Raw genomic sequence first — 72,089 nt, 5'->3', positions numbered from 1 at the left:
CTACTACTTTAATAATTTCTTTAGTCAAATAGCCGTAGTAACCTCCGCGCCCAATTGAATGCCGTTATATAAAAGGTAATGTAGGAAGCGTCTGTTTGAAACTGTGGGCAAAAGGTTCTGGGTTAAGATGTTTAAATCCATAGGGGTCCTAACGTCTACTTCATATATTGCTGATACACATTTCTCGATATGGTTCAGGCTGAACTGATGAAGCTGCCAAAAAGTCTTTTTGCCAAGACTTCTACCATCAAGAATACTGAGCTGGTATAAAGGTCCTTCTACAGTTATATTTAAGAATTTTAATTAAAATGACCCTGGAGGAAGCCTCAATCCTAATTCTATTGTTTTGATTTTGGTCGTTGCAGGTATTAGAGCAGCTGCCTCGGGTAATTTCATCATTGGATGCTCATATGGACAACGGGTTGCAGAGGTTAGTCCTTTCACCCAATCTCGCATTTTTACGAACTAATGGTTGATGAAATTACCTTGTAATTTACTTTTTTCTTTCAAATGGACTTTTAATGTGCAACTTGATGTTTGGAAACTGTGTTAAGGCTTAATGATCCTAGAATGATTGTAACTGGAATACTGATCATCTATCTCAATAATAACACACTGAAAATTATCTTCCGCAAAAATGTACATCCTTCCTTTAGAACAAAAATTTAGTTTCAGGGTACGGAACTAGGTAGAAATGCTCTAATGAAAAATTATACATTGACCATCTCTCTTGTAAAGCAAGAGAAGAGGAAAGATTTGCATCATGTGTAAAGGAAATGTGGTCTTAATATAGATGAGTGTTTCTAGTTTGTAGAGTTGCATAGCACCTTATTTTTCCAAGTTATGCATGAAGATGGGACTTAGAATTTTCTTTTGATAAATTACTCTAAACTTGCATGGATTTTCACAAGTTTGAACATTCAATAGATGAAAGCTATCTGTTTTTTCTAGTGCTAGTTTGATCTTACTTTGATAATTGCAATGGAAGTTGCTTCTTTTGAGATGGAAGAATTAATCTTCCAAAATTCAGCTGTCTTGATCACTCCTTTTTCAACTGCTCTCATGTCAAAGTTAATGATTGCAGTGTTCCTCAGCTGAAAACTGTAATGCAGCTGCTCTCAAACATAGAAAATTGCCAGCTGAAGACCCTATCCAGTGCTCAAGCTATTCAACAGGTATTACAAAGCTCTCTTACCCCACCCCCCACCCCCACCCCCGAAATGGAAAATTCTCCAAGAGGTTATTATCCCTCTCCTGTTGGATTGTCAATAGTTCATATATTTATTTAGTTGTCCTATCGGTTACCATTGAAATACTTCCTAGAGTGAATATGGATAGTTGCAGCGACCCCAACTTTAAGTTCAGTCTCTTTAGACAATTACTGGCACCTCTTAGTTATGAAGGGTGCCAAAGCTCATCAGCTTAATTGCTTTCAAATACTTTGTTATTGATTGCGACAATATTCCTAACTACCCAATTGCATGACTGCAATTTTTCTTTAATGATCAGTGCATGATAATATAAATTTTCAGTGACAGAAGTTGCATTTACCATTTAAGTAAGGTCTTTCTACATTGGAAGTATTATTTTTGAAAGTCCTTTCCTGTGCTTTTGGATACCTTTCCGGAGAATTTATAGTTTTTTCAGGTGTCCTTTTAGGGAGTGGTTCTGTTTGATATAGTATTTCTCTATTTTGTGTTTAAGATGCTTCAGACATTGGTCTCTCAAGCATATCCTCCTTAGATATTTATTTAGAACTAGAACGGTGACTAACTTATCTATGCCACCTATATTTTCAGGAGACTGAATCAGTAGAGCTACCTCCAGAAGCCAGCTAACGTTCCTTAGAATGATTCGATAAAATCGCACAATACTGGGCAAGTTTATAATCATGTCATCCTGATACTTGGAGTCTCTGATAAAGATGATACAGAATTGATTGATATCATTCTCTGGTTAGCAAAAGAACTCTTAATGCTTCAGCTCCAGCAACGGTTTTGCTTTTAATTTAGAGCTATAATTGTGTGTAATACAATCAAAACCTAGAGTTGAACTGCAATTTTACTGACTAATCATTCTCAGTCAGGGCTGAGGTTGGAGATATTCAATATTCACTCATGTATATTCTTGGTTCTATTGATGATGCTTATATAAGAAATATTTAACTTTGACTTTCCGTTCCAATAGTGTTTTCTTTAGTCCTTGTCATTTCTTGATTGCTTCTCTAAAATGACTTATCTTACTTATAATCTAGGACTCCTAGATAATTTTGTTTCGTCATGCCTGTGTGATCAATTTATGCTTAGAAATAGTAACAAGTTTTTCTTTGTACTTTATGGAGAATTCGGGATTTGAAATTGAAAGTTGAAAAGTGTGCAGATTTTTTTTATAAATAAATGCCGAATCAAAATTTGAAACTGGGGACCAAATCTCGTGGTGGTTTTCCCTTTTTAATGGTTAAAACAAGGAAAAAAAACCGTGTATAGCATTTCAGGAAATTACAACTTATAGCATAACTTTCATTTTTTCAAGTTACAACAAATCTTATAAAAAAATTAAAATACATAACTTTTTTTTTTCCTTTTAATAAATTTAAAAAATTATCAAATATATATATGGAATAAAATTTCTTATACCCCAAAAAGGAAATGTCAGTTATAGTCAATATTTTCATCACCTTAAATATCTCAATAAACGATTTTTATATATTAATTAACATCTTAAACGTATTATTCAGAAAATTCTGTTTTCATATTACGATATTTCAGTTTCTATTAATTTTTTGTTTATTCCTCTTAAACAACTTAAGTTATATGTTTGAAGTTGATCAAACTAATGAACGGTGAAAGGATACATTCACTTTTCGTAATGTATGGAGGAAGATGGAATGTTAACGGTATGTTAATTGTTAAGGTTGTTTTATTCAATTAGTTTTTAATGATTGATTGTGTTGCTCGTTTTGCAGAAAAAAAATTGTGGTTTCAATCTTATCGTGATGTCGTATGATGTAGTTGGTAGATGCTTTCAATGTTATTTTTATTCATGGGATGTTCACAATCTAATTGTGGTTGTTTAAATTTTTGAAATTGATTTTTTTTTTTTAATTGTATATATATGTTGAGTGTATGATAGTATTTTGTTGTAAAGTATGAATTTTGTAAAATAGTAATTCTGAATCTTGTATCCAGTTATAGAAATTGGTTTGTGTATTTTTTTTGAAAATGTTGATAGTATGATGTTTGTTGTTGAAGTTTTATCCAATTAGTTTTTTTAAAATAGTATGATGTTGTTCTTAAAGTTATATCCAGTAATATAAATTGGTTTGTCTATTTTTTTGAAATGTTGATATTATGAAAGTGTTGTTGAAATTATGAAATTTCATATATAGATATTGTGAAATTTAGTAAAATTCTTGATAATGAAATTTGTATTGTGCTTATAGGTAGACCTAGAGATTTTGCTGTAGATGGGATAACGTATGATGCAGATACAAAGTATAAAGGATTGGTTGCTGCAATATCAAAACAATTGAAGATTGATATTAATTCTATCAAAATTGAGATTAGATTTTTATATGATAGATGCTCACCGATGCTCATACATAATGACACTGGATTAATGATATATCTAGATCAGAAAGAAGTAATGCGGATTTTTTTTGTTAGTTATCCATTGCATGTGACAACAATTGTTATGTCAATGGATATTAATGAAAATTCTGAACAGTCAGATATTTATGTTGGTAACAACATGAATACTGATTTAAATCTAAATTGACAGAAGTTATACTCTATAAATTCAGATCGGTTGGTCGGATTAACTCTAGATGATGAAATGATGAATGAAGATAGAGTTGAAATAATCGAAAAAGTTACCAATCCGATAATAGCAGTGAACCAAAGTTACCTCAATAAAGAAACACTTTCACAAGTTATGAATTTGCACGCTTTCTTGCATCAGCTTACATTTAGAGCTGAGAGGTCTAATGCAAAAAGATACGAACTATTCCAGTTTATAACTTAACTTCTGAAAAGTGTATATTTCTTTGCATTTTATTTGTATGTTTTATAACTATTTATTTGATTTTAAACATCTTAAACAGCTACTACCTAGTTTGTCATGTAGAAGAATGTACATGATTTCTTAAAGCTTCAAGTACAAATTATACAAAGATTTTCAAAATAAAAAAGTATTGTGAAATACATACATGTTCGGCACGAGATCAAATATATGCAAGGCAGCAAGGAATGACAAAGGTTATTGCTGGTTTGATGTTGCCTAATTTGATAAACACTAATAGAATATACACGCTAATGATGTTGCCGCCGATATGTTTAGACAATATGGTGTGTCCTTAAACTATACTCAAACGTGGCGTGCAAAGAAACTAGCAGTTAAGATGTTGCGTGGTTATCCAATCGAATCATATAAAAAACTTTCAGGTTATTTGTACATTTTGAAAGAACAGTATCCTGGTTCAGTTATTAGTTGGAAAAAAAAAAAGAAAATCGTTTCTTGTATGCTTTTGTTTTGTTGGATGCTTCAATACGTGGATGGGAGTATTACAAACTTATAATTGTTGTTGATGGTTCTGGGCTAAAATCACTGTATGGTGGAACAATTCTAATTTCAAGCACATTGGATCCAAGCGGTAACAAATTATTATTTTACTTGTTAATTTCTAGGCATAATTTATTTTTTAAAATATTGTGTTATTTTTTTTATAGTATGACATCGATATGTTAAGAATATTATGAATGATTTTAATTTTTGAAATAAATTTAACTAATACACCTGTTGCTAATGATTGTGTATGCAGGTCAGATACTATCACTTGCTTATGCATTGGTTGATTCTAAGAATATAGCATCTTGGACATGATTTTTCGAAAAGTTTAGAGAAGCTTTTGGAGAAAGAAATGACATGTGTATCGTGTCAGAAAGAAATGACAACATATGAAAAGCAACATCAACAGTCTATCCGAATCTGTCATACCATGCTTGTATCTGGCATCTATGGGGGGATATAAAGACGAACTTTCATAAGAAAGTTGATGAACTACTGAAGCTATTTTTTGCAATGGTAAAGTCATATACACTTCAAAAATTTAAAGAGTTAATGAAAAAAGTTGACGAAATTGACAGAAGAGTGAGGGTATATTTGTACGAAATTAGCTATCATAAATGGGCAAGGGTTCATTCTACGGGAAAGCGCACTTGAACTCAAACATCAAACATTGTTGGATCCATAAATAATACAAACAAGAAAGCTAGAAGGTTACCTGTTGTTTCTGTGTTGGATTTCATTAGGTTAACTGTTGAATTGTGGAATGCAAAACAAAACGAGGAAGGAAAAAATACATTGACAGTGCTAACAAAAAGATACAATGATATTTTCAAGGATAACAAGCAATAATCGCATAATATGACGGTACGTTTTTAACTTAACTGTATTACAATCTTGTATAAATTCCTTAAAAAATTTTGTTGTGGGTTACTGTGTTTACTTTATCTTTGGTTTGTTTATTTTATTTTAACGATGATGTTTAGAATTGTAAATATATACTTATCATATTATGTTGTTACATTTTTTTTTTTATATGATAGAGTTATTTAACAATATAATTCATTGTAGGTATGACTTTCAAATGAATTTTTGCATACCGTTACAGATGGAGTTAAAAGGTTTGTTGTAAGCCCACAAAGTAGAAAATATAGTTGTGATCGATTTCAATTAGATGAGATACCTTGCTCCCATGCAATGACAATTATTACATATCATAACCAACATGGAGAAAACTATTGCTCTGCATATTACAACAATAAAATTTTTAAAGATGCTTATGCAATACCAGTTGAGCCTCTTCCTTGTGAGAATACATGAAATATACCTCAAGAAGTGTTGGATGAAATTGTATTACCGTCTAATTCTAAAAGACCACCCGGACGTTCATGTTATGAGAGATGGATAGCACCAAATGAAGATAAGTGTAAAAGAACAGGGTTACATGTAGCAGCTGCCATAGAAAAGGACACAACAGAAAAACATGCCATAAACATGCTCCTCCAGTTTACTAATTTTTTTTATTAAATATTTTTCAAGTATGAATTTATTATTTTCTTGAATATTTTTAATAAATAATGCAACTTATCTTTTTATTTAATATTTTGTGCTCATTTTCAACATTATATTAGTGTTTTATATGACTTTTTTCAGTAAACATATATATCTTGTGAAGAAAAAAAATGAAACGAGTTGATATCAAAAATATTGAGCGAGTTGAAATACAAAACAACCGTTAAAGAATCATAACATTATATAAGTGTACAAATATAGTGCTTAAAAACGAGAAGAAATTATTTTTCATACCAACCATTGTAATAAGACAACAGTAATGAGCACTCCAAAAATATAAAAAATATAATATCTATATATATATATATATTTAAATTATCTAAATTTATGTATGTTGATATAAAACGAAATGATATCACTTTCATTGAGCAAGGTTAAATACAAATCAACTGTTAAACTATCATAACATTATATAAGTGTATAAACGAAGTGCTTAAAACAAAAAAAAAATATTGCATATTAATAATGGTAAGACAGATAATAGTAATGAACATCAAAAATAGTTAAGAACTACAAAATTCATGTATATATTTATTATCCGAAATCATGTATGATGAAATAAAACGAAATGATATCAATTTCATTCAACGAGTTTAAGTACGAAACAACTGTTAAAAGTAGAAAAACATCATATACGTAATCCTTATAAATCAAAACTAAGCTTTGTGAAGAAACCAAAAATTTAAAGAAGACTACACTAATGAGCTTCAAACAACATTAAATTTCAAATGCCTATCTATTACTTGTTTTTTTAGTGATAGCTGGACTAACAACGTCTCTCAATATCTTTGGACCATCGAATCTGCTTGTGACATTGCCAGTCACCTCACTTTCGCTTATAGCATCATCGTTCTGATTTTTTCTAACATAATCTCAAAGTAACGCACCATATCTCATACAATGGTTGGTAGTATTGAACTTATTGGTTGAAAAATCAAACACACCATGACTTATAAACTCTGCAAATGCACACACATACATACCGTAATCACTGAAAAACAATAATAAAACAAAAATTTAGTACATTAATATATACAATTATAATATAATAATTTAAGTAATATAAATATACGTACTTAGACTGTGGAGCCTGTTGGGAATGTCCCTTACAATAACATACTCAAGTGGATCGGTCATGGCCTTGTTAATGTATGTAGGCTCTCTATCCCAACAAATATCAGCTCGTTTACCATAGACGTCAGTTGCAAACAAAAATAAAGATATGATGGTAGCAAGTAATTAGACATGGCGATGAACATTCTTAGAGTTCACGACACCTCCAATAAATGAATTATACACATATAGATACCTGTGTCTGATGCGAAACAAAATCATAATTCAATGGAATGATTCACTAACATTAACTGAAATAATGATGTTGTCCACAGTATTCCAAGATACATTTGAAGGCATATTAAAACTCCTACTGTACTGATCAACATAGTGTTCAGAAGAGATGTATCTCATGTCCTTCTTCACACCTAACCACTGTTGCTCAATTGCACAGACCCACTTAATGAATCAAACATTAATTGTGTATATATTATCGGCTTCATTGTACTATACTTTATTTTTTCGCAAATAGTACATAATCACATCTACATGCTGATTTAAAGAGGAACATAACAGTGATGAGAAGTAGTTCATTGTAAATAATACATACTTGTTACAAATAATTACACAACAGTTAAATAGAGCATGCACATACAACTAAAATTTTGTGAATGATCATAAGTATCATTCATAGGATATATTTTCGGGTCTACACTGACACACATACACAACCAGAAGCACCTACACAAACAGACATATATACACAAACACAATACATATACACAATATTTTACTTATCATCTGAAATATTTTCAATCAGAAAAAGGCAAGTACACGTATTCAGAACAGTTCAATGACAAGTTTTCTAGCCGGCATTATCAACTATCACTGGACTGTAGGTCAGACTTATCTTTCTAAAGTTATTAATTGTGTGCTTAGAAAGACTTCAAATAAAAAGGACAGATTTGACCCAGATTAGGAAATAAGAAGGAGATTTCCAAACAGAAAAATTTGTGCCAAGAATTTTAAATTAAAGTGAAGTTGCATCTCAAATAAAAGAGTTGTGCAGAATATGCTGCAAATAATATAGAATAAGAAACTATTAGATGCACATTGACAGAACTGAAATGCTTACTGAATTGATCACAGAAAACTGATCTATCTTTAACTTCTCAAACACAAAAAAGAAAACACACTAGCCTGTCTCTAAAATTATCAGAGTGGTTTTTTTATATGGTGCTTTAATTTCAAGTAATAGTTCTTGTAAATGATGTTTTGATATCCAATACAACAGCAATAGGATGTCCCATGTCCCTCACCTATATTTATCTATAGATTTTATAATCAAAATATTTACTGATCTCTATTAATAGTTTCCTCTTTTACACTGTCTGTAAGATGTCTAAGGAGATTTAAATGAGTATCCAGGTCGGTGCCATACCTAGGTCGGTGCCATACACAATATGTTACATAGTATCTAAAATATTTTTAGTTACAAAAATGGAAAGTACACACATCCACAACACTTCAATACAGTTGCTCTTTTCTTACCTAATATCTAGAATACTACTTAGCAGTAAGTTCTCTATACGGCATTAGCAACTATCACTGGTGTCGTGGTCCGTAAGCCAGACTTATCTTTCTAAAGTTATTAATTGTGTGCTTAATCAACACCATGACTAAATACCTAGCAATCATTCTCCCTTTAGTTGCTATAGCTTTGCATACTTTTGATCACTGAAACCTTCATACATAATTTTTCACTACATATGTTTGAAATATGATAGGAAATGCATTCGAATTATTTTCTGTTTTAAATATCACGAATTTGTCGGGCCTATTTTAAAATCTGATTGTTGATATGCATCTCAAATATATCCCTATGACACTTTTAGAATGACACTTAGAGAATAGTATGATAATTTTAAAATACCTTATATGATATTTACAAAATTAACTTCAAATAGAATGTTATGGTCCAAATGTTAACCATACACATACACAATACATACTAGATGAAATTTTTACTAAATTAGATTTGAAACATACCTCATCGTTCCAAGGACGATCAGTATGAATCATTCTAAGAAATCAATCCTTCTTATTAATTTTCAATCCACCGAGCTCAGATTCAGAATTTATGATGACATTTCAGCATTATTTTTTGTACCCCTATATTATTTAATAAAACATATTAATGTTATATGATGTTATTTACTAAAATCTTGAATGTATGATTTAGTACATTAAGGTAAAAAAAATAAAGCGTATCTTTCACGCACTTTCTTCAAATTCGCATAACACCAATCTGTAAATTATTCAACCAATATGTATGGAACCTCAAATTCAACATAATCTTCAAATGAATGTTTTTTGTTAAAGTAAACTATGAATTTTTCATGGCTAGAATCATAATGTTGGTGCATTATCACTGGGGATTTATCAAAGATGACTGGTGATAAAGTTTGAAATTCGAATTTTGGTGTTTCAAGCATTCTAAATATAGGTGCTAGTGTGATCAACTGAAACTCAGTAAGAAATAAGAATTTTTTTAAACGAAAAAGATTATCGATCAATTTTTCACCAATAATGTCACCACACACTGTACATATAAATACATTCAAAAAAGTCATACAGAGATCATTTTGTTACATTTAAAAAACAAAAAAAATCAATATTAAGTGTAAGGGTAAGTAATGAATAAGGTTCCTACCAAAAAAAAAAGTAATGAATAAGGTAGAACTCTATGTATTAAGAATTAACAAATTGATATCAAGTTAATGTAACATTACCATCCTTTTCAGAAGTAATATCATGAGATAATTCATCCTTCACTTTGATTAGTTCATTAAAAATTTCTGCACACGCCTTGCTTTCATGTGGTGTTTGTAATAAATTATCCACAGATCGGGAATCATTCTTCTAATGATCATAAAAAATAAAATAAACCTAAATAAATCTGTCAAAAATTTTACATTTACATACTCGATCTTCATTGAATTCATCAGGCTTGATTCCTGCAGACCTTAATTCATTCAAAATAGTCTTGACAGATTCAATAACATATTATTTTACCCCCTTAAACTGTTTATCAACCTACTCATAAAACAATCATAAATGTAATAGTTTCATGTTAAATAATATATTCTGAATAATGTAAAAATTATTAATTCAATTAAACTATTAAGAATTTATGATTGACCTTTTCCTGAATATTAGACATTTCATCAAAAATTTGTACATACATAAACATATAATTTTAATACCAACATGACTAATATTCCAGCTTCATTCATGTACCGTGTAAATCAGGACTCAACAGAAAAAGGACAGTGAGTATATTCGATACATATGGTTCTTCCTCCCTCATTATGTAAAGATTGATGCACAGTTAGCTATAAAATTTTGAGTATATGAACTTGTGCATACATATTCATATAAATATAATACCAAACGAAAACACATCTTTTTCTGAAATTTCAATATGTCAGCTCGGACCTACTAAATACATGACATATAAAACACATAGTTAGTAAATTCATAAATAAAGTTTAAAAATATTAATTGAATAAGAGAATTTATAGTTTACATTTGCTAATTCATTCTTTATATCGGCGATTTGTTCATCTTTCATATTTGATGACGAATGTTTTTCACCATTGACATCTGAATGAACAAAGTTGTCCTGATTTTGTTGAACGAAGCTGTCTTGATGTATTATAAGAAGATTGTACTTTACCATTTTCTCATTCGTAAAGAAAATGTCTTTAAATTGATACTAGTATAAAAAAATGAGTTAGCTTAAATAGATAACAAGTATATAATGACAATGAAATAGATATTGATTTAGAATAAAAGCAAATATATAGAAGTGTAGTTGAGATTACCCCGTTGCTGTAACGCTTAAATATTATTGTCTTCAAATACTCATTAAAAATGAGATCCTTCAATGACTTTCAATAGAATTCGAGGACTTATAAGTGATCTAGTTTGAATAGCAAAAACTTTGTCCATGTTCAAACAATATTCATAAAATCATATTTGAAGAGACAAATGAAATCCACCAAAGGTAAATGGTGAAGGATTGATAGTCAAATGAGGGATTGATCTTCAAACAATGACTATTAGATTTATACAATATTTTAAAACACTCATTGTCCCTATCATAATTTCAGTACTCACCAGATTCAACTAGATCAAAGTATAATTTTGATATGTAATTTCTTAGCAAATCAGGAATCAAAAATCTGATTATGAAATAAATCATATTCAGTTTATACAAATCTTCTTCCTTAAAAAGAATTTCAGTCACAGCAAAATCAGTATAGAAATCACTTGTCTTGACCTTTTCAATACTAGGATGATACTTAGACATAAGCTTGTTTGAAACTTTAAAATCTGAGTAAAAATTAACTTTTTTGTCAAACCTTAAATTAGTTACAACACAATATTCACTCTAACCAAAATGCAACAGCTTACCATTTAACCTAAAGATGAATAAATCATCTCTGTTATTCTCCGTCTCGGCGTGCAACAGATTTCGAAGAAGTTCGGGCTGCACTTTAAGTTGTTGTATCTTCAAAAAGTGTCCGAATGAAAATTTTTTAAACATTTCGAAGTGCTGTTTTTTCCATTTTAACATAAGGTCATCGAAAACATCAACCTTAATGTACGATGCCCAGTGACTATATGTTTTTCTCTCCTACATATATTTACAAATACAAAAATAAGAACATAAAAATACAACAAAATTTAGCTTTTGATAATTGCAAGATGATCTGCTGATTATTGCAACAAACATATAGTTTAAGTAATTACATACTGTATCAAGAAAATATATGTTATTACATACTGTATCAAGGAAATCTTACAATCTTTTGGAAACACACTCAAATAAAAAAATATACAATTTATATAAATAATTTATACAAACTTTGAACAAAAAAACCAACAATCAAATATTTTTTATAGACAAAAAAAATTATTATTATAAAAAAAAAATAGAACATGCATTGATAATTTAAAGAATCTGTAAAAATAATATGAAAAATCATATGACTTTTTTTAAAAAAATTCAACAACCAATATTATAATATCAAAAAAATTTTATAAAACACTTCGTACAAATGTTTTTTTAAAAAAAAACTTTTACAAAATAAAAATCATACCTTGCGAACTTTACGAGATTTCCTGTTGGACACATTTTTGACATTTTTTACTTTAGCCCTAGCCCTTGTTATTCGAGAAGGTGTTTCTCCTCCACACTTGAATTTTTTAGGTTTGAGTAATGGAATCTCATCCTCAAAATCAGAGTCTGACACTTGTTCACTAACCATATTCTTTCTCTTATAATTTCTCTTATCTTGAGGAATATCAACCTTTTAGTTTAGATTTTTTTTCAATATGCATGTTCAAATTGAGCTTCTTCGATGGTTCATGAACAAACGGAACTTCCATTTTATCGGGCAAGCACTGATTTTGATTCTTGTTATAAGACCCACTTTCAACAATTTTTTTTTACACTTCGATAAAGGAGATGGAGTGAAACAACCTAAATCAAACGAAGGTCTAGAAAGATGAATATGACTACTATTTTCGATTATTCTAGAACTTCTTCACGAAGGAGTAGAATCAAATTTTGGTTTAGTCATGATTCACAATGGAGAATATAAAAATACAAATATATCAATTTTGTGTTTTTACGGGAATAAGATGAATATTATATGAAACTCATTTTTTTTTACAAAGAAGATGAATATTATGTGAAACCCACTATTTTCAATTTTGTGTTTTCACGGGAAGAATATGAATATTATTTGAGTATGTTAATGGAGACACAATTTTCAATAAAATTTTGAAGATTGAGTATTAGAATGGAGAAAGAGAATAAAGTGTTGAAGGTTAGCGTATTTGAATGGAGAAAGACAGAGATACTTCAGTAGCTTTTTAGGAACATTAAATAGATGTAAACTTCTTCTTCATTCAATAAAGTTATCTGATAAAAGTGTGCAATCTTTTAAATAAAAAATAATATATCTATATCTATAATATATTAAAGTGTGAAGACCTTTAGAAAAGCGATTTGAATTTTTTGTCCTTCATTAAAAACTTTCGCAATAGACAAAATCATCTTTTCATTTATTTTCTTCAATTAATATATAATTGTATTTATAATATTTAAAACTAAAAAGTCCTAAAAATGGTCAGAGAAAAATATATGGAGAACTAATATTAGTAAGTTTTCTTTTTCCTTATGTACATCAATAAGGAGTCTTAGAAAAAAAATTATCATAATTTTCATCAAAATTAAAAAAGCACTAATAGTATTTAATGACAACTTCAGTTATTAACAATTAATCTATAATATATTAAAATTGTGAACACCTTTAGAAAAGTGATTTGAACTTTTTGTCCTTCATTAAAAGACTCTCCTTTAGACAAAATTATATTTTTACTATATTCTTTAATTTATTATTTTATTATTTTTATTATATTAACTAGACTCCCAAAATATAAATATATGGGACTCCTAAAATATATGGAAGGAGAATCAATTAATATTGTTCTTTGTACTGATCAATTAGAAAAATACTCCTAAAATAGGATAGAAAAATATTCCTAAAATAGGACCCTATTAAGGAAATACTCCTATAAATATTGAGATGCACGTTAAACTAGAGAAAAACTGATTTACTTATTGGGATGATTGATGCTCATCTAACTATAATATATTAAAAGTGTGAAGACCTTTCGAAAAGTGATTTAAATTTTTTATCCTTCATTAAAAGACTTTCCTTTAGACAAAATTGTCTTTTCACTATATTCTTCAATTTATTATTTAATTACTATTTGTATTATATTAACTAGATTCCTACAATATATGAGACTCCTAAAATATATGGAAGGAGAATCAATTAATATTTTTCTTTAAAAAATACTCTTAAAATAGGATAGAAAAATATTCCTAAAATAGGACTCTATTAAGAAAATACTCCTATAAATATTGAGATGCACGTTAAATTAGAGAAAAATTGATTTACTTATTGGGATGATTGATGCTCATCTAACTTGATTTAGTTGCATGTCTAGATTGGTGGATGCTTAATTTTCTAACTCTCAACTTCTTCACTATTTTTGCCAATATAATAGAATTCAACGTATGTGTATATATATTTCTTCTTTGTTTTCATTCAAGTCAATCTTTAGTGTTGTAATTTTCGCTCAGACAAGAATTAGTTTCATCAAAACTGAAACTTTGTGATCACTATTATATTATTTTGTTATAGTTTATAGGTTGTACATGAATTTACAGGTGGTAGATGAATGTCAGTCAGCTTTGAGAATTTTTTTTTTAGGTAAAGGTTAGGTTTATTTGTATTGTTTTTATAGCTCTGTTTTAAGAATTTTTTTTATGTAAAGGTAAAGTTTAGCTGTATTACTTTGATATCTCTATTGTGCTATTATTTTGTTATAGTTTACAGGTGGCAGATAATTGTCGGACGACTTTGAGAAATTTTTTTGTGTAAAAGTTAGATTTAATTATATTATTTTGATGTCTCTGTCATCGTATTATCTTGTTGCGATTTACAGGTAGTAAATGAATGTTGATCGTCTTTGAGAATTTTTTTTGGTAAAGGTTAGGTTTAATTAAATAAATTATCCAAAAAATATTAAATTTAATTATTGTATTTATCTTTATTATTTAAATAAATATCATATTTCATGTAACGTTTGAATTTAATAGAGTGGGGTACACGCACGAGGCACGTACACCTAAACTAGTATAAGAAAAAGAAACAAGACTCGTGCGTGAGTTTTTTGTTTTCCAATTTTTCACCAAATTAGATTGCTATAATATTAAAGGAAAAGAAAAGGTTTCTCACCAAAAAAAAGGAAAAGAAAAGGTTATTAATAAGTTTACGTTATATAAAAAGTCTTAAAAGTTTGGACTTTTGGGGTAATTTGATTTAGTTATTAAAAAATTATAATATTTAAAACTTCTAAACTAATTAGAATGTACCATATAAAGATACTTCTACTATTCTACATTACTTTTCTTTCTTATATTTTGATATTGATTTTATGTTTATATATAGATGACGAGACCATAAATCTAAATTGGCGAACTCACGATCATCATCAGCATGGCATGTATCTCAGGTGTGCGCCTCTTGCTACTAAGTCATCTCATTACTTAGTGATGGGTTCCTACCTATTAATATTTAAACCTATTGAGAATTTTTCTAATGTAATTATAAGTCTTACGGTAGCGGATGGGGGTGCATAGATCCACCCCTAACAGAATAAATAAATATGTTTCTTATCTATTGTAATATGTAGAGGCTATTAATTTTATCTACGCTTTATAATTATTAATTTTTAATTGATATGTGAGGTTGAGTTGAGGTAAGTTTTCTAAAATTTCAGTTTGTTTATAAAGTTTGTGACAATAAGTTATTATGGTGTTTTTGTTGAAGATAATTGCTAATTGATGAGATGTATTTATATCTATGCTTTATAATTATTAATTGTTAATTGGTATATTAGGTTGACTTGAGGTAAGTTTTCTAAAACTTTAGTCTATTTGTGAAGTTTACAACAATAAGTAATTATGATGTGTTTTTCAAGACACTTGTTAATTGAGACGTTTTCTTTTGTGATTTTTGTTTATTAGGCCTTCTACTTCAGCTTTGATGGAGTTTTTTATCGGTTCTTTCGTAGCTCTTATATGAAAAGTTTTTCTTGTTCCAGTACGTGATATGCCCTTTCAATTTGAGGATAGATTATACACAGTAAGATTCAAGAATCGACAGTATGTTCTGATGTTGTTTGTTTTACTTATTATTTTTGCTTAAATATTTTATTTTTATTAGTATTCAAATTCAAATCATTAAAAGTAATAGCAGTAGAAGGTAATTTAACGATTAAATACCCCCTTAACATAAAGAAAAAAATTTAGCCCCTACACCCAAACTATTAAAATTAGTATTGTTGATTAACTTAAGGAGTAAAGAGGTCTTTTTAAAATGTTAATTTTGACAGCCTTGTACTTTGTGCGTGACTAAAGTCTTAAACATTTTAGTTTCAAATTTTCAAGCACTTGCTCAAGAATAAGGAGTACGTTTTTTCAATTTTAAAATTTAAGTTTAGGAGCTAAATTCTTCTTTTTTTACTTGGAATTGTAACATTTTTTTTTTGTTTTTAACTCTGAGTAATTAGGAATATCAACTACTTTTAATTCGATATTGAGATATGTATCCAAGAGGAAAGAAAAATATAATTTTTCGAGATATCTAACATTTTAAAGAGGAGTATTTTTCTTTGTTGTCTTTGAAAAGTTATTAAGCCCTCTTACCTTTACAATAATATATGAATAAATTTACATAAGTTGTTATTGATTGATTTTTCAATATTCTTGTTTAGGTGAGAGTATGTGAAGGAAGATTCATGTGAAACATTTGATTGAGATTTACACCGAAAATGAACGCATTTGAAATTTTTTTCCATAATTTTATTTTCATTCATATTAATTCAATTTATGTTATTAAGGTTTTTATTAATTGAATATTTGGCATTTGAATTTTTTTTTCATAATTTTATTTTCATTCATATTGATTCAATTTATGTTATTAAGGTTTTTATTAATTGAATATTTGACAAATAATATTTTCAAGTTAATACTTCTTTTGCTATAATCATACTTATATAAAATTTTAAAAACTTATTGTACTTTTGATTTAAATTTTCACAAATATTTATTATATTTATCGAATGATAGAGTCCACAACAATTAGATATGGTCATAAAAGTAAAATGATAAGCTTTTTAAAGTTCAAAAGTCTACAAAAAATTATTCAGTGTTTAAAGTTAACTAACACTAATTACAATTTTTAAAATATTTTTATTTTTCTATTTATATTTTATTGATTGACACGAAATACACGTGCAAAGATTGTTTGAGCTTTTCGTCCTTTATTAAAAGTCTTTATTTTAGACAAAATCGTCTTTTCACTATTTTTCTTAATATTTAAGAATTAAAATTAATTAAATATATATTTATGGTAAGACCTTCTAATAACAGAATTTCACTATTTTTTTCTAATTTAAGAGTTGAAAATTAATTAAATATAATTATGATAAAATCTTTCCTTATTAGAAATCATCAAAATTAATGAACATTAAACTTTTTTCATTAGTTTAAAAATTCTAAATTAACTAAATTTGATTTTAAAAAGATTTGAAAAATCTAGAAATAAATGCAAAACCATTAGAATAAGAAAAATTTAAAAAGTACCAAATTTTAAAAAGTTTTAAGTACGTAATAAGAATGTAATAAATGATTTTGTAAAGATAAGACATTAAAAATAAGAAAAGATTTTAAATATAAAAAATTTAATAATAATCGTAATACAAATATGGTTAAAGCGTCTCTTAACCTGTGGCAACAAGAGAAAGAAGTACTATAGTAAACGTAAAAGCAATGATAATCAACCACTTGAAATTTCTGGTGGTAAAATATATATGTTTACATTATTTTATTAAAGCGTGAAAGATTTTTGAAAAGTGATTTGAACTTTTGCACTTTATTAAAAATCATCGCAGTAAATAAAATACTTTAATTTTCAATAGTTAAACGATACACGTGCGATTAAACTAGTATTTACCATAATTATCAATACACAATTTAAGAGAATATTGATTACAATCCTATAAATATGGAACTGATTTTAAATTATATAATTAAAAAATAAATTTTGAAAATATAATTAAAATAATATATATTTTAATAAGTTGCTATAATTTGTAATGAAATTGTTATTACTGCAATTATCTAAAAATATTGCTAAAATTTATAATTTTGGATCTAATGATATTATAGGGGATAATTTTCTCTTAAAACAATTGCAAAAGTAAGATTGTTCTTGACTTTACGAAGGCAATATGATTCACTATGTAACGGCCATCCAAGTTAATCAGATTCTGAACCCAAAAGTTCATTGTTCACCTATAGAGACTTCTTAGGGACGTCTAACTTACTATTGGTTTGTCCAAGTACCGTCTCACATTTAGTCCGTCTATGTAATGTTTATTTTAACTTTTGGAAAAGTCTAGTTTTTGTTTCTGCGTTTACAAATTTGAAGAATTGAGTTGGACCGAAATTCATCAATTTTCTCATAGAATGCCAATTACATTATTGATTATTAATTTTGACATCTAAATATTGCTAAACAAAGTTACTATTTATTATTCGTATGAAGGGTAATACTTAAAGAAAGTAATTCAATATTTGTGATGCAGGGAAGTACTAGATACCATGTAGACTAGTCCAATTTTATGATGGTGAGAAGTCAAGAGGAATCGAATATGTTAGTGGAGATCAACATACATGTTCTTACGCTACTTCTATTGACTATATTTAAAGAACTCATAAATTTTAATATTAGTAATTAATACTCTTTTAATTCCATTTTATTTGTCTTATGTCAACTTGATATTTTTTTCAAGAAAATATTCATTAAAGATTTGTTTTAATTTTTATGCTTTGAAAAGTTCAATTATCTATTACTATTTTATGGTTATGATTTGCTATTATGAATAAGTAAAGAAACATTTAATCAAAGTGTTATTTGATATCTATTACGAGAAGTGACAAATTTCTTAAAATTAATCAAAATATATGTAAGCTAATTAAAATACCACGATTACAAATGAAATAAAATAAAATAAAATAGAGGAAGTACAACTATTTGCAAATGGGCATCTTTGTCCTTTTATTGACGAATAATTTTGTCCCACAAAATGCAAAGTCATTGCCTTTGTTGTGGAACATCTTTATAAATGGGGCCCGGCAAGTATACTTTTTCTTCCAAAGAAAATGGAATTTGGGGAAGACAAGACTTTTCTTCCTCCTCCTTAGTCAAAGTTTTACGTTTAATAGATGTTGAAACTTCTATGGGTAAAGACAAATGGATGCGGCGAAACAACATGCAATATTCCAAAAATGAACACATAATATTGAATGGAAGAGGCCAAATCTCACGTGACTTCATGCTCCGTTGTAATTTGTTTGCCTAATTCTTATTCAACATCAAATTTTAAAACGATAAAAGAGATTTTTAAAGATTATAATATTAAATTAAAAATAAAATAAATATTTTTTTGACCGTATGATCATAAACATATTATATAAAAAATTTAAATTAAATAATTATGAAGAAAAGCACACAATTTTTTTTTTTTAAAATTGACTAAAGAGTAAAGTAAAAAAATAGAAGAACTAATTGAGAGTATCACCTTTTTGTCACTAAGTTATTGCAAAATTATGATTTTGATTTTTCTGATTAAACTAAATATGTAAAATCTTTAATTAATTGAAATATATATTTTAAATTCCTTTACAAGTGAATATTTAATAAATTTATCATAATTATCATTGAAAAATTTTTAGAAGTACCTTAATAAATTAAAAATGACTCAAAATTGCTCTCATTTCACATATTTGATGAAAAATAATTTTAAAATAGGTCGGGTATAGCATGCTTATTACATAAATGAATGTAAAACAAACACCTCAATTAATTAAAAATTAAATATATAAGTATACATTTAAAATATTACTTCCCTCATCTCAATTTATGATATAGTTGAAATTCGAAAGTCAATCAATTTTTTTGAAGAAAATATCTTCATATCTCTTTAAATATTTAAGTTATTAATTATTATAATTTATAATATTTTTTAAGTAGTTTTTAAATATGTAACTTATTTCAAAAAATTTAAATTTCTTATGTCCATGGTGAAAATTTAAAATTTTGAATTTCAAAATTTTATTCTATATCACATAAAATGTAGATAATTAAAATCATATTTTATAAATAATGAAGGAATTAACGAGTGTTTGATTAGAAGTATCTCCAATGATTAATAATAAGGCCATTCGCAAAATTAATTACTACTTTTTTACCAAACGAGTCCTTACAAGTGTTATTATCATCCAAATTTAAGAATGATGAGCGTAACATCCCCTATTTGGACACCTGCCTGTATGACCTAGCAAACAAAATCATCTGACACCAACGAAGAGCCCCACACAAACTGAGGAAACTCGGCTCAGTTTGCCAGCCTCTTCTTCTTCCTCCTTGTGTACTTGCCGATCAACCCATTCTCTGATTTTGATGGCTTGCTCCACCTTGCCCTCTTCCTCTTCTACTACTACTACTACTACTAATAATAATAATAATAATTCTCTCTTCTCTTCTTCTTTTTCTCGTTGTTCTTCTCTCCATCGCACAAACTTCATTCCCAAACGTACCCGTGGTCCCAACTACATCGTAAGTTCTTCTTCTTCTTCTTTTTTTCCTCTCATTTGTTTGTGTTTTCTTTGAGTTGAGGGTCTACGAGTAAGGTTTGTGTACGCTCTACGCTCTCTGATGTTGATTGTGGTTGTTGTCATTTGTTTGTGTTGGTTTTTTTTTTTTCTTCATTAATGTAAGGTTTTGTAAAAAGCATTGTGGATTCGACTGTTCAAAGGTGGTGAAGATTGTTATAAAATGATGATCAGTTGTAAAAATAAATATTCCATCTGTCCCAATTAACGTGGCATTGTTGGAATTTCGAGATTACAACTTTCAACATTTTTTACCGTGAATTTGGATATAGAAGCTTTAAGTTTCTTAAAATAAAATTTATACTTTTGAATATTAGTTAAAATGTACTGTTGTAAATCTCATTAATTAATAATTTGAAATATTTAAAAGGTATATAATGAAATTCTAGTTAATGAAAAACTTAAATGAGCCTTCACTTCCCCGACCAATAGTGGTAGAGCTAGCATTTTCACTAAGGGGTTCAAAATCGAAAGAAATAAGCACACGAACTTGCCAAAGGGGTTCAACATCAACTATATATACATAAAAAATAATTTTAACAATGTATAAATAGTAAAAAATTTTGCCAAAGAGGGTTCTGAACCCCCTAGCCATAAGGTGGCTCCGCCCCTGCTGCCCAATGCCTATGCTTAATTTTAAGTGAAGTGAAGTCAAATCAATGAACTGAACAACTCAACCTCTTTGTTTGAAACTTTGCCAGGAAGCGTCTGCTTGTTGGAGCTTTGTTTCCCCTTATTCCGGAACACAACAATAAAATTGCCACTATAGTCTAGGAAAAAGCTTCTCTTTGATAAGCGGTTATAGTTCTTACGTAGGCCCCCCATAAGTGCCAAAGATCAGTGATGTGTCATGATAAGTGTGGGAAGTCGATAATGTACCGATGATTGAAGGACCTATCGACTTGCATTTACATCTCGTGGAAGGATTATGAACTTATAATCTAACGATCGAGTCAATTCCATGGTTATAGGTTCATTCCATGCCGGACCAGGCTGGAATAGGGTTATATACACTCTCATTATGAGAAGGGCCATTCGGGCCTATCCTCAGATGTTATGTTTACATATAGATCCCTACATACTGATTCAGTATACTTTTAAGACGCCCTCGGTACAATATTGACGATCTCACAAAGATGCAATTTCAGTGAATTGTCATTTAATGATCTCATCTTTTACGGAATCGATCCTCTTTGATTTGGTTAACTCTCGAAATTCCAACCGTGTCACATAAATTGGGATGCTGGGAGTACAATGAATTCATATAGCTCTTCTTTCATTTCCTTGAAAAGCAGAATTTTAAGAACCAATTTCATTTAAATTAATTTGAGTTGTACTACTCCTTTGATGGAGGAGATGTAATGATAAAACTCTCTGTGTTTGCCTCTTTTAGCAAAAGCTTCTTATTTTGTACTTGTTTATGAAGAATAATTCGGATGCATAACATGTAATCTCACCACCCCTTCATGGAGGAGGAATTTTTGCTAAGGGGGTTCAAAATATAAAAAGGTAAACACACAAAGAAATTAAGTAGATTCAATGAGAGCCTCTGTTTCAACTCTCTATTTTAATCATTTTTTTCCATAAGAATTGTACCATCTATCTATCATTACTCAAAGAGTCCTTTTTTTTTGTATGGAAAACATCTACCAAACAAAATTGTGATTTGTTTTACCTTGTGTGAAAATTTTAAGTACCCAAAATACTTCTAACAAATTATGATGTACTAATATTAGATTTCAATGATTTTGTATCTGAATGTTGCTATTCTTGGAGTAAAAGCTTTTACTGAAATGTTTAGAGTTATTTCCTGTTTTGGAATTAGCGACAAGAGGTCTATATCTCTTTGAAGGGAAAAAGACTTTCCTTTTCTCCTATTTTGTTCATGTTGTTTCTATATGTATGTTGCTCAGACTCTCCAAAACTGATGCCGCACCCATGTCGGATCCTTCAAAACATTTTTTGGAGGATCCGAGCCGCACCCATTGCCAGTTTAAAAGAGTCCAAGCAATATAGATCTTTATACAGTTTATTTTCTTCTAGGAAACAGTACGGCCGATGTTTTGTTGTTTGAGGTGAAAGAGAGATTAAAAAGACAATGGAAACCAGGAAAAATGGATTTCTTATCCTAATTATGCTTATTTTTTTTCACATCTGGGAATTTGAATTTGCAATAACTTCATTTACTTTTGGAGCCGGTCTCCTAAATTTAAACTCTCTGAGAGATCCTGCTTGGTTGGTTCAAGGTCTTTGGAGCTTTTGCAAAGTTGTTCATTTTATAATGCTTGTCTATTTTTTGTCTTAGAATTGTGAAATCAATGAACCGGCGAATGAGAAGCCTATTGTGCCAATCATTAATGACGAGACACTTCCAAAATTCTTGCGAGCCAAACGCTTACAGAATGCAGTTGGCAGAAATAATACCAAGCTGAATCCCAAGCTGAAACTATTTTCTGGAACTGCAAATCCTTCACTTTCTCAGGTAAATACTTCTGTATGTGAGGACTTAGGCATGCCCAGTTATAAGTACTGCCATATACTAACAATTATCTTGAATGCCACTGAGGTCTTTCCTGCTATCTTTCATGTACCTCGAGCTGTAATTTTTGTGTACCATTATCCCTATTCTCTAGTCTTGAATGACTCTGGGATCCTCTTATGTGCTCCTCTGTAAATTTTGAACGATGAAAAGTTGACATTTACATTATATGTTCTCTAGGATTCTAACTTGATACTTTAATTCGTAGGTTGGTGGCTTTTACTGTTTTAGTATAAGCACTCCAACCTCATCCTCGCCCAAAAGACCTGCATATATCATGTGATTTGATGTGGAACTTTTTAAGCATAAGGATGTAAGCATAACGCTTGCCCGTTCCATTTTATGCGACAATCATTAGTAACATGTTCCCAAGTATTGGGACTCTGTGAGTACCCACATAATGTTCATAGCCAAATAGTGCGAATATAATAGAGAAATAAGTACATAGAGTATTTTTAACATGAAAAATCTTTTTAAATTAAGTGAAAAATAATGACTAAAAATGAGCAACTGATATCAATATATTAAATTTATTGAGCCGGGGGTCTTTCGGAAACAGCCTTTCTACTTCATCAGAGGTAGAGGTATGGACTGCGTATATCTTACCCCCCCCAGACCCCACTAAGTGGGAATACACTGGGTTTGTTGTTGTTGTTGTTGATATCAATATATTAAATTTGAATCTTCTTTTGATTACTCCACCTAACTATTTTCTCACACTTGTGTATAGTATGCTCTCTTTAAATGCTATGTTGCTTTTCTTTGTTTTGGTGTCTTCCAACTTAAGGAAAGCTGCCCTATTTATACCTTTTAGTATTTGGAGTACCGTACAGATGTCATAAGTGACATAAACAAAGATAGAAATTTAAAATGTTGCAATATAAAGAGATTATTGGCGGGTTGGCCAAATCTCATTTGCTGCAGATACTTTGGCGGGACTTTTTATCCAAAAGGAAGGAAGACTTTCTTTCTTGTATCATGGGCTGAACGCACAATTCCCCCCCTCCACTTGAAGGAGGTATCATTAATTTTTCAGATTGAGCTCATGCCGAGAAGTTCTTTGCATAGCTCAAACCTGTCTCTCAGTATCACCTTAGTCAACGTATTTGCGGGATTTTCACTTGTATGAATTTTCTTGACCTGCAAAGATTCTCTCTCCACTTGATCCTGAATCCAGTGATATCTGACGTCGATTTGTTCTTTTCTTGCGTTATACATGAAATTCTTTCTTAAGTCTACTGCACTTTGACCGTCAGAATAAGTAACATACTCTATTTGGTGCAATTCAAGCTCTTTTCTATTATCAAGATCTTATGTGAGATTCCTTTCAGATACCGGAGTACCCATTTCATAACTTTCTAGTTTTCTTTTCCAAGGTTTTCAAGAAATCTGCTAACAATATCGACCGCTTGAGCAATATTAGGTCTTGTACATACCACTGCGCCTCTGGCAGAAATGCAAGGTAAGGCTGCGTACGATACACCCTTGTGGTGGGTCCCTTCCCCGGACACTGCGCATAGCGGTAGCTTTAGTGCACCGGACTGCCCTTTCTTACATACCACTGCATACAATAAGTCCTAACTGCAGAAGAATAGGAAACTTTGGACTTGTTTTCTTTCTCCTTATCTGTTGTAGGACAATCATCTTGCTTAACTAAATATAACTAGTAAGAGGTGTGCCAACTGGCTTACAACTTTTCATGTTGAAGCATTCAAATACACATTCAATGTACTTCGTTTGTGTCAGTCACAACCTTTTGCTTGTGTTATCTCGAAAAATCTCCATTCCTAGAATTTGTCATGTTGGACTCAAATATTTCATGTCAATGCTTGGACAAATCTCCCATTAATTTTGGTTTCTTGTCCTATTAGTTTTTTTAATCATGTCTTATGATCAACATGTCATTAACATACAACAACAAAATGCTGAAATATTGTCAGTGAATTCTTAATTGTATACACATGAATATGAAATGGTCTTTGTGTATGTTTTCATAAATGAGTCAAAATTTTTGTACCACTATGTTGGTGTCTGTTTCAACTGTAAAGATTCTTGTTCAATTTGCACACCATGTGTTTGTCTGCTCTACTTCAAATCCTTCCGGATGCTCCATATCTCTTCTTTCAAATCTCTATGCACTTTCACTAAAATATATGTTTACGTTACATTATTATATAAAAGTGTGAAGGCTCTTTGAAAAGTGATTTGAACTTTTTACACTTCATTAAAACTCTCCGCAATAGACAAAATTATTTAATTTTAAATTATATAAAGATGCAATTTTCATGTCTAACTATTCCTTTTCAAGTTTTAGGCTAGCTGCCAAGCTCAAAATTCTTCGAAGGAAAGTCATTTGAAAAGCATGTGAGAGTATTTTGTCAAATTCAACCACTTTTCGTTTGAAACTACCAAACGAGCTTTATATCTGATTAGTTTGCCATTTTCATCTCTCTTGGGCTTAAAGATCCTCTTGCACTTGGATGGTTTACCTTTTGCAAGTTCAACTAGTTCATAGGTGTCCTCCTTCTATAAATAGTCCAGGACTTTTTTGCTTCCCCCCCCCCCCCCCCCCCCCCCATTTTTTTTGGGTGGGGGGGGGGGGTAGGGGGGGATATGAGGGTCTGAGTGTTTAAATTTGTCATTATCTAAAGTGCCAAACAAACAAACATAATTTAGAGTACCCTTATCGCACAAGAAAGAGATAAACCAATGGTAGGGATTGCCTGTAATGTAAATTTTCTTTGCTCTTGAGCTTATTCCTGTGCCTACTCATGGATATAGTTTGTTATAATAATATATAGCAAATGGTGTAAGTTTCAGGGTGGATCTCTTCTCATGAATCATTCTTTTAAAGATTGTATGGGAAGTGGAGTAGAAAGAGAAAGATGAATTTATATTCATATGTGTCGATAAGGGAAAAAAAAAGTGTGTAATTTTCAGCTTGATGAATAAATTGACAAGTATCATAATTACAGTTCATAACCAGCTCAATGGAGCTCATATTCACTTCACAACTAGAAGTATATGAAACTATAAATCACTGAAGCAAAAGGAAAGCTAGATGTGGGGGTATGATATTTAAATAAGTGAAATATCAACAGTATTGAAATATAAATTAAGAACAATAGTTTTAATAACTGCCAACTGGGCTCTGAAAGTCGAACTGAAAGGGAAAACAAAATAACATAGGAAAAGGAAGGCCTAAGTATACTACCTAACAGGAGAGCAAGAGAGGAAAAAAGCAACCAATGGAGAGAAGGAATACTGTAAAAACGACTTAATAGAGGGTCGATTGCGAATAAAAAAGGATTTAGAAAACCTCAAATCTAACTAATGCACCTTTTGGTCTTATCTGATAACGGGCACCCACTTATTGTATATAAAATATTTCTAGCTCATGTCGACATAATAATCCATAATTAGAACTAAACTTACGGTTCCAGTGCACCCCTTCATTATAATGTAGGTCCACCTCTGTCTCCGGCATGCCATTTCTTTGTGGTCCTAATTTCCTGGAATCCTATTGTATTACAAAAAGTAAACAGGAATAATCAAGGTTGCTTAAACTGATAGGAGGTAGCAGGTACCTAGTGGAATAGTTTAGGTTGTGTGTACTCTGGCCTGGACATTACTATCATCAGAAAAGACAATCTGTTGCTATATGAATTGTTATTCAAGCTGTGAAATTTGTTAAATTTCTGTCATCTTTTAAGTTATGCTTCTTTTCTCAACATGCAGTTCTCTTTCTTTATTCCTTAGGAAATTGTTTGGAACATGGGGCTTGAACTGGGAAAGATCAACATCAAGCGTTTTGCTGATGGTGAAATTTATATCCAATTGCAAGAAAGTGTTCGAGGATGTGATGTTTTCTTGATTCAGCCCACTTGTCCTCCAGCCAATGAAAACCTTATGGAGCTTTGTGTGATGGTAGATGCATGCCGAAGGGCTTCAGCCAAAAATATCACTGCAGTGATTCCATATTTTGGATATGCCAGAGCTGATAGGAAGGCAAGTTTATTTTCCATGCAAATTTTTAGTTTTCATATTTTTGATTATTCACAAGTTCATAGGGGTGAGTGACAATATGTTAATGAAGACGATAAAAGGAGACTGAATATATTTAAGATAATGAGGAAACTTTTCTCAAAACTACAATATCTTTGAAGGGTTTAACTAAGAACAAGATTCAACCGAAGAAAATAATTCATATAAGTGACACCAACAGTTTGAGATTAAAGCTTGACTGTTTGTTGTCAACTTACAGTAGTTTCAACATTTATTAATGTTAAAATAGTATTAGGAACACTAAGTATTTCCACAGAGTTGCAAATGCCCACAAGAGATACAATAACATTGATCAATTAGAGGTACAAGGTGAGATCACACAGGACACAGACAGAATTGAAAAAGAGAGTTGATTTTTATCAGAGGTTGTACACAGAAACTTCACAATGGAGACCTGCTAGCAATTTCTCTAATTGTCCAGTCATTTCAATAGAGGTGAAAGAGAGTTTACAGAGAAACTTCGAGGAAGAAGAAGTGTTGAAATGTCTCAAGTCGTGTGTAAAGGACAAAGCCCCAGGACCTGATGGCTTCACTATGGGCTTCTTCATTAAATACTGGGAGATTGTTAAACATGAATGAAGGCTTTTCAAAACTTCCATGAGCATGGAATGATACAATACAAACTTGGTACGTACCAAAAACGATTCAAAACAGTCCACAAACCACAAGGATCCGAGGACCAAATGGAGACCACTCACAGATTCAACAACTACAACAAGAATACAAGATATGATGGTGTATTTTAACACCCAAAACAGCCAACAACACTACAATAACGTGAAGAACGAGATGAACAACAATAATGCAAGTTTCGGATTCAACAAAGGACCTAAAACAGTCCACAACACAACAACAAGTAGATGATAACAACAAAATGTAAAGATAGGTAATGAGACATAGATTATTACAATAACTAGGAACCTAAGTGTATATCAAACACTAAGACCCTTAGTACATGTAATAACAACACCTACACTCTTACGTGGACACAAGAGGGATGTCAATCTCCCAAGCACCCAACGTATCCAAGCCAAGAACAAACAACACAAGTGATTCCACACTTGGTTGAACCTAATTTCGGGTTTCCTCTAAAAGGCAGAGGGGACTTTGTGTTTCAATGTCTTTCAAGACTTACAACATTATCAAAATCTACTAGTAAATGACCTAAAATGTTCTATATATAGTAGGTTACAAAATAGAATACAAAAGGACCCCTTAATAAAGAGCGAATAACAAAGGTGCCCTTGGAGTATGTATGGACGGTTTTGGTGTGTAATTGGGCCCTCCTTTGCACTTCCCTTGCACATTCCAAGTCTCGGGTCAATTCACTCTCGCACTCATCCATCTTCGTGGTCGTGCCCGTATCATTTGAAAGAAGCTTCAATGCTACTTTAATTGCCCTCATTCCTAAGAAGAAAGGTGCCACTGAGTTGAAGGATTTCAGACCCATAAGCCTGATAGGAAGTATATATAAGATCTTCTCCAAAGTCCTAACAAAGAGATTGAAAGGGGCGATGGAAAAGTTGGTCAACTCACAACAAATGACATTTAGTAAAGGTAGGCAGATTATGGATGCAATCCTAGTGGCAAATGAAGCTGTTGGGTCAAGACTAAAGTAGAAGAAAGCAAGAATTCTATGCAAGCTTGACATCGAAAAAGCTTATGACTATGTTAATTGGGGTTAATTGCTTGGAGTTTTGAAGAAGATGGTATTCGGACTTAAGTGGATTCAGTGGATAAAATTTTGCATATCTTCAATGAAATTCTCAGTGTTGATTAATGGTGCACCAGTAGGTTATTTTAGAGCAGAAAGAGGCCTTAGGCAGGGGGATCCTATCCCCCTTCCTGTTTTTGTTAGACATGGAGGGACTCAATAATATGATCAAAATAGCAAACACAAGAGGCTGGTTGAGCGGGTTCGATATGGCCAGAGAAGGAAGGGAAAGCTTAGAGGTGACTCATCTACAATATGCAAATGATACACTTATCTTTTGTGGGGCAAAATAAGATCAACTCAAATATTTGAGAGTGATACTGGCTCTGTTTAAAGGATTTTTGAGTTACACATTAATTGGAGAAAGAGTTCTCTATACCCCATTAATGAAGTAAACAACATGGAAACACTAGATACAATTTTAGGTGGACAGGTTAGGGCTCTACCAACGACATACCTTGGGATGCCTTTGGGTGTCAAATCAAAATCCAAAGAAATCTAGAACGGGGTAATAGAGAAGTGTGAAAAGAAGCTGGTGAAATGGAAGGGGTAATACTTGTCAGTAGGAGGTAGGGTAACTCTTATTAACTCTGTTCTAGATGCTATACCAACTTACATGATGCCTTTATTTCCCATACCCGTAGGGGTCACAGATAGATTGGACAAGATTAGAAGGAAGTTCTTATGGCAAGGAAACAAGGACGGAAAAGGTTACAATTTGGTCAAATGGAAAAATTTGATAGTAGAGAAAAGTGAAGGGGGTTTGGGCATTAAAAATCTGCAAAATTACAACAAGGCCCTCAGAATGACATGGATATGGAAGTATGCTAATGATAAACAAATGTTGTGGGGAAAAGTCATTGAAGCCAAGTATGAGGAGGAAAACAAATGGATGACAAAGGAAATAAGTACACCATATAGTGTGAACCTGTGGAGATCTATAAGGGCTTTGTGGGATAAATTCAAGATCAACACCAAGGTTAAAGTGACGAATGGGGGAAAGACAAACTTTTGGGTAGATGGTTGGTATGAGATGGGGGGTTTTGAGGAATATCCATCCAGGCATTTATAACTTAATGCTACAACACAAGACCACTGCAGAAATGTGGACAGCCGAAGGGTGGGAGATCAATTTCAGAAGACAATTAAATGACTGGGAAATCACAAGTCGCAGAATTTTTTTACACTATCGGCCAGTTTAAAGGGACATAAGAAGGGAAGATGAACTTTGGTGGCAGGGTAGTGACAAAGGAACCTTAAAGGTTGGCAAAGCATATAGGGGGATGAACAACCACAATCAATAGAATGTCAAATGGCCCTAGAAAATTATCTGGAAGGTAAATATTCCTCACAAAGTATCTTGTTTTATTTGGCTTCTATCCAAGGAAGCAGTCCTTACAAAAGACAATCTGATGAAAAGGGGGATGACACTGTGTCCTAGCTGTGTTTTTTGTGGAGAGCAGGCAGAAACTGTTAAGCATTTGTTCCTTCATTGCAAGATCACAGGAAAATTATGGAGGCTATTCCTAAATCTCAAAGGTTTGTCTTGGTTTATGCCCGAAAAGATTAACGAGACCCTTCAAAGTTGGGAAGAAGCCGGTATTCAGGCTAAAAATAGAAGTAGATGGAGAATCATACCAGCTAGCATATGGTGGACAATTTGGAAAGAGAGTAATGTTAGGTGTATTGAGAATGTAGAGAATACTATAGAACAGATCAAGTTGAATTGTATCTTGATTCTATGTTTTTGGTGTAATCAGATTTGGTCTAATGATCCTAAATCTATTTTTGATGTGTTGGATTCATTATAGACATAGGATCATAGGATTTATTTGTAAATATGGCCTCACTACAGCCTCAGTACTGATCTGTTTCTATCAATATATACAAAGTTACCAGTTTTAAAAAAAAAGATTAGGATTGTATATAATGTCCTACATGGAAAGGGATTGTAGTGTATAGTATAAGCACTTAACATAGTGATGTAAAATCCAACAACATACCCAGTGTATTCCCGGGGTCTGGAGAGGGTAAAGTGTATACAATCTATAACTACCTCAGATGAAGTAGAGATATAGTTTCGGATAGACCCCCGACTCAAGACAAATAACAGTATAACAAACATAAAAACATAAAAACAAACAACAAAATGGGATAACACACCACTAGATATATAATAAAAGAAACAAAAGACCCACAGAGTAATACTATAAACTATCTATCCTAAATCACAAACATCACCGAAACACCACATACAAGAAACTACAAGACACACATAACACTACGGCTACAGGCACAAATACAAACAAAGCACTCCTTCCTAGTAAGGACGCACCGACTAACTCTCTATCCTAATTCGTGTCCTCCAAGCCTTTCTATTAAGGGTCATGTCCTCCATAAGATGTAACTGCTCCATGTCATGTCTAATCACCACCCTCCAATATTTCTTCGGCCTACCTCTACCTCGCCTGAAACAATCCATACCCAACCTCTCACACCTCCGTACTGCGGCATCCGTGCACCTCCTCATCACATGCTCGAACCATCTAAACTTCACTTACCGTATCTCGTCTTCCACCGAAGTCACTCCTACCTTCTCACGAATAATCTCATTTTTAACCCTATCTCTCATAGTAAATCCACACATCTATCTCAACATTCTCATCTCTTCACCTTCAACTTTTGGATGTAGGAGTTCTTGACTGGCCAATACATTACTCCATACAGCATAGTCGGTCAGACTCTATAGAACTTACTGTTAAGCTTAGGAAACACCTTCTTATCACACAAGACTCCTAAATCGAGCCTCCATTTCAACCACCCTGCACCAATACGGTGCGTGACATCCTTGTCAATCTCTCCATTCTCCTGAATCATAGATCCAAGACACTTGAAACTATCTCTCTTCCGAATGGCCTGGGAATTCCGCTTCACTATCACGTCAGCCTCATGCGTCAAACCACTGTATATTATTAGTGAAGGGATGAGTTGTTCAAATAGAGTTACAAGAAATCAAAAAACTCTTAACTGCACACTAATAAAGTATCCTAACTAAACACTGAATTCTGAAATAAAATCATAAACAAGTAACTTGAACAAGGAAAATCTAAAGTCCTAAACATATATTCAAGTAGTGTTCCAGTACACCCTCTTAAGTTAGGTGATGGGTCACTAAGCTAACTTGAATAGATTACTATAAACTGTAGGCCTAGCCAGTGCTCTAGTGGGAGTGTCATATAGTTTGGTCGGTACTATGGACATGAAAAACATGACCCTTTTTTCCTTTTGACATGGTGGCAAAAAAAGTGAAAGTCCATAGCAACACACTTCAAATGGTTATGGAGGGCAGGATTCTTGCTCGAGAGAGAAGCTCCAAGATTGTCACAGTAAATGGTAGGTAACTTAATACTGGAAATGCAGCTCACTCATAAGAATAGTGACCCATAGGGTTTCAACAAGGGCATTAGTCACTGCCCCGTATTCAGCCTCGGTGGAAAAGCCAAAGACAATATTTTGCTTTTCTTAGTAGCCATTTGGCCATGAAAAGTTTTTAATTTTTTTCGAAAAATTATTTCACTTTAGTGAAAAAAGTGAAAACAGTATGTGTTTGGCCATGAGAATTCCAAATACAATTCCAAATTGTATTTTGAAAAGTGAAAACTAGTAACTTGTTTTCACTTTTTTTGCTCCTATTTCTCTCACAAAATTTCAAAAACAACTCCAATTTATATTTATGGCCAAACACAACTCCAACTCCAACTTCAACTTCAACTTCAGAAAATTATTATTTTCATGGACACACAGGACCTTAGTTTCTGTGCACTAACTAATTGGAATGCAACCAATATGTAACCAAATGTAGCGACCCTATCAGCGATGCCCCCAACCTAATCCGCATTACAGTATGCATGCAAATTATGGTCATAAATGGGGTCGCACACATGCGTAGTTAGATCATACCATGAAGGTACTGGAGAACACACTTCACAGTTTTCCAGTGAAGGTCTGATGGTGCTTGCATGAACTGAGACAACTTGTTGACCTCACAGACTATGCCCAATTTAGTGAAAGACAAGTATTAGAGCTTACCTAAGACTCGATAACGAGTTGCCTAGTCAGGTGATGGTATAGGTTGAGCAACTCAGAGGCGCTCATTGGCGAGTGGACTTTCGCAGTCGGACCTTAGCTCATCATCCAAGATCTCATTTACATAGTTCGCCTGGGTGAGAATTAGACCTTCAGAGCTACATATAACATCAACACCAAGAAAATAGTGAAGATTGCCTAGATCTTTATCTGAGAAATGAGTGGCAAGGAAAGTGATAATATGAGTGACACAGGAAGGTTTGCTCCTAGTGATAATAATGTTGTCGACATAGACATGGACGAGCCATGTCTGACAAGTACCGAGGTATTTGAGTGACACAGGAAGGTTTGCTCCCGGTGATAATAATGTTGTCGACATAGACATGGACGAGCCATGTCTGACAAATAGCGAGGTATTTGATTTTGTCTTCAGATAGCCTAGAGAGGAAGGATTACCTTTGAGGACACTGTAACCGTGCCTGGGGGGCTTGTTTCAATCCATAGATCGCCTTGTGCAACTGACAGATGTGAGTCGAGTTGTCATCACTAGCAAACCCCGGAGAATGTGCCATGTACACCTCTTTGTCCCGGTCATTCTGGAGGTAAGCATTGTTGACATCAAGTTGACGGATGTGCCAGTTGTAGCGAAGTGCCACTGAAAGGACGATATGGATCGTGGCAGGCTTGACGATCGAGCTAAGTGTCGCCTGGCAATCAATGCCGGACCTTTGAGTGAAGCCTTTTGCAACCAAGCGTACTTTGTATCTATCAACGTACCCATCTGCATTTCTTTTGAACGTAGAAAGCCACTTACAGGATCAATACGTTTAGTCGGGGTATGCGGTACAAGTTCCCACATATGGTTTTTCAGTAAAGTATCAAATTCTATTTTCATGGCTTTCCTCTACTCAGGGTGTTTCCAAACTTTGTCAAGATAACGTAAACGTCTATTGAATTATTCCTTTTGATTTTTTTGTGAAGGATCTGAAAATGCGAAACTGCTAGTGCACAGCCGGAACAACACTGGACTATATAAGTGGCCTATCTCACATCCCCAAGCTCACATGTCCACCATATCTACTCTCATCACCACTGGGCATCAACAACTAGGTCATCCCCACTCTAGAGTTCTTAAGACAAATACTATTCTCAAAAAAGAGTTCTTAGGACAAATACTTTACTTGTTAACTTACCAAATTTCACTCTTAACTTTTCCAATTCTACAAACCAGCCTGTACCCTTATATTTAATGCATCTTATCCCTACAATAGATCTTTCCCACGCTCCAATTTCTCCCTCCCTCTCCAGCTACATGAGTCTATTATAAGTCCCAGGTGCGATTCCTTTGGCTCCAACGGATATGATCATTTCATAGACTCCACTTACTAGTATATCTCCTCCTTCTATATCACCAACTTCCACGAATTCCACTCCCGTGCGACCTCCCTTATGCGGTTATCATCTATTGGCCAGTGGCCAACTGCCAACCCCCTTCATATCTGCCCGCTTCCTCCTCCTCTTCACCCAAAAAATATGAAACAACCTTTGCTACTTTATCAACGTTGGTTGAACCACCAAAAATCGCCCATGGCTCCCCTTCTTGCTACCCTTGCACCAATAGTCGAGCTACATAAACTAGCCATATCACCACCACACACACCATCTCCTCCAAACATATAGTGACTCACTCACAAAATAACATCACAAAACCAAAGCCAATGTTTGATTAACTAGCTCACCTAGAACCAACGCTCCTACCTAACCCCTCCAGATAAGCCCAAAAATAATCGAAAAGAGGGAAGCTGTGAGAAAGAAATTTAATGCTTTACTAGAAAACCATGTGTGGGAACTTGTACCACATGACTCGACAACAACAGCAACAACAACAAACCCAGTATATTCCCGCATAGTGGGGTCTAGAGATGGTAGAGTGTACGCAGTCCATACTACTACTTCTAAAGAAATAGAGAGGCTGTTTCCGATAGACCCCCGGCTCAAGATAAAAGGCAGTATACAAAAGCATCAAAAGCACAGAATATGATAAAACAACATAGGTACGACATCCACAAAAAATTTGTATATTGCCAAACAAAGGAGACCAAAGTCCACCTAAATACTACCTACGACTCATCCACACCCTTATCCCTCTATCCTAATGTTTTTCCTCCATATCTTCCTATCAGGGTCATGTCCTCAGTCAGCTGTAATTGCTCATATCACGTTTAATTACTTCTCTCCAGTATTTCTTCGGTCTACCCCTACCCCGTTTGAAACCTCCCAAGGCCAACCTCTCACACCTACAAACTGGGGCATCCATGCTTCTCCTAATCACATGACCAAACCATCTCAACCTCACTTCCCGCATTTTATCCTCCACTGACACCACTCCCACCTTTTCCCGAATAATTTCATTCCTAACCCTGTCAGCCCTTGTGAATCCACACATCCAACACAACATCCTCATTTCCGCCACCTTCAACTTTTGGATATGAGAATTCTTAACTGGACAACACTCCGCTCTATACAACATAGCAGGCCGGACTGCAACTCTATAGAATTTGCCTTTCGGCTTGGGGACACCTTCCTATCACATAAAATTCCCGAAGCGAGCCTCCATTTCATCCAACCTGCCCCAATACGGTGAGAGACATCCTTATTTATCTCTCTATTTCCCTGAATCGTAGGCCCAAGATACTTAAAACTATCCCTCTTGCAAACCGCCTCAGAATCCAACTTCACTACCACCTCCTCCTCTTGCCTCGAGTCACTCAACTTGCACTCCAAGTACTCCGTCTTGGTCCTACTCAACCTGAAACCTTTAGACTCCGGGGTTTGTCTCCAAACCTCTAACTTATCATTAACCCCTTGTCACGACTCATCAATCAGAACTATATCATCCATGAAAAGCATACACCAAGGCACCTCGCCTTGTATATTTCACGTCAACACATCCATCACCAAAGCGAATAACAACGGACTAAGAGTTGATCCCTGATGCAACCCTGTCAAGACCGAAAAATGCTCAGAATCTCCTCCCACTGTCCTTACCCGAGTCTTTGTTCCCTCATACATTTCCTTAATCGCTCTGATGTACGCCACCGGAACCCCCTCGCCTCCAAGCATCTCCAAAGAACCTCCCTTGGGACCTTATCATACGCCTTTTCCAAGTCAATAAACACCATGTGAAGATCCCTCTTCCTTTCTCTATACTGCTCTACCAATCTCCGCACAAGGTGAATTTCCTCAGTCGTGGAGCGACCAGGCATAAAACCAAATTGATTCTCCGAACCACATGACCCGACAAAATATTGTATTCGGTAAGTGGTTTTTCAAGATCTAAAGGAATGCAGTTGGGTTCGTTGACAGATGCAAAGTGTGTTTGGTTGCAAAAGGCCTCACTCAAAGGTCGAACATTGGCTTCCATACGACATTCAACTCAGTTATTAAGCTTACCACAATTCGCATCATTCTTTTTGTGGCACCTCGTTGCAACTGACACTTCTTCCAATAATGCTTTCCTCCTGGATGACCAGACAAAGAGGTGTACATAGAACAACCTTTGGGGTATGCTAGTGATGAGCGAACCGACTCACATCTGTCAGTGACATAATGTAATCTATGGATTGAAACAAGCCCACAGGTGTGGTACAATTCCCTCACAGGTTATCTTCTTCCCTAGGCTTGTCAAGACAATATCAAATATGTTGCTACTTGTCAGACATGGTCTAGGTAATACATTGTTCGTCCTTGTCTGTGTCGGGGACATTATTATCTATAGGAGCAACCACTCTTTTTGATCAAATTATCACTTTGCCTACCTCTCATTTCTCAATTAAATATCTAGGAAATCCTCACTATTTCTTGGTGTGGATGTTATAAGCAGCTCTGAAGATTTAGTTTTCTCCCCAACGAACTATGTTAATGAGATCTTGACTGATGAGCTATTGTTCGACTACAAAAATGTCCACTCAGTAATGAGTGCCTCTGAGTTGCTCAACCTATGTTTTGGAGCTGCATTCTTGGGAAAGAATTTTGTCCTCCGTAGTTGTGTGAAGCATACTCGTGGACTTTCACCACTATGTTGAAAACAAAAAGGTTCATGTTGTTTATGTCCGCTGTGTTGGCCAACTAGCTGACATACTCACCAAAGTACGGACTAAGTCTACATTTGAGAGGAATCTATTCAAATTAGGAGATGGGTCACTAAGCCTAACTTGAGGAGCGTATTGGAACATTATGTTGGATGTTTAGGACTTAAGATTTCCTAGTTTGTTTGTGATTATATTTCACCAATTATTGTGTAGTTAGGATTCTTTATTAGTGTTCAATTAGGAGTCTTCTTAATGTTGTAACTCAATTTAAACAACTCATGCCTTCATTAACAATATACATATTTTACATAATTTCTCCAAGTATTTTTATGGTTATTTAGAAGTGGGGTGGGTAGGTGGTTAATGAGATAGACAATATAATAACATGCGAAAGACCAAAATTGTGACAGAAGAGATGCCTCATTTAAGAAAGTTCTTGTAGTCTCAATGATATGGGAATGATGACGCTTAGTGAGAGCAACTCCTTGAGGGTAGGAGGGGTAGAAAGATGTTTGTGGTGCCGTGGGTGGAAAGATAAGGTTCAAGACTCTTTACTCTCCTCCACCATCAGTGTATAAGGATATGATTTTTGTGTCAAAATGTTTTCGCATCAAGGGATGGAATTTTTGAAATAGGTCTTTAACTTCAACTTTACATTTTAATGTGTAGAGCCAGGTGTATCTTCGATATTGATCAACAAATATTACAATTTTTTATCAAGAAATAGAATCGGGGAGTGGCCCTCACAAATCACTAAAGATTATATCTAGTAGTTTAGAGCTAACTCAGTGTTAATTGATTGAAAGGATGCTTATGGGCTTTATTAGATAAGTAAGAATTACAATGAAAAAATTTGTCTCTCTCATGGAATGGTAGCTTCAAAATAAACATAAGAATTCTAGAGGGGGATGACCCAGATGCCAAGTGGTGGTGGGAGTGGACGTGGTGGACATGTGATCTTAGGGATGTGAGACAGGCCACTCGTATAGTCCATTTTTTGTACCAGTCGTGCACTAGCGGTTTCCATGTTTTCAGATGCTTTACAACAACATCAAAAGGAAAAAATTTCAGCAAACATTAGGTTATCTTGACAAAGTTTGGAAACAGAGAGAAGCTTACGTTAATAGACGGGGCACACAGAGAGTGGATTAGTTTAGAATATTGTTTGATGCATTTAACTGAGTAGAACCAGTGTGTGAAATGGGAGTTTTAAGAATCTTGCGCTTAATGAATAGGCCATATAAGTGTGTTTAGCTTAAAAATATTATTTGATGTATTTAACTGAGTAGAACTGGTGTGTGAAATGGGAATTTTGTTACCATCACCCACAGAGACGTCCTTGTTCGCGTGGTACTGTTGTAGGTTGTGTGGCTCCGTTGTTATGTGGTGGGTGGGTCCTGAGTCGATTATCCAGGGATTAGTAGTGGCATTTAATCCAACGGCATAGTTAGCTTTGGCTTCAAAGTGATCATGTGACTTTGAGCCGCAAACATTTGCGGTGTGGTCAATCCTGTTCCATAGTGGGAAACAAGTGAGAATATTTGGGTTCATGTTGGATTGCCACTGTGGTTGAGGGTTGAGGTGCGGACTCTGATGCCATTGCTGGGAATTGTTGTTTTGTATGACATTTTTGGTGTTAGGTTTGGTGGGACTAGAGAATGGGACGGTTATGGGACTGGACAGTTTCTTAGCATCATCGTTACGCAGAAAGAGCTCATGGTCAAGAAGCTTTTCAAACAACTGCTCATAGGAGATATTTGTGTCATGTGCACGGCTGGCAACAAGTATCTCACGAAACTCAGAACCACTGAGTATTTTGATGATGAGTTCAAGGTTGGATACAGGGGCACCAACAGTGTCTAACTCATCTTAAAGGGACCGAATAGTGTGAATATATTTGTTGATGGAGTGAGGGCCCTTCGTGACACGAGCAAGTTTATCACGCAGATTGAAGACTCAGGTTTGTAATTTGTTTACATAAGTGGTATGTAAAGCATTCCAGCTGTTCTAAACTAGTCGGCTGCAACAATCTTGGAAGGGTGAGAGTGCGACTAGGAGCCGGAATGGTCCCATCAAAATGCCAAAGAGGTTGTAGCCATTCATAAGCATGGAAAATTGAGCTTTTCAGGTGGCAAAGTTGTGGCCACCTGAGTTTGATGTGTAATTGGGAAGCAGGATTGAATTGAATAATGATGTTGGTAACATTTGTGTTGTCAGCATTGACAACTCCGGGACTGTTGTCGTTGTTGACCATTGATGGTGATCGGCGTGGAGAAGAAAAATTGGATCTGTCTCATTAGAACGTATAGCTCCCTGATACCATATAAACACTTGTAGAAGTGATGTAAAATCTGTATATTATTAATGAAGTCATGAACTGTTTAAATAGTGTTGCAAAAACTAAGAAGACTCCTAACATAACACTAATAAAGTATCCCAACTAAAAAATGAACGCTGAAATATAATCATAACGAACTACTCAAACTAGGAAATTTGAAGTCCTAAACATATCCAAACTCTATCCAACATAGTGTTACAATATATAGTAGGGCCAAGTGTAATAATGTAGAAAAAACACAATTCAATAATACTTTTCCCGTGCTTTTATTTCTCACATGGTATCAGAGTTTTAATGTTGGTTGGACTTGTATAACCGTTTATAAGAATAACTATGAGAGCTAGTGAACCTCTAGTTTTATAATGCTCCTAATTTATCTTAAGAGGTAAAATATCAGTGTTGGAATAGGATGGATCTGAATAAAGCGTACTGGATACGAAAGATTCATCTAACCTATCCCAACTAATTTGGGATTGAAGCATAATTGATCAGTATATTATGCTCTTTTCTCTTGAGCGGTACTGCACTTAACTATGTTTAGCTTGGATTCTCCTATCCTGTTTATCCTTTTCTCGTTTTCACTTCTCATGTCAGCCTGGATTTCTCCGGTTAATTCGAAAGAGTTATCACTTGATGGCCGGGGGTCTATCAGAAACAGCCTCTTTACTTCTTCGGATGTAGTGGTATGGACTGCGTACATTCTACCCTCCCCAGACCCCACTATGTGGGAATATATTGGGTTTGTTGTTGTTGTTGTTATCACTTGATGAGTATTTACCAAAAGAATGGGAAAAACGATGTTTCAAACTTTTGGTCTTTGACATAAAGAAACAAGTAATAATAAAAGGACATCCTTAAGTAGGTTTTTATTTATCATATTTTATATCTTTTCAGGCACAAAGTCGTCAATCCATTGCTGCCAAATTGGTCGGGAACATTATAACAGAAGCAGGTGCCGATCGTGTTCTAGCTTGTGATCTTCACTCTGGGCAATCCATGGGTTATTTTGACATTCCAGTGGATCATGTATATTGTCAGGTAATCTATTAAGTGTATCACAAACATTAAGAACTGCAAATTTACTTATCTGATCAGTTTGCGTTCTTTGTACATGTTAGCCTGTTATCCTTGATTACCTTGCTAGCAAGAAGATTTGTTCCAATGATCTGGTGGTGGTCTCTCCTGATGTCGGGGGAGTTGCTAGAGCACGTGCTTTTGCAAAAGAGTTATCTGCACCTTTAGCCATTGTTGACAAGAGACGCCAGGATCACAATCTTGCCGAGGTAGTTTCAAAGATAAAGTTTTGATTTTGCTCTTAATACAGTTTTATCTCCAGCTTCTTTTACTCATAAATGTGTGGTGTAGATGCATCCAGTTACATCAGTCTGCTACGTATTCTGATTTGGCTCGAGACCAAAGTGTTGGCCTTACACTTATTAGTATGTAGTTCCACCAGTATATCATCCTTCAGACCCTGGCATTGACCTAGCGCAAGATATGGACGAGCCAAACAAGCTTCTTTGGGTAGACTTCCGAAGTTGTTCATGAAGCCCTTTTACACTTAATTCTCTTAGTTCCATTTTTTGGGGGATTAAAGAAAGGTGAGAAGAGGTCCCATGCAGACTTTTGGTCCCCCCTCCTCCTCCTCTCTTGCCCTCCGAGTTCCGTCACCATGAAGATTCTTTGTCAAAGATTGTTATGACTATTTATTTGATAATAGCTGTAATTAAGAATCTTCCTAAAAATATTCATGTAATTGAGCAATATAGTCTTTAAACATGAAGTGATTCTTATCTATTCATCGAAAGAAATTTTCTGGCTTATGTTTATCCTTGTGTCTATCTAACTTAGGCTCCGCTATTTCCTCATCATATTGATCAAGTCATCTCATGTATGCAAAGAAGCAAAACTAAATCTTCATGGAATAAATTGTGGGGATAAAAATAAATGATAGTTGCATCATCCTCTTGGACCACGTAATGACTGCTGCTGCAACATCTCTGGTAGATGACTTGATCTAGGCCAAATGCTTAGTGAGATCAAGATATCACATAATTATTGTACAGTGGTGTATTTAGTTTTGTGTGCATCTGCCTACAATTTTTGTATAGCTTCCCCCTCTATTTTACCACTTTCACCTTTACGAATAAATATCCACATAAAGAGGCAGAAAACCGGACATGCTCATACTCGATGAATACGAAAGAACAATGCTGAGAGTTTTTATAGTATTTCACAGAGCAATAAGTTGTAGGTTCTAGGATCAGTTTAATTTTTTTATTTTTGGGTTGCATTTCATGCCATTTTATTTTCTCATTGATTCTTTTGTTGTTGCCTGCAGGTTATGAACCTGATTGGTGATGTTAAAGGAAAAGTTGCAGTCATGGTTGATGACATGATTGACACAGCAGGTGAGCTTGATTACATATTTCAGATACTCATGGCAAGCCACAACTGGAAATTTCTAAAAGAAATTTTCCGCGCTCTTAAAAGAAATGTTATTATCAAGTGTGGTGTTTTGAGAATCCAGCTTTATTCGTAGCACGTAAATCTGTCTTAGATTTTGCAGTGTTAATATTCCTTCTTTTTTCCGTGGAGATTAGTTTTGAATATCATCAGTTAACAACTTAACATCTTGCTGATGGGTCGTAGGGACTATTGCCAAAGGTGCAGAACTTTTGCACGAGGAGGGAGCAAGGGAAATTTATGCATGCTGTACACATGGTGTTTTTAGGTAACGATTCTGTGCATTGTACAAGCATGCAGAAATCTTTATATATTTTGGAATAAGCTTTCAGTTGTACTGTATCTAGGTGAAAAATATGGATTCTATTCTACACACTTGACTTTTTGGTTCTTTAACGTGCAATTGGATTCTTCCTGTGTCCAAATTGTTCTATTTCAAATTGTTCTATTCTTTGGTAGTTCATGAACCAGGGTTAAATTTTAGTGCAACAGTACTTGTTATGGACCAGGAGCATAGTTAATTCCTGTGCAGATTTGGACTATTACTTGTGGAGTTTGAACTGATAATTGGTAAGAGATTATCCAGCAATAGTTAGTTAATACAAGAGGAAAAGCTTGTGAATAGATAAAATGATTTCTGGATTTAGAGGTGTCCATTTATGAGTGAAGTTCAAATTTTCATGTGAATATCTCTTTCCTCTCGAGAACATCATCTATTCCATTTCTGTCAGCCATTGGCCAGAAAACTCTTAGCTCGTCGAAATTGGATATTATGGGAGTTTTGTCTTGTATTGGACTTTTGTATAAGAGTGATGTCAAGACAAGACTTGAGGTGGCTGTTTTCTGTCAATTTCATGCAAATACTATTGCTATCTTTCTCTTTAGTGCACTTATACTGGTTAGCAATTTAGTCATAATGCATATTGTTTGCTGTTCCTGTCTTGCGATTTATGTTGCTATCCTTTGTGTCTTGTCACATGATTTTGCTGTTGTTACTGTTTCCCTTCCCTATATGCTATGTGATGCTTCCTCCGATACATGTTTTATTTCTTTCCTTTTGTATGTTCTTTATTTGCATTACTTGAGCCAGGGGTCTTTTGGAAACAGCCTCTCTACCTCTGTTGAGGTAGGGGTTAAGGTCTGTGTACACCCTACCCTCCCCAGACCCCACCTTTGTAGAATTACACGTGGTATGTTGTTGTTGTTGTTGTTGCATATTGCTTGCTGTTGGCTTTATTAATCGAAGTGCTGATATTTTGTGACGACAGCCCCCCTGCAGTGGAAAGGTTGTCAAGTGGGCTATTTCAAGAGGTTATCACGACAAACACAATTCCTGTGATGGACAAAAACTATTTCCCACAGCTGACTGTTCTTTCAGTTGCAAACCTTCTTGGTGAAACAATTTGGCGCATACATGGCGATCGTTCTGTGACTAGCATTTTTCAGTAGGCAGGGAATATATTCTTCTATCTTTGTAGCCAAATAGAAACCATTATATGTTCTTAGTAGGTTTTAGGTAGACCTGCAAAGAAGTGTGATCAAATAGGCAAATATTGGAAGAATTATATTATTAGGATGTGCAATCAATACATTTCGTGAAATTGTATCTGATGTGTAGATAGTGTGTAAAATTTGAGCTTAAACTATTTCATTCCTTTTGACTGGTGAATCTCTGCTATTTGAATATGAAACATCATAACAACGAATAGAAAGGAAACGACTGGGAAGATAATGACGAAGGGTAAGAAGAGAGTGTTCCATTGGTGTTCTGAGTTTCAGCATGATCTTTGCTTGGTCAACAAGGGGAATTAGAAAGAAATTTTATGGGACAAACTAAATCGTCCAACATCATAAGATGATGGTCTCTCAACTAATGTGGGGCAAACTAACATGCAAAAGATACATTACATCATAGTAGTCTAGATTGCCCAAACAAGCACAAGAAAGAATTTTGGGGGAAAAAGGGGTGACGGAAACATTGCATTGAAAATCATAACAATATTTTTTTAAATTACAATTAATAGGAACTTTTAAAATAAAAGAAAAAAATCATTTAAAAATAATTTTAAAACAAAAAAAAAATAAAAAAAAATAGAATATCAATCACCACCTTATTTCTTTCAAAATAGTTAAATACTTAAAAAGGTAAATCCTTTTTTTTTTAAAAGATATCAATCAATCCATATTTCTCTGAAAACAGTTACTACCTTATTCTTTTTCACACTTAAAAGTATATTCTTCTTCATTCGAATTTTACTTCTGACCAGATCAGAATTAAGATCGAAAAACAACACAATCATCGGTCATGCTCGTTGAAATTTTTTTTTCATTATAATACAAATTTACTCATTTAAATTGCAATGAATCGTTGTTCCATATTCATAAAACAATTGGTTTTGTTTATAGATTTAGTGGACTTACTGTGTGAATTTCATATGATTTAACATTTTCTCACAGAAAATAACTTTTAATATTATATCGCTGCTATCTACGCCAGAAATCATTAATTGACTAGAAAACGTCGTCGGCCGAAAATGAAAAGCGAAGGAATTGTATATAAAATTGAGAGAAATTTTAACACAAATCTTGATGAAACAAGATATAAAAATGAAAAATCTATAAATTTAAACCATAAAACCAAAGATGATAGAAATTACACTTGATTCGTATATGATCAAAAAAGAAGAATGATGGAGAGGAAATGGGGAGAGAGTAGAGAGAGAAGTAAAAAAACTAAATAGGAAGAGAAGTAGATAAATGGAAGAGAAAGAAAAAAAAAAAGGAGAAACATTTTATTGAAAAGGGATCAAATATTCATTTTTTTCTCTCCCAATACACATTAATTTAAACACAATTTAGGGTGTGTTTGGTACGATGGAAAATATTTTTCATGAAAAATGTTTTTATAGAAAATAAGTTGATATTTTACTTATTTTTTTTAATGTTTGATTGCTGAGTGAAAAATATTTTTCAAAAAATATTTTACGGTGTTTGGTTGATGAATAGAAAATATATTTTTTTCTACGTAAATTTTAACTTTACATGAGCGTGTGACCCTTTGATTAAAAATATAATATATTTTCTAAAACATAATATTTAATACATTTTTAATCATTCGGTCAGTTTGTATGAGATGTGACATCAATAATTATACATTCATCTGACTAAATTAAGAAAACAATGTAATTTTTATTACGTATTGATAAAATAAATTTATAATTACGTATTTTTATTTTTTTATTTATTAAAAATTAACTTCTTAATACGATTTATGAAAGAAAAAGTTAAAAAGAGTGAGTTAGGTGGTACTCGATTTGACAAAACAAAGCAATAACTTTTTGAAAAAAAAAAAATTGGTAAGAAATGTAATAAAAAATTATAATTTATAAATTATAATAAAAAGTTTTAATTTATAATTTTTTTTAAAAAACTCAATGTACTATCACATTACTTCTTTATGTCAAATCATGTAAACATAATAAATTATTACGTTTTACAAAAAAATTTATAAAATGTAATAAATTATTATGTTTTTTAAAAAAATTTTGTAAAACATAATAAATTATTACTACGTTTTACTAAAACTTTTTTACCGTACACATCCACTGTCAAACCGTTACAAAAAAGGTATAAAACGTAATAAATTATCACATTTAGACTATTTTGATAACTTATTAAATAGATAACTTATTTTGGTAACTTTATTCATATTTTGATTCCAAATTTTCATAAATTACATCTCAATATATTCAAAAAAAATGACTTCCCCTGGCCCATTTTCACAATTGAATTTCTTAGTGTAAGATCAATGAATATCACCTACTGGGGTAAACAATTCACGTAATTACGGACTAGGGGAAATCAAACCAATTAAGTTGATACTATTTTAAATGATGGAACCAAATTGAATTACGTCGATTTTCATCGTTTTGGGTGGTCGATTTTTTTCAGGGTTTTCTAGAAATATGAGAAGCATATATATTCAATTGATTATTTTTCAACACAATACTACAAGATATATGCAGTTTCCTCTAATAAGAAAAGAATCGTATGCATTGCCTAAAATTTAGTAATTTCCAAGAAACACTTAAAAAAGATGTCTTACAACGTTTCTTAATGCAAAAACTTAAAAATTAATTTTTGTCGGTTCTAAAATTAAAAATTAAAATCATATTAACCATTATTAAGTAAGGTCTTAAAGATGACGCTATGGGGCTCAGAGGCGGATCCAAGATTTTCAGTGAGGGGGTTCAGTAGTACATATACGGACTAGTCGAAGGGGGTTCAGCCTCTATTATTTATACATAAAAAAAAAATTTATCATTTAAAAATAGTATAATTTTTCGGCGAAGGGGGTTCGGATGAACCCCTGGAATACATGTGCATCCGCCACTGATGGGGCTCCATTGGTAGGTTAATCCATGTAAGCAAAATTGAGGGGGAAAATGAAAATTTACTCCTATTCCTTAAGATTCCGAAATTATTTTCTTAAAAAAAAAATATTTCTCTAAGAACTTTTACTTTTTTATTTTTTTACTCAAATTCACAATCTTAAAACGGAAAAGACTCAAAAATATCCCTGAACTATCTAAAATAGCTCAAAAATGCCCCTCGTTAGATTTTTGGTTCAAAAATACCCCTTCATTAAATATTTAACTCAAAAATACCCCTCTGTTAAATATTTGGCTTAAAAATACCCCTCCCCTTAACGAAATTCTACCAAGCATGCCACCTAGATAAAAAAAAAAAAAACTATGTGACTATGCCACATTATCATCCACATGTAAAATGTTAGTATTTTTTAATTATATGACATTATTTTCTTATTTATTTTTATTTTTATTTTTATTTAAAAACGTCAGTGAAACTGACAAAATTTACATGGTTTTTTTATTTTTAATCAAGGTAGACAAACGGTGGTTACATAATATTTTATTTGAAAATTTTATTAAATGTAACATCGCTATTATTAAATTCCTTTGATCATCTAAAAAATAAGTTTTTTCCTGTTAATAGATTTAAAAATGTGAAATCCAACAAAAGAGTCTTATTAAACTGATAAATCCATTAATTATTAGGCCAGTATAAAAGTTAAAATTAAGATTTACTCGTAAAAGTAATAAATTTCAAACTAAACTTCAAATAAGTTACTCAAATGATTTATTTGGCTTTGCTAGCTTTTACTCAAAATACTTATGTTAAAATGATTTAATAAATACCCCCTCTAATCTAAAATTAATGAATCTTTGAATTTGGCACACATCTTCAAAAAGTTAATGAATGACATAATTAAATAATAATTTATCATTATTAAGTATCATTTTACTTCTTTTCAAACTTGTTCTAAAAATAATAAGGTTATTCATCAAAACTGAATTTAGAAAAATGAATTTATTTCGAATGATTAAATAAGTGTTAAAAGAGTTCATTTATTTTGAAAAAGAATTTGCATGTAGTAAATTCAACTCAATTATTAGTACATCAACATTTGCTAGCTTAAAAGTTAAAATTCTAACTCCTCCTCCGAGTCAACATCAGTTCAAGATCAAGTTGTCCCTCATCTCAAACGATAATAACAAGATGAAATTTAGAACTTTTATAATACTAATGAAAAGGTGAAATCTAGAACTTTTAAAACACTAATGAAGTAATTAGCAAAACATTGGTTTTTTATTTTTTCCGTTTCACTGCTTTGCAAAAAAATAAAAATAAAAATAAAAGTAAAAATAAAGAAGAAAGGAATGTCATATAATGAAAAAATACTAACATTTTATATGTGGATGGTAATGTGGCATAGTCACGTGGTTTGTTTTAGGGTAAACAACATAAACATCAACACTTTGCTACCTAATTACCCTCTCTCTCAACTTTTATATTAATTACTTAATATCCCGGATATGATACATAAGTTTGGTCCAAATACGTAATCAACAGATACATAACTACCAAACTAATTTACTATAAAAAAGAAAAATAATAGTATGAAATTAAATGATAGAGCAATTAATGGGATTTTGATTGAGAGATGTCTCTTGAATTCCTAAAAATTAGTAACAACTTCATAATTAAAATTTGAATCACCATAATTAACATTATCCAAGCATGATTCACCAAATGCTCTAAAATCAAAATGCTGCACAAAATACAAAATTAAATCAACAAAAAAGTTCAGAAACCTTAGACTATGTATCAGAAAATACTGCAATGTCTTATGTATCAGAAAAAACTGCAATGTCTTATGTATCAAAAAAACTACAATGTCTTAAATCAACAAAAAAGGGCACAAAAAACTGTAATGTCTTATGTATCAGAAACCCTAGACTATGTATTAAACTCAGTAAAATGAATGTATCAGATGTTAGAAAAGAACCTAAATCACATGTAAATTTCAGTATATATTAGAAAGCATGCAATGCCTCAGTGCATTATACTTATGTATCAGATTCATAATATGATACATTACGTTAACAAGAACACGTATAATTCATACCTTTGATAAAAAAACTTTTTCTAACAAAACAATACATTACGTTATCTTTGATGCCAAAACGATGAGCTCCTAGCATGTCCCATAGTTTCTTATTGCTACGTAATGTATCTTTGATGCTAAAACGATGGGCTCCTAGCATGTCCCGTAGTTTCATATCTTTGATGCCATAACGATACTTAACGTGCTATCTTGCAGGTCGCACTGATGGACTTATTAACGTTATTCATGGAGTATTGGTGCTACCATTTCCACCAGTAATGACAACACATGATTTTCCTAAATCATCATTAGTTTTATTTTCCTAAAAAAGAAAGTTAATGGTAAAAAGATGAAGTTGTTATATTTAATTTAGTAGATGAGAATATGGTGAAAATTCAAAAGAAAATTAATGAAAATTCTAACTTGAATATTGAAGTAGAAGATGAAGATGAGAACATAGTAGAAATTCAAAATGACTAAGTTGAGAAAACTGTGGGATATATTTCCTAATTTTGGGGCTTGATTTATGGCACAATAAGGGGTTGTGGATGATGTATCAAAAAAGAGGCAACTATTTTAACTAAAAAAGAATTTTTGTAATTAGTTTGATTGGATGAGATTTTAAGTATTAATAGAAATTTAAGGTGTGGGGTTATAAGTAATTAATCCTTTTTTTAATCTAGGTGGCATGCTTGGTGGAATTTCGTTAAAGGGAGGGGTATTTTTGAGCCATTTCAGATAGTTCAGGAGTATTTTTTATTCTTTTCCAAATTCCATTAGAGAGAGGTATTTTTGAGCCAAATATTTAACGAAAAGGTATTTTTAAGCCAAAAATATAACGAGAAATATTTTTAAGTTATTTCAAATAATTTCAGAATATTTTTCAACCTTTTCCGATGTTAAAATTAAAAATAAGAGTTACTTATCATCTAAGCTGACACACTCAAATGGTGAATACTTCCAACTACACTGACAAATTTTGTCATAATGGGCCCAAACATTTTAGTTGCAACAATTATTAACATATCCTGTTACAGTGGACCGACTAAGATTTGTTACTCTTTTCAACAAGTGCTTGGCTTATCACTCACCACCAAATTATTGTGCATTCGAAAAGAAGATTTTTCCCTTTATCGAACACTAGTATTCATTTGGACAATAAAGTAGGGGTGGGAAAAAAAAGGTTCAATCAATAAATTATTATTAGTTGATATTAGATTATTAAGTTAATAATTTTATAATTTTTTTATTGAGCTATCGATTTAATTTTTTGATTTTAAAACTTTAGTTAATAGTTAAATCGATAATCCAATAAGATTATGATAAAATTGTCTATTTATTCAAACTTATATAATAGTGACTTTAGATTTTATATACATGCCTTATTATTATTTGTATTTTATAGTTGTTATTTTAGTTCTTTTAATTTATGTAACCTTTATACATGAAGATAGCGTACACATATGAAAATAAGAGAAATAAAGAAAATTAGAGAAATATTTTCTTATCGGTTAAATCGAAACTCAATTAATAAAGATCAAAAATTGATTAATCGAAAATCAATAACGAATATCTTATTAATTCGATTATCAATTTAGCACGTTTATAAATTAAAAATCGACAAACCAACCGACAATGCACAAAATCAAACTGAACCGATCAATGCGCACCCCTACGATCAAGCTTTGTCAAGTAACTGTTTAGATATAGATTCTTAAATAATTTTAAATAACTTAGGGATTATTTATTCATGTGATATAAAATTATGACTTCAAATTATGATATGAAATTATTTGAGATAAAGTTAAAGTTTTGTTTGGACATGTAATTTAGACTTTTTAAATTCTACGTCATCTCATAAATATGATGAAAACTCCACCAGCTGTGAAAACTATTAAATTTTTCCCAGTTCTTATATAATATTATCAAATGAGCAAATTATAGTTCATAAATAGGATATCATAGTATGCGTACACACAATATTTGATAAATGGAATTTACCCTTGATATATCAATTGCATACCCACGTTTATTTTATAAATAAATATTTATAATTACAATTTTTCAAGAATACAAAACTTTATAAGAATCCACTAATCAATAATAAATACAACTTTATAAGAATCCACTAATCAATAATAAATATAACTAGTTATTCTCTAATATAATTCTTTTACATGTACGTAATTTTATATTGTTGTAGAAATTTCCAGTCCATAAATAAAGTTCTGAAAGCATCAAAATATCATTTTGTATTCTTTAATAACGACCCGTAGTTATAATTATAACTATACAGAAACGAGAATGTTGATCGTTTTCACAGGGCCATTTTTGACATTTTTGAATTTAAATTCTTTGCATTTTTCTTTCCCATTAAAAGGGCGACATGTGTTCTTTAATATTTAAGCTTCTTGTACTTTTGCATTCCTTTTCAATTAAAATTGTGATATGTATTGTTAAATATTTAAATCTGTTGTCCTTTTTTTTTTTTGCCCTTAATTTGATCTTATATTACTATTGGTTGCCACTGTATAATTTGACATGCAAGGGCAAAACTATATCAAGGGCAAACTTTGAGGTGTTTAGTAATGTCCATATACAATCTCCGAAGGGTGTCAAGTGGGCCGGGCCGGGTTTGGTCAAATTCGGCCTGGTTTGACCTGGCCCGATAAGTCCTAAGGTTTTAGGATTTCAGGTCCTGGGCCGGTTATTTTTTTAAAATGAATCAGGCTAATTCAGCCCGAAAGATTCGTCGGTTAACTGACTCGGTCCGACCCGAATACCTTTTTTTTAAAAAAAATAATAATAAAATTGAGATTTTGGGCCAAACTAGCTGTTGGCCCAACGGCTATATAGTCGTTTTTGGGTCCAAACGGCTAGTTTGGGCCCATTTATTAAAAAAAAAAAATTAACTTTAAAAAATAGTTTTTAATCCCAAAAAAAATTCTATAAATACCCTACAACTTCAAATCATTTTTCACACAATTTTTCACTCTCTCAAATCTCATTCTCTCTCAAATCTCAATTCTCAATTCTCAAATATTCAATATATTTAATTTCTTAAAGTGTTCACTTTAATTTTTTAATTTTTTGTTTACAAAGTATGAGCGGAAGTTTCAAAAGTCGCAACCTTCGGATACTTTCAAAATTTGGTATTGTCTTTCCATCTCTTACGTTTAATTTTTATTTATTGTAATAATTGTTCAATATTTAATTTTATTATATTTGTGTATTTTGAATATTTTTAGTTTAATTTAATTTATATTATGGATAAATTAAGAAACCTCGCTACTAAAAGTGTTAAAAAATTTTGTCCCGGAAGCGGTAGTGGTAGTAAAAAGCGAATTACTAGCGGTAGAGGTAGTTCAAGTAGTAGATATACCTGTGTGCCTTCGCCTTCGGTACCGCTTGGTACACCTTTTGAGGAAGAAATAGGTGTAGGTGCTCACGATATGGATGATGTAGAAGCTCAGGAAAATTACGGTATAGAAGAAGAAAATGAAGTAGATGCGCTTAATTTAGACGAAGATAATGAAAATATTGCTGAGACACCCGCAGTAGGAAATGCTAACGTTAGATCTGAATCGGTTAATCTCCTTCCCCGTCCTCCCAGTGCCCCAAGACCTCGTAAAAGAACTAGTGTTGCATGACAATTTTTTGAACCTATATCAGATATTGAGATGCAATGCAATATTTGTCAACAAATATATAAGCATAGAAGTGGAGGAAAGCAAGGGGGTATGGGTACGTTAATGAGACATATAGCTGAAGATCACAAAAGAGAGTTAAATATTGCACAAGGTGGTGGGGATGTTGGTGGGCCAACGCAAACTAGAATGACCCAGCAACCGTCACGTAGCGAAGAAGTATAATAAATTGAGGGACCGAAAAGAAATAGCTAAAATGGTAGCTGTGGGTTGTTTGCTTTTTAGTTTTCCTTCTTCTGATGCCTTTATTCGTTATATACAAGCAGTTTATAATCCTATGTTTAACGGTATTCCTAGAACTACTTGTCGGTCTGATATTTTTAGACTTCATTCACAATATTGTTTTTATTTATTAACATTGTTAAAAAATATTCAATGTAGATTGTCCCTAACTTCTGATTTTGGTCGTGCTGTAAATAAAAATGATTATTTAACCGTTACTTGTCATTGGATGGATAGTAATTTCATGATGCAAAAACGTATTATTGCTTTTTTATATGATGAAGATCGTAAACATACTGGACAATTTATTGTTGATTCTATTGTTAAAATTATCGGATATTATGGTATCGAAAATAAAATTTTATGTATTGCTTTTAATAATGCTTCTAACAACAAGACTGCTATAAAAAAATTAAAATCTACGCTATCTCCGCCCTTGCCTGAAATTTTTCATATGAAGTGTGCATGTCAAATATAAAATTTAATTGTAAAAGATGGTCTTGAGTTTTTTGAGCTTTATATTGAAAAAATTCGTCTTGCCGTTGGTTTTATTTAAGGAAATAATCGTAGATCGAGAATTAGAGAATTTAAAGTTAAATGTCAAAAAAATGGACTTACACCGATTTTGATGCCTGAGGAAATTGATACTAGATGAAATTCTACGTATGACTTTTTAAAAACTTGTTATAAATATAGAATTCCTATTACACTAGCTTTTAACCAACATTGCGGTTCATTTGCTGATTCTGCTGATTGCATGCTATATAATTTTGATTGGGTTGTAATTAATGATCTTATTAAGTTTTAAGAAAAATTTTATGTAGCTACGATTGAATTTTCGGTGCTTATTATCCTACTGTTTGTAATATTTTGGCATATATAGCCAATATTTCTGGTTTGCTCAAAGAATATAAAAATAAAGAAGGTTATAAAGAAACTGTTGGCGCCATGTTTACGAAATTTAAAAAATATTTTTTTCTGATTCCCCCTATTTACTTGGTTGGTGCTATGCTAAATCCGTGCATGAAATATAATAATATGTGTCACTTTAGTACTCTTATTTATACTAACTTAGAAATAAATACTAACCATGATTCTGAACAAGTACAACCTGATTTGTGGACGGCTACGACTAATGCAAAGGATTACATAAAAAAATTATATAATCACTATGCTGATTTATTTGATTTAGCCGTACCTACAAATATCACTCCAACTGTCACTCCTCATCCTCTCGAGTAGCCATCATCTTCTAAAAGGCCGGCACATAGTGGTTTTTGTGATTCGTTTTATGATTTAAATTGTTGAAACAGTGTTGATGAGAGAACTTACACCGTCAACTTATCGGGAAGAGCTGAAATATTATCTTAGGACGGCACAAGAGGATCGCAGACGACGGATCAACACGTTGGATTGGTGGAGGAGTAATGAAACACAATATCCTGTGCTTTCAAGATTAGCTAGAGATATCTTGAATGTTCCAATGTCAACCGTTGCATCAGAGAGCGGCTTTAGTCAGGGACGACAGCAACTTGGAGACAACCGACACTCATTAGGAAGCAATGCAATGAATGTTCTAGTTTGCCTCAGAAATTGGATTAGAGCAGAAAGAAGAAACCAAGGAATGGAACCGGAGCCGAGCGACGAGCTGAAACTTGAAGAAATTATGACTTCATGGGAGAACTCAGCAGAATCAAGTCCAATGTATGGTTTTGCCCCCGTTGACTTCGACTATCCTATGCAAGTTCCCGTCAGTATTAACACGAATGAGTTGGAAAAAATGATGCATAATTTGTAGATTTTTCATTCATGTAAATTATAAATTTTGGATCATTTTGCAATCAATAAAATTCCCCAAATTCATTCACTCCTTAGTCCTTGCTTTTTATATTTTTTCATTTAACGATTTAAAATTTTAAATTGAATTTCTAGTTTTCTACTTTAAATTAAAAACTTACTTCTAATATATTATTAATTTACTATCAAATATTATTAATTTATTATATTAAGTAGCTATGTTTTGTATATTTGTGCATATATCTTCTATAAAAGTGTATATTTAACGTATACATGTGTATATGTTTTATAAATTAGTATATAAGTATATCTATATATATTGTAATGTATATATAATGTAGTATATTTTATAAGTAGTAGTATATATACATTGAATGGTGCATATACACATGTATATATCTTCTATAGAAGTGTATATTTAACGTATACATGTGTGTATGTTTTATAAAGTAGTATATAAGTATATCTATATATATTGTAATGTATATATATTGTAGTATATTTTATAAGTAGTAGTATATATACATTGTATGGTGCATATATACATGTATATGTCTTGTATATTTAACATATACATGTGTATATGTTTTATGAATTAGTATATATCTATAGATATTGTAATGTATATATATTGTAGTATATTTTATAAGTAGTAGTATATATATATTGAATGGTGCGTATATATGAGTAATTGACTAATTGTGTATATGTGTATATATTTTTTAAATTCTAATGTAGTATATACTATATATATAGTGTATATATATTATTTAACGTATTTATAATGTATATAGGTGGGTATATGTAATGTATATTGAAAGAAAGTTTTTTTTTTTTTGACCGGGTTTGACCCATTTTTTAACCGAATTTGACCGGGTTTTGGTGGGTTTAATCGGGTTGGGTTAAATGGGCTGGGTTAGGGTGAGTTTTAATTTTTTTACTGTTTGGCCCAACCCGACCCGGCCCGTCTAGCGCTAAAACCGGTGCTTAATCGACCCTCAACCCGATTAAAATAGAAGGGTCAATTCCGAGTTGGTCCGGCCCGACCCGTTTGACACCCATACAGTCCAACTCTTGTGTTGTATCATCCATATATTAACCACGTGGATAAATTTCTTATTTCTCTTAAGCTTTTCTCAAAATATCACAGGATAACTTTTACTACTATCTTTTTAGTCCTAATTCATTTGTACTTCTTATTGTATTTTTTGTGTGCCAATTTAATTAATTTGTTAAATCAAAATTGATCACTTGAGATTTAAATTTTTTATAAGAAAATAACTAAGTCTCGATTTTCTTCGTGCCAGTTATTGAAATCAAAACGAGAGGCATCATGCAGAAGCGAATCATTACATATTTTAAGTAACAATAAATCAATGACAAAGAAAATCATACTTAGTAGGCGTTTGACCATAAAAATAAAAAAAAAATTGGAGTTGGAGTTATGTTTAACTACTAATATAAATTGAAGTTAATTTAAAATTTTTGTGAGAGAAGTGGAAGTGAGAAAAGTGAAAACAAGTAATAGGGGACAAACAGAATTGCTCGAATGTTAAATACCACCTACCTCCAACCTTAAGGTTTTAGTGTCGAGTCATATGTAGATTAAAGAGGGTAAAAGCTCATACGGAGAGTAAAAAAATATTATTACTTTCAAAAAAAATAAAAAATAATATTCATTGTTCAATTAGTTGGGTTCCTAAACTTTCGCCGGTGTTTCAATTGCCCACTAGCAATCAAAAACTAAAAAATAAAAGATAAACTATAATCTAGATTTTTCAATCCTAGTTTTTAAAAGCCCGGGCCAAACGTCTAGTACATAAACAAGGAAAATATTGTGAATGTTATCAGTACCGGGTCTCCGAGGTATCAACTGACAGCTGATTATTGTGAATGTTATCAGGTAAGTAAATTGTATTTTATGTGTAAACTTAGAACCTTTCCTTATTTATGGAGTATTAGTTAGGGGTCGTTTGGTTAATGCGATTGAACTAATTTAACCCATTATAATATCTAGTTTTTAGATAATGTAATGTCATTGCTCGCAGAAGGAGATAATAATTTCTGCAAAATTAATGTAGTATCCGTTTGGAAGTCTAGTCCTTTTTACTTTCTTAATGATTTGAATCTACAATTTAAAATTGAAAGCTGTCTTTATATTTTACGCCTCAATAAGATGGTAGCGATACAAATATCAATAGTTTATTTTCGATCATAAATTTTATTTTAATATTTAAAACTGTGTGTGGTCAAAATAGACCCAATAAACATGAAATGAATGAAGTACTATTTTATGCAAAATAAAATATGAAGCTATTAGAATGCACGGACTATTACTACATGTAAATGTAGTGTAATTTTAGGGTAACCATGTAAATGATCTTCTCACTATTTTATTACTACATGCATAGTAATTTATTCATTATTAATTTCAGTATAAACAATCTCTACATTAATATTATTAGACGCATCAAGAAAAAGTAATTCTTGGTCCCTAGAAGCAAATGCATGAATTCTGAGTTATTTAAAAACATTCTGTCCTTTCAAATAATTCACGGATAACAATCTTCTCGTTATTAATCACTGCATAATAATTTTTTGGTTATCAATCCCGTATATACTATCTCTGCATTATTAATGTACCTCTTGGTCCTTACCCTTATTTGTTCCCACCCAACTTGCCCTTTAGCACTCACTAAAAGAAAAAATGAATTTACTTTTTTGGTTATGGATAAAATGTTGTTCAAATTCGAATTTGATGATTTCTTTTTGAACTTTTCTAATTTAAAATCTGTACTCCCCGAATTTATTTAGCCCCACAACGCCACTTCCCAAAAATAACCCAACCCCATTATTCCAAATCAAAAAGCAACGAATAATGTTCCAAATCGGTTTAAAATTTTTGATTTAAAAAAATCACGCTAAAAAGGAGAGCGTATATTTCAGTATCTACTCCTCTCATCGTTTTAATTTATTTATTTATTTATAATTTTAAAATATATAATAACATACTCACAAGTGAAATTTTGAAAGAGTAAAGTATATATAAACCTTTTCTTCTACCTTATGTGGGATAATGAGGTTATTTCTGAGGGGGGAAAAATAGATCCACAATTTTGATCTCTAATTATTGCTTTTAATAATAATCATTTTTAAAGACTATAAATATATTAATTTTGAGGTGATAACACATTAGTATTTAATAAATAAAAATTATATATTAAATAATAAATAAAATTAAACAGATTAAATTTTTTTAATTAATATTTTCTTAAAACAGCATGTAAAATAGAAATACGATCTACAATTCTAAAGGAATTTTTTATTTACAGGAAAACAAATTATTTCAGCCATTCACGTAAGCCATATACGTGGCCGATTCTGTGCCATGCAACAAAAAGGGTCAGCACACGAGCAAGACTTTTATAGGATCAGTTCCTTAATGGATCTACTTATCTCTGCTGTGTCAGGTCAATTCGTCACCACGCGCTCAGGTTGCGGGTTGAAACACGCGCCTCCGCGTGAGGTACTTCCGAGAACCAAATCTCTGTCAATGCGGGCGACGAGAACCGTTGATGCGTGAAGGAACGGCGGAGATGCCTTGTTTGGAAAGCGCGTCGAGAACACTCTCCGTTGAAGGAGATTTTAGGCCCAATGGTAGAGGCAACGATGGCTTGTGTATTGCCTCCTTTACCACCTTATCTATGACCTCCTCTGCCTGCAAGAACCCACATAACATGTATCCAAATCAGATCTAGAATTTAAAATTTATAAGCTCTCAAAATTATCTCGAATGGTTGGTATAAATAGATAGCTTAGAGTTCAATATTTAGTGAAGATTTTTAATATATAAGAGTTTGAGCAAAAATTATTGAATTCTGTGAACCTGCCTGTAACATGTTGGTCCCGCGCCTGCCTCCATTACAACTTATATGATTTTAATTTGATTACACGTGAAAAAGAAAAAACTTTCATGTCAATTAGCTAGTGTGTGAAAATATTCGGCACTACTAAGTCAAAATTTTAATTTGTTGCGTATTTTGAAGAATATGAGCCAAGTATTCATATTCATATACTTATCACATCCGCTTGACACATTTACGACTAGTTTACGTCAAATTATATTAAATTATTATGATTTAAGTGATTTAATTGAGTGAAATTATACATTAACTGGGATGAACTTACCGGGTGAAGATCAACTGATTTTTGTATTATGCCATATCTGTTGTGTATCCCAGATGCATTCTGCATTATTATACAACCATTATGCAGTTATGATTTATGAACATGGACCAACTGTGCATTCACGTAGAATAGCCAGTTTATACTGCTGAATTGAACGTGAAACATTCAAAGAAGAAAGTAGCACCGATGAATTTACCTGAAGGTACGGTGTACATGATCCTAAAGATGGAGGTGTAACGGGGCAACCCCATACATCAGCATACAGCTGCAAGTAATCACATAATAGATTTTAATAATTCTTTGAACTCAGAATTCCGCGAAACACTTAATGTAGGTACATTCAGGTAAAAAGAAAAAGTAGATCAGTTTTAAGGACATTAATCTTACTCCAGAGTGAGGATTCCAGTGCCAATTCTCGGGTGGTTGCCATCCAGGATAATAAGGTGAACCCCACATATGCGCACCATTCGGGTAACCTCCTGGTGGTATCCAAGGAGGATAGAATTGACCAGCTGTGGGTGCATTATTCGGATGATAGGTCGGGAAGGCCATGACAGGTTTATGTGGATAATAATAGGTTCTTTGTACTGAATCTCTAAGTTGAGGACGAGGCCATCTTTTCTCGTCTTCCTTTGGCAAAATTTGCCTCCGCTGCATCCTGAATTTCTGCATGGAAAAAGCGTTGCTGTTCTTTAAACTGAGCAATATAATAGTCTATTCATGTTTGGACAACTTGCTTTACAATGTGACCCCTACAAATTTGAAAGATGACACCAACTTCTACTTCAGGGGCCAACACACTGAAAATGACATTGTTTACTAATGTTTCCCTTCCCAGATTCGGGACATTTTTCCTCCTACCTAACAGAGCATGGCTTACTCAAATTATGTGGTTTCTTCCTGTTCCTTGTTAAATTTACTGCATTATGACGTTAGGCACCATGCTCCCTTATATCCAGCAGGCAGGGTTTGTTTTTCACATTCATTTTCATATATTGTGATAACTTCAACTGGAAACAAGACTACTAGTAAATTATAAAAGAGCAGAATTAAAACTCAACCAACCTGGAGATGGCTAGCTATATTATGTCTTGTCAGGCCTTCTACTTTCATCAGCTCTAGTATTCGAGAAGGAATGGCTTGATCTATACCAAGTTTCTCGACTGCCTTAACAAATTTTTTGTGTAGTTCAGGTGTCCAGTCTACCTGGATTCAAAGAGAGACGAAAGCTTACTCCCACAAAAAAGTAATTCAAAAACTGCAGGATTCTTAGATCTACGCTGAATTAACTACATATAATGCTAAAATGCATGCACTTTCCCATAACAAGGAAAAATCCATTGGATAGACACAACAGTTTTCAGGCCTACACAAGTAACCATTGGCCCAGGAACTTTTGAAACGACGAAAAATGTTAATTTAGGCCAGAATGCAACGACGTCGCAACTATGACGATATGCAACGATGCTGCAACTATGACAATTTCGACTTTTAACACTAGCAATCATGGAAACTCTATGTTACAAATTTTTCAGTTACAGAATTAGTAATCTGCAGTTGCTCCATGTTACCTTCATTTTCTTCTTATTAGCTTTTGTCCCACTTGAACTATGGAGACCAGAAGCTTTATTAGATTCAGCAGAACGAGTACTGCCATCGGCTGGGTAGTCATTACTTCGTGAACAAGTAGCAATGGGATCCTCCATATTTTGATCAGCAGCAGAATCACGCTCATCCTTTGTGATAGCCACTTCTAGTCGCCCGGCAGAATCTGCCAGGATACTAGTCTCAGCAACAGAATCACAACAAGTAGTTTCGACAGATTTTGTGTCCCCTTCATGTACCTCACTATCTTGTTCATTTGACAAGATAGTATGATCTTGGAAATCACCATCATCCACTGACCTCACTCCTTGTTTATGTTGTGGGGTTGAAGGAGCCGGATACTTATCGCAGCAATTTGGTGATTCTTTTTGGTTTTCCAATACTGAGGTCAAGGGTTCAGCTTCATTAGAATTTTCACTATCTGCTTCGCGCTTTACTGGTTGGAGCTCTAGCATGGACAAAAGAGATTCTTTAACCGGCTTAAGCGACTCAGCGACATTCTTTCCTCCAGAATGAAATGCCTGTTCCGACTAATAAAAGTCAGATTTTCCTCTTCACATAATAAGCTCAACAATCTAAAAGAACATATTTAACCTTGCGAACTACATGCTGCCATAATAAGCTCAACAATCTAAAAGAACATATTTAACCTTGTGAACTACATGCTGCCATATATTTCTCAGTTTATCATCTGATAATGGTTTCTGAAGGAACTCAACTGCACCAAGCTGCAAAAAAATATATAAAGAATTAGCATTGTTCAGCAATATTTACTTACTTCCAAATTGCATCAACTAAAAACTTATCACTGAGATCTTACCGCTATACACTTCATCATGGTGCTAATAGAGTGAATATTTGACACCACTGGAAGAAAGATAGGATAAAGAAGTTCTATCAGCGATATTTCACTTAGCAATCAAAATTTCCAAGTTGTATTGTTTTTATGATGTTTCTTAGTGGAGATAATTTGTGCTTTTCACAATGCCGTTTCATGGATGGCGAGTCACTTCAAGAACAAAAATAATGAAAGATAAAGAAGGGATGCAGTTAACACTAGATCCAACTTCATAAAGCATCAATTCCAAAAACAAGATTTAGGACAATGGTATAACTTCACTTATAACGGCTGGTAACCACAAGGCTAGTTAATAAATTTAGGAGGTTAGCACTTCCAGTATGCATCTAACTACAATACAGAAGCACTTACTTATAGTTGGCAGATCTTTAGCACCTTCGAGAAATTTGAGTCCTCCATCACTGTTGCCAGCACTTACCTGTTGACAATAAACAGACACAATCATATATAGTAGGAAAAACATTGGCCTTGGTTAACTCCCTGGTAATAAACCACTACAAAGTGAGAGAATCGATAAGGAGAGCTATAGCTATAGCTTAATTTCTTCATGATAGAAAGGTATTATCACAATCCAAGATCAATCGCCTACATGAAAAACAACTATAAAATGAATGTGTAAAACTTCATACCAGAGGAAGAAAACAAAAGATACCTCTACAATGGCAACATGGAATACTTCAGACTTGCTTGAGATTGCAGACAAAGCTTCAGTCTCATTGCAGAATGCGTAAACTGCAAGGACATGAATAACCATGTATGAAGATGAACATTCAAGAAAATAGACTTCAGCTCCTAAGATCTACTCAAGGTAGACCACCACTTGTGTAACTTGTTTTCACAATTTTTACCAGGCAAGTCGTTTTCCTAGAGAAAATGTTCTCCAAAAATTTTGACCAACCGAATGTGACTGAACACACCCTAAATTTCCATCAAAAGATAGACAAATACAAAGGACAAAGCCCCCTGAATGCTCTTATCTTATTCTCAAAATAGAAAGATGGATAGTTATAGATCACTGTATTTAGCCTCCCTTTGTAATAAATGCAAAAAGCAATTGGATGTGAAACCTATAAAGCTTGAAGGAGAGATCAGAAACAAAAAGGACCAAGTAATTCAAAATTAAGTGGGGCAAAAAAAGACTGAAATGAACATGATTAAACAGTTCACAAGAAATGAAAGAACAAAAAAGATGTTACCTATATATTCCATTTCCTCAAGCCTTGATCTCATGTCAGAGGCAGAATTAGAATCTTTATCAAGAAGGAGGACTCTAAGTCCTTTAGGAAAATCTTTCCACCCCAGTAAGTCATTCTCAGTGCAAACCATTTTTCTGAATTGGCATCCTTTTCAGTCACCCAAAAAGCCTCTAATTATGATGCTCACTTCTCACCATCTTCTCTATCTACACAAACCAAAGCTGTAGAGTTTTTTAGTAAATGCAGTGGCAAGAATTTTTCAAGAAAACAAAAAAGGAAAGATTCTTTAGAAAACATGATTCATATTGCAGATCATTGAGTTAAAAAAAGACAAAAACACAAAACCCCATGTGAGAATTGAGATAGATCATCAAATATATAACAGAGAAAAGACCCGAGGTGGAGCCAGTATTTCAACTAAGGATTTAATATTCAAAGAAAACTTAGTCGAAGCTATGTAACTACGTAAAAAAATAATTTTCATTATGTATAAATAGTATATTTTTCCGTCGAAGGTTCGGCAGGAGGCTAGCTCCGCCTCTGGAAAAGACTAGAGAAAGACCATGTAAATACACAAATGTCACAATCCCAAGACAAATTACTTGATACCAAGAAAAGGTTTTAAAAAAGAGGACTATGTGCATAATTGATGATTAGCAGAAAGATGCATGGTGGATATGTGTTACACCTATATGATTTCTCCTTTTGAAAGAATGCATGTAATAAAACTACATATAATCAGAATTCACAAGTAGTGTATTTAATTATACTAGAATACATTTCTAGTACCTTAGAGAAATGAAAAGGAAAGTGTCTTGTAATATTGTTATTTGTTTCTTGATTTGGATGTTTTATTGATCATAAATATGTAGAGACTATCTAGCTGGAAAAACTGGAAACAGAGAGAGAAAGAAAGGGAGACAGTAAGACTGAAAAGCAGTATAATCAAAGATGAGAGAAGTGAAGGGAGGGCCTTGAGGGGGGCCGGTTAAGTGCAGTTGCCAGACTTCCATGAATAGTTATTATCTGTTGCTGCGGACCACATTATACCCAAATGGCTACCTTACCATTGGTCAATAAGTTTATACAACTAGACTATATATCTTAAAATATTTTGTTAGTTTCATTTTACTTTATCCCATATATTGAATAAAATAGAAAACTCTGTCTCGATGGCTAACGAGATAGATAGTCTACTTATAAGGCATGTGCAATCTTTCTCTTTAAATCCAAATTTCATGTTTTTTGCACTATATTAGATGCTTTATTTAATAAATTTAGAGTTTTTTTTATATTATCTTTGATATTAAATAATTACATAAATTAATAATAATCAAATTTAAAGTTTAAAAAATCTTATTAACAACATTAGTTTAGTAACCTGCACTTCTAATTAAAGTTTTACTAATTATATATTGTTAGAAATATATATTAAACATGATTTAGTTATAAGGGTGGTAATTAGTGCATTAGTATGTTGGCTTTTAAAGATTGCACTTCACTTTTTGTATCAGGTCAAATTATATAAAATGAAGAGACTATATCGTTAGAAATAGATATTAAACTGGATTTAGTTTCAAGGATGGTAATTAGTGCGTTAGTATGTTAGCTTTCAAAGATTGCACTTCACTTTTAGGCTGGTAGGTGAATAATAATACCATTGTTATTGATTGCCTCCAAAATCTCATAAAACATATGTAGAATATTACGCTTTCAGAGATCGTCAAATTTTGTAACGGGCAGCACATATTGATTGTGTTTTTTCCCTCAACACACCTAGAGACGTATCTAATATTATAGGTGTGGTCTCAATTGAATCAACCGTTGTTTTGCACAAATTTTAACTTCTGAAGAGAGTCGCCACTTAATTTTGAAAAGGAATTAAGAAATCTTTATAAAAGTTACTTCAAACGATTCAAAACAGGAAAATCGTTTTAAGTTAGAGATTCTAGATAAGCGGTTCCTATTAACGTTTTAAGAAGGTGTTAGGCACCTAAAACGTCCGCTAACTTGCGGTTATACGGACTGTTTGAAAATCGTCTTTTGATTAACTTCGAAAAGATTAATTTGTTGAAATAGTGATTTGATTTTTTTTCAAAAAAACAGACTTGTGTAAAATAGATTTAGGCGATTTAGTAGGGATTTTAACTAAGTCTAAACAAAACTAATAAACAAATAAACACATAAAAGGGGAAGGGAGGAGAAAGTAAAGGATTTAGGCCATTGAGCATAAATCAACAAGACCTGTTCTAGTCTAGTTGGGCTTCCGACCCATTTCACCTGTCCTAAACTATTTTTAGAGCCTTTGACTCAAGTCTTGCTCCACTTGTATTAAATACAACTTTGGCTTCGAGGTCGAAATGAATGAATAAATGAATAAATGAATAAATAAAAAGAAGACAATAATAAAAATTGAGACTTTTCAAGTCTCTTAGTGACCTCATCAATGGGTTTTGACCCATTTTTCTTCTTCGTCTATCTTCTAGCACCCGTACGCCATGTAGTGGACCTTGGGTTTAACTTCAAACTTGACTCGAAGGGGTGAGCCTCATTTACCCATTATGAAATGCAAGAGGAAAAGAGTCCATTTAGACTCGAGATTTTTTTTTGCATGCAAAGAAAAGATAAAGAAATTAATATATGTTCAAGGCATAAAAGTGACATATTTCAAAGTAAAAGAAACTATCAAGAACCAATTTTTGAATGACAAGAATAAGCACACTTGCACAAAAATGAGAGTCAACAAATAAAAAATATAAAGCAAAAGTTTCACAATCATACTATGCATAAGTCAAAAATATCCAAATAATTTTATTTAGCCGCAAAAGTTTGAACTTTCTTATCGTTTTGAAAAGACAACATGCGAACAAAGAAGAATAAACATTTTGAATGAAAAATAAAGCTAGCACTTCATATCTTATATGAGAGTTTTGAAATTCATTAAAATAATTAGTAAGCAAATGACAAATTCTTGACTTAACTAATTATTATTTTTATTAAGGCGCAACAAATAATAATAACTATTCTTCCAACATAAAATAAACAACTTTACATGCTACAAAAAACATATCTACCAACAATAAGTTTAAATAAGGCATGAGTATTGTTTTTCAAGTAAAGATCTAAACTTTATCCAAAATAATCAAAGAATAAAGGAAAAAAAGAGAAACAATCAATATTATTTATTCTTTTCAACATAAAGAAATTAACTTTACATGCTAAAAACAAATATATCTACCAATAATAAGTTTAAACAAGGCATGAATATTGTTTTTCAAGTAAAGATCTAAACTTTATCCAAAATAATCAAAGAATAAAGGAAAAAAAAGAGAAACAATCAATATTATTTATTCTTTTCAACATAAAGAAATTAACTTTACATGCTAAAAACAAATATATCTACCAACAATAAGTTTAAACAAGACATGAGTATCGTTTTTCAAGTAAAGATCTAAACTTTATTTAAATAATCAAAGAATAAGGTGAAAAGACAAAACATTCAACATTAACTATTCTTCTAAACATAAAGAAAATAACTTTACATACTAAAAATAAATGTATCCAACAACAATGAGTTTAAACAAAGCATAAATACATCTTTTAAGCAAAGATTGAAACTTTATCCAAAATAATCAAAGAATAAAGTAAAAAAAGGCACATACAACTATTGCTAGCTCATTTTTATATCATGAACATGCAAATAATTAGAATATCGATACCACAACGTCCTAGGGCCTTCAAGGCCATCTACAGCATACAATCCCAGCAAACAAAATTATATCTACGAACTACGAAGAAGAAAACAGATGAAGAAGAAAACAATAATAAAAACTAAAATAAAAAAAAGGTGTGTTTACCTTTTTTGGGGCAGCAAAACCAGACTACGAGCTACGTTGGAATCAACTCTGCAACTCAAAAATTTGATTAGCCGATCAACTTATGAAACAAAAATTTTTACTAAATAAAAATAACTATTTTTGCTCAAAAAGATTTTTTTCACCTTTCCTTTTCCACCAATATGGGAGAAAAGTATTTATAGGGAAGGATAGAGATTTATTTCTTGTCATCTACCAATGTGGGAGAAAAAACATTTAGGGGGGGTTTTTGAAATGTAAAAATTAAAGATAAGGTGAGGTGGAAGATAATGTGTGTGTGTGGGGGGGGGGGGGGGCGGGGAATAGTACAATGTAGTACAATCTTTGAATTTCAAAATTGGAAAAGGACAAAGTTGGGGGAATAGTACAATTTGAATTTATTTTTGGTGGGAATTGGGTAAAAGTTATGAGAGTTCTTGAGAATTTTGGAATTATTTAAAATATAACCCCAATTGGAATTTAAAATTTAGCCATATTTATTTATTTTGACCAAATTAAAAATTAATTGACGAATTGCATTGCAATTATGACCAATTTTCAATTATTTCAAATCTAATAGATTGGTTAAATTAAATTAAAATTCGATACGAATTAATACCCTTTTTTTATCCCGAGCTTCTTGATTTAATAAAATGAATGCATATTTATCCAAAAAAATTATTTTTGAGAATAAATTATATTTAAATTAAGATTTTAATCATTTGAATTTATTTTCATGATAATCCTTAATTAAATCTGATATTTTGTAAAATAAATATTTAAGTAACAAATTATATAATCTTGTATAATTAAACACGATAGTATATAATCGCTACTTAAAATGACAAAATCACGTACGAAAAATATTTTAAGTTTTTTTTTTATTTGAATGAAATAATTATTTTGGTTTATTAAAAACTGAAGAAACTCATGATTAAATTTAGTCGTGAAGGGCAAAAATTAGGTGTCAACAACAGTAACAATATATTCATTGTATTCTCACAAAGTTGAATTTGGGGAACATAAAATATACGCAGTGTATACCATAACCTCAGATTTAGTAGAGAGGTTGTTTCTGATAGACCCTCGGCCCAGGACAGATAGCAGTATAGCAAACAAAAAGCACAAAAATGAACAACAAAATGCGTTAGCACACTGCTAGATAATAAATAAAAAAAAAGACACCGACAACATAATACTATAACTATCTATTCGAAATCACAAATATCATCAGAACATTACGAACAAGAAACTATAGACGCAGATACAAATAAATCACTCCTCTCTACGGTTACGGACTACACTCTAACCCACTATCTTAATTTGCATCCTCCGTACTCTTCTATCAAGGATCATATCCTTCATAAGCTGTAACCACTCCAAGTCGATCAAGCCTAATCATCTCCCTCAAATATTTCGGCCTACCTCTACCCCACCTAAAATCATCCATAACAAATCTCTCACACCTCCGTACTGGAGCATCTGTGCACCCCCTCATCACATACCCGCACCATCGCAACCTCACATTCTGCACTTGTCTTCCACCGAAGCTACTCCAACCTTCTCTCAAATAATCTCATTTCTAACTCTCTCTCTCTCTCCTGTTAAGTCCACACATCCATCCTAAATCCACATCTCTGCCACCTTCAATTTTCAAATGTGAGGGTTCTTAACTGGCCAACACTCCACTCCATACAACATAGCCGGTCGGATCGCCACTCTGTAGAACTTACCTTGAAGCTTAGGAGTCTCCACTTCAACCATCTTGTACCAATATGGTGCGTGATATTCTTGTCAATATCTCCATTACCTTGAATGATAAACCCAAAATAATTGAAATTATTCATCTTTTGAATGGCCTGATCATAATCGAGCTCTACTACCACCAAGCCAACCTCATGCGTCTAATCAATGAACTTATATTCCAAGTACTCTGTCTTGATCCTTCTCAACCTAAACCCATTAGACTCTAGGTTCTGTCGCCAAACCTCCAACTTATCATTGACTCATTCTCGTGTCTCGTCAATTAGTACAACATTGTCAACAAATAACATACAGCAAGACACCTCTCCTTGAGTACATCGCTTCAAAACATCTATTACTAAGGCAAATAAAAATGAGCTAAGAGACGATCCCTAGTGCAACCCTATCAAAACATAAGTGTTTTGAATCTCCTCCTACCATTCTCACACGAGTCTTCACTCCATCGTACATGTCCTGAACCGACCTAGTATATGCCACGGACACACCTCTACCCTTCAAGCACCTCCACAAAATCTCTTTGGGAGCTTTATCAAACGCCTTCTCGAGATCGATGAAAATTATATGCGAGTCCTTCTTCCTCTCCTTAACCTGCTCCACTAATCTCCCTACGAGTTGAATGACCTCAATAATCGAGCTATCTGACATAAAACCAAACTAATTCTCGAAAATAGTCATGATCCTCCTCAGCCACAACTCTACCATCTTTTTCCAAACCTTCATAGTATGACTCAACAACTTGATACACCTATAGGTGTCGTAACTCTGAATATCCCCCTTGTTCTTATATAATGAAATCATCGTACTCCATCTCCAAACTTTGGGCATCTTCACCACCCTAAAAAATAATGTTAAACAACCTTGCCAGCCACTTCATACTCGTCACGCCAATGCTCTTTCAAAAATCCAACTGAATATTATCTGGCGTAGTCTCCTGACCCCTATGCATCCCACAAATAGCACCCTTGACTTTCTCAATATTGATACGCCTACAATAATCGTAATTGCAACATCTCTCTGAGTGTTTCGAGTCCCCCGACACGAAATATTTGTCTCCCTCATCGTTCAAAAGTCTGTGAAAATAAGACTGTCGCCTCCTCCTAATATGAGCATCCTCCTACAATATTTTTCCATCCTCTCAATTGAACCCATAACTTTAAATGCGGGACATAAATTTATGTGTAAAGAAATCAGTAAAATTGTACTATTTCTGTCTATCTTTACTTGTTCACTTTTTTATTGATATAGGAAAAAGAGGCGGTAAATAATAGGATAATTTTAGCATATTACCTTTTGAATATAATAAATTTAATTCTTTGAAAAATGCATTAGATAATGAATCGTATTTAATGCCAAGGATAATAAGAGTAAGAATAGATAAATTATCCATTGATTTTATAAACTGAACAAATATTATTGGATATCTCAGGATAGAAAAATGAACAAGAAAAGGTGGACGGAGAAAGTAATAAATTCCTCTCTATTTTAATTTATTTGTCTCACTTTCTTTTTTCATTTCGTTTATAAAAAAAGAATGTTTCTCTTTTATTTTTAAACAACTCTTTTATTCTAGATTTTCACGTGGCAACTTTAATATCATAATATATTTTTATACATTTTATATATTTTAAGTTAAAGACCACAAAATTTAAAATCTTCTTTACTTTCTAAAATTTCATGTCAAGTCTCAGTTTGACAAATAAATTTAAATAGAGAGAGTGGTATGACTAATAAGAATCTCCAATTTTTAAAATATAATGAATTTAATGCGAAAGAAGCTTAAGATTGAATGAAGTTTAAATTATGATCCATCTCTAAACACTATCATCTTCATTCCCACCCCACAGCTCCCTCCGCGCCTCTTATTAGGGGTGTGCATCGGTTGATTCGATTCAATTTTATATATTATTGATTTGGTTTATTAATTTTTGATTTTTAAATATATTAAATTAATAATCAAATCAATAAGATATTTTTTTTTTATCGATTTTCGGTTTATTGGCTTTTAGTCCTTAACTGTTCGATTTTCGATTTAACCGATAAGAAATACTCATAAAATAGAAATAGTAGTAACTAATATGAAAAATAAATCGAATCTTAGTTGCAACAAAAAATCCTACATGATGTGTTTTAATTTACAAGAATCTTCAAGTTTGGACTAAATGTTGTTAGGAGAAATTAAGAGTTTTTATAATTGAAATAATAGGTTTGTTAATTTGTAGAAATTAAAGAGAAATTAAGACAAATATATAATAAGTCATATATATATATATATATATATATATATATATTCTTATTGGATTATCGGTTTACCCAATAACCCAATAAGAAAAAAATGAACCGAACCAACAACCCGATAATTTTTATTTATAAAACCACTAAAAAAATCGTTAACCCAATATCAATAAATCAATAACATTTTTATAGGTTCGGTTTATCAGTCGGTTCGATTTTTACACACCCCTACCTCTTATGCTATTTAAAATAATATTTTTTTCTTATATATTGAACACAGAAAATAAATAAATAAAAAACTTACTAATTTTCGTAGTTCTTTTTGTAAAAAGAATATGTTTCATGAAAAAAAATTCCACCGTACCAAAATCCTTTTTCATTACAGAGAAAAAAAGAACAAAAAAAAAAAAGAAGCGCTCATTATTTAATGTCAGCCTTTCTCCCATCAAATTTTAAAATTTGCACTTCTTTTGAGCTAATATTAGTGAATAATACCACTGTTATTGCCTCCAAAATCTCATAAAAGACACACCTTTTACTACCTTTTTTAACTCAATATATATTAATACAACACTTTAATAAACTTCCCACTTATGATCAAATCAAGCTTTTTCAGTCATTTCTTGTTGCCTTTGTTGTTTATTATTGAGTAACTCATTATCAGTACTGTGCTCATAATCTTTTAGGAAGGACAAACACAAGTTGTTATTATATATCATTTCAAAAAATAAAGATATGATTATAATACTATTTCTTTTTTATTTTAAAACTTAATGAAGTTAGATTGAGAGTGTGTTTGGAATGAAGAAAAACATTTTTTAGAAAATATTTTTAGCTTTCTCATATTTGATTGGCTTAAATATTTTGAAAAGTGTTTTTCCAATCAACTTATTTTTCTCAAATTTAAGAAAAATGTCTTCCCTTCAAAAAGTAAGGAAAACATTTTTCAAAACAAGAATATTTTTAAAAAATAGTTGTTAAACATTTTCTAATAATTCCTTACTTTTATATAAGAAGCTTATTTTTTCTACAAAAGGTAAGGAAAACATTCTCCTATAATAAGGATTTTATTAAAAACTTATATAAATATTTTTCTACTTGCGTAACGAACACAAGAATATAAGTAAGAAACAACGTATTTCCTAGAAAATATTTTTCTCCTCTATATAGACACACCCTAAAAAAATATTTTCTGGGATCAAAAATTAATTTTCTAAAAAATATTTTCTACTCTTTAGCTAAACGCTAAATGTATTTTCTGAAAAATAATCTTTTTTTCACCAATTAAATACTAGAAAATATTTTTCACTCACCAATCAAATATGAGAAAATAAGTAAGAAACAACTTGTTTTCCATGAAAATATTTTTCAGGAAAATATTTTTCATGAAAAACATTTTCCTTCCTACCAAACACAAGAATGCTCCAACTCACCCTTCTTTTTTTATTTTCTGCTTAGTAAAATCTAGCGGCCTTTATTGCTTTTCTTTTTTTTTATAAAAACCCAGATACTAGTGAATACAACAACTACTTATCCATTAAAATCACACAAGTGAGATTTAGGGATGATAAAACATAGAGCGGATCAAATATGTCAGTGGCCTAAGGAGAAAATCAAAGGAGACCTTAATTTTTTTTTAAAAATATTTTTTTTTAATAAAGTCTATATTTTAAATTTTGAGATGCAAAGTGGTTAATATTATAGTTGATTTCTTCTAATAAATTTTTTCCATTAGTATAACTAATTTCTTTAATCTTTCTTGAGGCATAATACTTTAAATACATCAATTTTTTTCTAATAATTCCTTACTTTTATATAAGAAGTTTATTTTTTTCTATAAAATATTTAATAAGTTTTTAATAAAAGTCTATAATTTATTATTGCTAAAAAAATGAGACCCCTCAAATTCAGAGGTCTTAGGTAGTTGCCTATTTTTTAATGGGTAGAGCCCGCGCACTGGTAAAGCATACGTAAGCCTTGCCACTTCCTCAGGAGGTAAGGAGATTGTTTTCAAAAGATCTTCGGTTCACATGGATTCTGCATAAACTGACTCAAATGCTGCACTGTGAATGACAAATCAGCCCTTGTACGCATTATATAATTGAGTTTACCCTGTATAAATTAGGAACTTGAATAGGAATTCCTTGATTATCCCGTAGTTTGACACTATGATCCAAAGGGGAAGAAACAAAAGATAAATAAAGAGTATCAAATTCTTCAATAAATATAGTGTAAATTTTCTTTGCGAAATAAGTATACCTGTAGATTCTCGAACAACCTCCATGCCAAGAAAAAAATGCAAAGGACCAAGATCCTTGTTTT

At 32.3% G+C, this 72,089-nt stretch overlaps 3 protein-coding genes across 6 annotated transcripts in view; 2 read left to right on the top strand and 1 right to left on the bottom strand.

The window, feature by feature from the left end:
• The window catches only part of LOC107872897 (tobamovirus multiplication protein 2B), a 3,390-nt gene extending 1,206 nt beyond the window's left edge, over positions 1-2,184 (top strand). The window contains exons 2-5 of the mRNA XM_016719553.2: positions 199-264; positions 366-430; positions 1,085-1,175; positions 1,800-2,184. Coding sequence (XP_016575039.1) covers positions 199-264; positions 366-430; positions 1,085-1,175; positions 1,800-1,838 — 261 coding nt within the window. The 3' untranslated portion in view covers positions 1,839-2,184. The remainder of the gene's footprint in view (positions 1-198; positions 265-365; positions 431-1,084; positions 1,176-1,799) is intronic.
• An 18,014-nt stretch (positions 2,185-20,198) lies between these two features.
• Positions 20,199-43,543, top strand: LOC107872898 (ribose-phosphate pyrophosphokinase 1). Of its 3 annotated transcripts, XM_047413592.1 has the most exons (9): positions 20,199-20,519; positions 22,881-23,057; positions 26,874-27,122; positions 40,303-40,446; positions 40,527-40,691; positions 41,750-41,819; positions 42,061-42,142; positions 42,359-42,444; positions 43,143-43,277. In XM_047413592.1, exons 1-8 carry the CDS (start codon positions 20,364-20,366, stop codon positions 42,393-42,395), a joined length of 1,080 nt encoding a protein of 359 aa, XP_047269548.1. In that variant the 5' UTR covers positions 20,199-20,363; the 3' UTR covers positions 42,396-42,444; positions 43,143-43,277. The 3 variants fall into 3 exon arrangements, with proteins under 3 accessions (XP_047269548.1, XP_016575040.2, XP_047269549.1); XM_016719554.2 differs by lacking the exon at positions 42,359-42,444 and having other exon boundaries at positions 20,200-20,519; positions 43,143-43,543; XM_047413593.1 differs by lacking the exons at positions 20,199-20,519; positions 22,881-23,057; positions 42,359-42,444 and adding an exon at positions 26,676-26,697 and having other exon boundaries at positions 43,143-43,543.
• A 13,726-nt stretch (positions 43,544-57,269) lies between these two features.
• LOC107872899 (two-component response regulator-like APRR2) lies at positions 57,270-62,988 on the bottom strand. 2 transcript variants are annotated; one of them, XM_016719555.2, is made up of 12 exons: positions 62,707-62,988; positions 61,918-62,138; positions 61,374-61,453; positions 61,073-61,139; positions 60,683-60,729; positions 60,513-60,590; positions 59,829-60,383; positions 59,323-59,463; positions 58,645-58,923; positions 58,454-58,522; positions 58,258-58,317; positions 57,270-57,787 (listed from the first exon to the last, which is right to left on the bottom strand). In XM_016719555.2, exons 2-12 carry the CDS (start codon positions 62,045-62,047, stop codon positions 57,620-57,622), a joined length of 1,674 nt encoding a protein of 557 aa, XP_016575041.1. In that variant the 5' UTR covers positions 62,048-62,138; positions 62,707-62,988; the 3' UTR covers positions 57,270-57,619. The 2 variants fall into 2 exon arrangements, with proteins under 2 accessions (XP_016575041.1, XP_016575042.1); XM_016719556.2 differs by having other exon boundaries at positions 61,918-62,123; positions 62,707-62,892.
• Between the last annotated feature and the right edge of the window lie 9,101 nt (positions 62,989-72,089).

The sequence above is a fragment of the Capsicum annuum genome, chromosome 6, assembly GCF_002878395.1.
Source record: "Capsicum annuum cultivar UCD-10X-F1 chromosome 6, UCD10Xv1.1, whole genome shotgun sequence".
NCBI lineage: Eukaryota > Viridiplantae > Streptophyta > Magnoliopsida > Solanales > Solanaceae > Capsicum > Capsicum annuum.
The sequence above is the reverse complement of the archived record's forward strand: the minus strand, read 5'-3'. Positions and strand labels throughout refer to the sequence as shown.

Bases quoted from the DNA above. Each gene is read 5' to 3' on its own strand.
- LOC107872898 (XM_016719554.2), top strand. From the start codon at position 20,364: ATGGCTTGCTCCACCTTGCCCTCTTCCTCTTCTACTACTACTACTACT. The intron at 41,820-42,060 runs GTGAGCTTGATT...GATGGGTCGTAG, and splicing joins TGACATGATTGACACAGCAG to GGACTATTGCCAAAGGTGCA. The intron at 42,143-43,142 runs GTAACGATTCTG...TTGTGACGACAG, and splicing joins TGTACACATGGTGTTTTTAG to CCCCCCTGCAGTGGAAAGGT.
- LOC107872899 (XM_016719555.2), bottom strand. From the start codon at position 62,047: ATGGTTTGCACTGAGAATGACTTACTGGGGTGGAAAGATTTTCCTAAA. The intron at 60,730-61,072 runs GTAAGTGCTTCT...TCTTTCTTCCAG, and splicing joins TAAAGATCTGCCAACTATAA to TGGTGTCAAATATTCACTCT. The intron at 60,591-60,682 runs GTAAGATCTCAG...ATTTTTTTGCAG, and splicing joins CCATGATGAAGTGTATAGCG to CTTGGTGCAGTTGAGTTCCT.